The sequence below is a fragment of the Rutidosis leptorrhynchoides genome, chromosome 4 (genome assembly GCF_046630445.1).
Source record: "Rutidosis leptorrhynchoides isolate AG116_Rl617_1_P2 chromosome 4, CSIRO_AGI_Rlap_v1, whole genome shotgun sequence".
Lineage (NCBI taxonomy): Eukaryota > Viridiplantae > Streptophyta > Magnoliopsida > Asterales > Asteraceae > Rutidosis > Rutidosis leptorrhynchoides.
The window spans coordinates 501,916,591-501,988,679 of NC_092336.1; the positions used below are offsets into that span (position 1 = coordinate 501,916,591).

Here is a 72,089-nt window from a genome sequence, read left to right on the forward strand (position 1 = left end):
AATTGGTGTAGTGCATATATTAGGTCATGGTTGCTGTTTGGTGATTAGTTGGAAGTCGATTGATAACAAATTTAGACAGGAAGACAAAATTTTAATAAAGTGAATTGGGATATTTAACATAATTGTACACCTTTTCTTTTTATATAAATTATGTATCTATTTTTTTTATAACTAGTAGGTACATACGTAATAATAGTAATAAAACTAATAATAATAATAATAATAATAATAATAATAATAATAATAATAATAATAATAATAATAATAATAATAATAATAATAATAATAATAATAATAATAATAATAATAATATCTATAATTCTAATGATTAATAATTAACAACTACTGATTAAATAATTTCATAATAATACTAATTATATTAATAATAATAATTTTGAAAATAACAAATAAGTAATATTACTGATAATAATAATTATAAGATTTATAACAATAACATTATTAATATTAATACTAATACTAATTATAACAATATTAATATGATAATAATAATAATATTAATAATAATAATAATATAACAATTCGTATGTGTCAAATTTTATATTTATATCATCATTTTACTAATATTGTTATGTATTTTAATAAGTATAGTGAAAGTAATAATATTACTACAACCATTAGGTATATATTATTACTTATGTAATTTTTTTTTTATCCTGTGATATATTATATAACAGCTTTTATTGAATATTTATTATTTATACATTATATATATATTACAATACATTAGTAATTATTAATAGGAATCATATATGGATTCATAATAGTATCATGTATATATTTATACATATTTTTATTTTAATTGTAACTTAATTATTATCATTTTTACATTTTCAATTCTAATTGATTAAGTTGTATCTATTTATTTTATCTTATTATATATACTTTTATATTTATGTATATATATATATATATATATATATATATATATATATATATATATATATATATATATATATATATATACTCATTTTTATTTACAAACAATAGTTCGTGAATCGTCGAGCACAGTCAAAGGGTAATTGCATAAATGAAAACACTTCAAGAATTTTGTGGCTCGGTTTAATTGACTTTGCTTATCTTGTCAAAACCATATTAAGATTAAGTTTAAATTTGGTCGGAAATTTCCAGATCGTCACACTAACCGTGAACGCGAATCTTAGATATGGATCCATAGGGTTTGACAACCCCACTCGGGCTAGTCGCGCTAGCAAACAACGGGTGTTTAATACTTCGAGGACAAACGCACTCGCCAAGTGCACTTTTAGGGGGTGATATACATACGTTAAGTCTAGTTACCGGGTGCCCACGGTTAAGCATATACTTTTCATACTGATTTAAACTGCTGATTGAAGCACTGAAATCTCGTGGTCTACATTACTTTATTGATTACAAAATATAGCTCACCAACATTCGTGTTGACTTTTAAGCGTGTAATTCTCAGGTGCTTAGACGATGTTGCTTCCGCTGTTAGAATTGTTGTCTTGGTGTTATAGACTTGCTGTTATGGACCTGCCGTGTTATATTTCCGTTGCATTACTTAGAGATGTCTCAATCATGGAACTTTTCTTTTGCATTCGTAACTTACGTGATTTTCAAACAATGGCTTTGTAACGACCTTTGGGTCACGTACTTATGTTTATGCTTCTATTCATAGGAAGCACGTTATCTTTTGTAAAATGCTATCTTTTTATGAATGCAAAACTGGTTTTCAAACACCATATAGTGTTTGTGTAGTGACCCGAACTTTTCCATGTTTATATATATTAATTGAGATTGATATTTACATGATTAAATGTTTCCAACATGTTAAGCAATCAAACTTGTTAAGACTTGATTAATTGAAATATGTTTCATATAGACAATTGAACACCCAAGTTGACCGGTGATTCACGAACGTTAAAACTTGTAAAAACTATATGATGACATATATATGGATATATATATATAGCTAACATGATACTATGATAAGTAAACATATCATTAAGTATATTAACAATGAACTACATATGTAAAAACAAGACTACTAACTTAATGATTTTTAAACGAGACATATATGTAACGATTATCGTTGTAAAGACATTTAATGTATATATATCATATTAAGAGATATTCATACATGATAATATCATGATAATATAATAATTTAAAATCTCATTTGATATTATAAATATTGGGTTAATAACATTTAACAAGATCGTTAACCTAAAGGTTTCAAAACAACACTTACATGTAACGACTAACGATGACTTAACGACTCAATTAAAATGTATATACATGTAGTGTTTTAATATGTATTTATACACTTTTGAAAGACTTCAATACACTTATCAAAATACTTCTACTTAACAAAAATGCTTACAATTACATCCTCGTTCAGTTTCATCAACAATTCTACTCGTATGCACTCGTATTCGTACTCGTACAATACACAACTTTTAGATGTATGTACTATTGGTATATACACTCCAATGATCAGCTCTTAGCAGCCCATGTGAGTCACCTAACACATGTGGGAACCATCATTTGGCAACTAGCATGAAATATCTCATAAAATTACAAAAATATGAGTAATCATTCATGACTTATTTACATGAAAACAAAATTACTTATCCTTTATATCTAATCCATACACCAACGACAAAAAACACCTACAAACACTTTCATTCTTCAATTTTATTCATCTAATTGATCTCTCTCAAGTTCTATCTTCAAGTTCTAAGTGTTCTTCATATATTCTACAAGTTCTAGTTACATAAAATCAAGAATACTTTCAAGTTTGCTAGCTCACTTTCAATCTTGTAAGGTGATCATCCAACCTCAAGAAATCTTTTTTTCTTACAGTAGGTTATCATTCTAATACAAGGTAATAATCATATTCAAAATTTGGTTCAATTTCTATAACTATAACAATCTTATTTCAAGTGATGATCTTACTTGAACTTGTTTTCGTGTCATGATTCTGCTTCAAGAAACTTCGACCCATCCAAGGATCCATTGAAGCTAGATCCACTTTTCTCTTTTCCAGTAGGTTTATCCAAGGGACTTAAGGTAGTAATGATGTTCATAACATCATTCGATTCATACATATAAAGCTATCTTATTCGAAGGTTTAAACTTGTAATCACTAGAACATAGTTTAGTTAATTCTAAACTTGTTCGCAAACAAAAGTTAATCCTTCTAACTTGACTTTTAAAATCAACTAAACACATGTTATATATCTATATGATATGCTAACTTAATGATTTAAAACCTGGAAACACGAAAAACACCGTAAAACCGGATTTACGCCGTCGTAGTAACACCGCGGGCTGTTTTGGGTTAGTTAATTAAAAACTATGATAAACTTTGATTTAAAAGTTGTTATTCTGAGAAAATGATTTTTATTATGAACATGAAACTATATCCAAAAATTATGGTTAAACTCAAAGTGGAAGTATGTTTTCTAAAATGGTCATCTAGACGTCGTTCTTTCGACTGAAATGACTACCTTTACAAAAACGACTTGTAACTTATTTTTCCGACTATAAACCTATATACTTTTTCTGTTTAGATTCATAAAATAGAGTTCAATATGAAACCATAGCAATTTGATTCACTCAAAACGGATTTAAAATGAAGAAGTTATGGGTAAAACAAGATTGGATAATTTTTCTCATTTTAGCTACGTGAAAATTGGTAACAAATCTATTCCAACCATAACTTAATCAACTTGTATTGTATATTATGTAATCTTGAGATACCATAGACACGTATACAATGTTTCGACCTATCATGTCGACACATCTATATATATTTCGGAACAACCATAGACACTCTATATGTGAATGTTGGAGTTAGCTATACAGGGTTGAGGTTGATTCCAAAATATATATAGTTTGAGTTGTGATCAATACTGAGATACGTATACACTGGGTCGTGGATTGATTCAAGATAATATTTATCGATTTATTTCTGTACATCTAACTGTGGACAACTAGTTGTAGGTTACTAACGAGGACAGCTAACTTAATAAACTTAAAACATCAAAATATATTAAAAGTGTTGTAAATATATTTTGAACATACTTTGATATATATGTATATATTGTTATAGGTTCGTGAATCAACCAGTGGCCAAGTCTTACTTCCCGATGAAGTAAAAATCTGTGAAAGTGAGTTATAGTCCCACTTTTAAAATCTAATATTTTTGGGATGAGAATACATGCAGGTTTTATAAATGATTTACAAAATAGACACAAGTACGTGAAACTACATTCTATGGTTGAATTATCGAAATCGAATATGCCCCTTTTTATTAAGTCTGGTAATCTAAGAATTAGGGAACAGACACCCTAATTGACGCGAATCCTAAAGATAGATCTATTGGACCTAACAAACTCCATCCAAAGTACCGGATGCTTTAGTACTTCGAAATTTATATCATATCCGAAGGGTGTCCCGGAATGATGGAGATATTCTTATATATGCATCTTGTTAATGTCGGTTACCAGGTGTTCACCATATGAATGATTTTTATCTCTATGTATGGGATGTGTATTGAAATATAAAATCTTGTGGTCTATTATTATGATTTGATATATATAGGTTAAACCTATAACTCACCAACATTTTTGTTGACGTTTTAAGCATGTTTATTCTCAGGTGATTATTAAGAGCTTCCGCTGTTGCATACTTAAATAAGGACGAGATTTGGAGTCCATGCTTGTATGATATTGTGTAAAAACTGCATTCAAGAAACTTATTTTGTTGTAACATATTTGTATTGTAAACCATTATGTAATGGTCGTGTGTAAACAGGATATTTTAGATTATCATTATTTGATAATCTACGTAAAGCTTTTTAAACCTTTATTTATGAAATAAAGGTTATGGTTTGTTTTAAAAATGAATGCAGTCTTTGAAAAACGTCTCATATAGAGGTCAAAACCTCGCAACGAAATCAATTAATATAGAACGTTTTTAATCAATAAGAACGGGACATTTCAGTTGGTATCCGAGCGTTGGTCTTAGAGAACCAGAATTTTGCATTAGTGTGTCTTATCGAGTTTGTTAGGATGCATTAGTGAGTCTGGACTTCGACCGTGTTTACTTGAAAAATGATTGCTTAACAAATTTTGTTGGAAACTATATATTTTTAACATGTGAATATTATGTGATATATTAATCTCTTAACGCGTTTGATATTATGTGATAGATGTCTACCTCTAGAACAAGTCCCATTGACTCACCTAATAATAATGAAGAGTCAAATGTAAATTGGAATGATTCGTGGACTGATTCACAAGTTCCCGAAGAGGAACCGGAAGAAGAGTCGGAACCGGAAGAAGAATCAGAACCGGAAGAAGAATCGGAACCGGATGAAGAAATAGAACCGGTGGGGAAAATAATAAAACGGTTAAGTAAAAGAAAATCCTCAACCAACCGACCAAGGTTAATTATGGTCAATGGTGTTTCCGCCAAGGAAGCAAAATATTGGGAGGATTACCAATTCTCCGATGAATCGGATTCCGACGAGAATTCCGATGATGTTATAGAAATTACCCCAACTGAATTTAAAAAGGCAAAAGAAAATAATAAGGGAAAGGGCATAAAAATAGAGAAATCTAATTCCAACCCCGATGAACTTTATATGTATCGTCAACCCCCGAAGTCCTTAAGTTGTAACAATGACCCGGGAACCTCTAAACCACCAGGTTTTTCTAAACCAATGTGGATCACGATGGCTCGTATTAGGGGAACATCATATATCCCTAGAAACTTGGCAAAACGAACCAAAACCGAAGAAGAAGAAACAAGCGAGTCGGAATAAGATAGTTGTATTCGTGTGGTGTAATATATGTAATATAGTGTGCTTATGCTTTATGATATATGTAAAAATTGCTTGTATTAATAAGTATTTTTTTTTTATGAATCTAACTCTTGTCTATTTTACAGTATAAAAACACAAAATGGATAGACAACCCAATATTTTAAGAGACCTACCTGGAGACATGATTGATGAAATCTTGTCTAGAGTCGATCAGAATTCTTCGGCATAACTATTTAAGGCGAGATCAGTTTGTAAGACATTCGAAGAACGTTCCAAGAATGCCTTGGTTTATAAAAGGCTTTCGTTCGAAAGATGGGGGATATCACATTGGGAAATCTATAAGTTACGATGTGTTTACTTTGACGCATATATTGCGGGGAACCCAAATGCTATTTTACGCAATGGGTTAAGAAATTATTTTGACTCAATATATCCGAATATTGGACTTCGTGATTTAGAAAAAGCGGCTAACATGCAACATAAAGAAGCATGTTATGCTTACGGATTAGTAATGTTCGCTTCTCACCAAAGTGAGAACAAGAACATCGGGCTACAACTATTAAACAAAACGTTCCCACAAGTGACGGAGTCGGTAATTGGGGTAAGAAATGAGGTTTTTAGATTGTTACGGGACTGTTGGACATTACGTAACCCTCGTCCCTTTGACGACGTTACAACACGCTGTCTTATCAACGGCCATAACGGTTATGTTCCACAAGACCAAGGATGGGAAGTAGTCCTAGTAAAACCAGAATGCATGACTTGTTTCTGGACGTATGAATTACGTGTCTTTATTGCCTTTGCTGAACGACTTGTGTACTAGCTAGAATTATCTTCACAACCATCTTGTATCAAATTTATTGTGTGCTATATTTCATGCTATATGTAAAAAAAGCGGTATTGTAAGTTTGTAAAATATTGTGTAAAAGTTTGAACGCGAAATATTATTATAATCAGTTTTTCATATAGAATTGTAGTAGTTGAATTGTATATTAGCTACTAAGTATGAACTTAACGGGTAGGTACTACCCGAATTTAAACTTATAAAACGCTAATATGAAGAAAAAGCTTTTATAAATGAGTTCATATTATGCTACGAAATACTATTAACTACTCTTAATATTCTGTATGATTAACTTGTTCCATTTAACTATTTTGAAGGAAATGGCACCGACTACTCGACACACCGTGAATATGAATGAAGAGGAATTCCGTACTTTTCTAGCTTCAAACATAGCTGCAGTACAGGCTGCGCTACATACCAGCAATAACCTTGGATCTAGCAGTACAGGAAATCGTGTAGGATGCACCTACAAAGAATTCACTGCCTGCAAACCTTTGGAATTTGATGGAACCGAAGGACCGATCGGATTGAAACGGTGGACCGAGAAGGTCGAATCGGTGTTTTCCATAAGTAAGTGTACTGAAGAGGACAAAGTAAAGTACGCTACGCATACCTTCACAGGTTCTGCGCTAACATGGTGGAATACCTATCTAGAGCAAGTGGGACAAGACGATGCGTACGCACTACCGTGGTCAGCATTCAAGCACTTGATGAACGAGAAGTACCGTCCCAGAACCGAGGTCAATAAGCTCAAGACAGAACTTAGAGGGTTACGAACCCAAGGATTTGATATTACCACGTACGAAAGACGATTCACAGAATTGTGCCTATTGTGTCCGGGAGCATTCGAAGATGAGGAAGAGAAGATCGACGCGTTTGTGAAAGGATTACCGGAAAGAATCCAAGAAGATATAAGTTCACACGAGCCCGCCTCCATACAACAGGCATGTAGAATGGCTCACAAACTCGTGAACCAGATTGAAGAAAGAATTAAAGAACAGACTGCTGAAGAGGCCAATGTGAAGCAAGTTAAAAGAAAGTGGGAGGAAAACGGTGATAAGAATCACCAATACAACAACAACAGCAATTACAACAATAATCGCAACAATTATCCCAACAATCGCAACATCAATCGCAACTACAACAAACGGCCCAACAACAACAACAACAACAACAACAACAGCAACTACAACAATCATCCCAACAACAATAATAACCGCAACAACAACAACAATCAGAAGCAGCTATGCCAAAGGTGTGAAAAGAATCACTCGGGGTTCTGCACCAAATTTTGCAACAAGTGTAAAAGAAATGGTCATAGCGCGGCGAAGTGTGAGGTCTACGGACCAGGGGTTAATAGAACGAAAGGAACAAATGGTGTCGGAATGAGTAATGGTGGAGCAAGTAGTGTCGGAGCAAGTTATGCCAATGTAGTTTGTTATAAATGTGGAAAACCGGGCCACATTATTAGAAATTACCCGAACCAGGAGAACACGAATGGACAAGGCCGTGGAAGAGTTTTCAATATTAATGCGGCAGAGGCACAGGAAGACCCGGAGCTTGTTACGGGTACGTTTCTTATTGACAATAAATCTGCTTACGTTTTATTTGATTCGGGTGCAGATAGAAGCTATATGAGTAGAGATTTTTGTGCTAAATTAAATTGTCCATTGACGCCTTTGGATAGTAAATTTTTACTCGATTTAGCAAATGGTAAATTAATTTCAGCAGATAATATATGTCGGAATCGAGAAATTAAACTGGTTAGCGAAACATTTAAGATTGATTTGATACCAGTAGAGTTAGGGAGTTTTGATGTGATAATCGGTATGGACTGGTTGAAAGAAGTGAAAGCGGAGATCGTTTGTTATAAAAATGCAATTCGCATTATACGAGAAAAAGGAAAACCCTTAATGGTGTACGGAGAAAAGGGTAACACGAAGCTACATCTTATTAGCAATTTGAAGGCACAAAAACTAATAAGAAAAGGTTGCTATGCTGTTCTAGCACATGTCGAGAAAGTACAAACTGAAGAAAAGAGCATCAATGATGTTCCCGTCGCAAAAGAATTTCCTGATGTATTTCCGAAAGAATTACCGGGATTACCCCCACATCGATACGTTGAATTTCAAATAGATCTTGTACCAGGAGCTGCACCAATAGCTCGTGCTCCTTACAGACTCGCACCCAGCGAGATGAAAGAGCTACAAAGCCAATTACAAGAACTTTTAGAGCGTGGTTTCATTCGACCAAGCACATCACCGTGGGGAGCTCCTGTTTTGTTTGTCAAGAAGAAAGATGGTACATTCAGGTTGTGTATCGACTACCGAGAGTTGAACAAACTTACCATCAAGAACCACTACCCACTACCGAGAATCGATGACTTATTTGATCAACTACAAGGCTCGTCTGTTTATTCAAAGATTGACTTACGTTCCGGGTATCATCAAATGCGGGTGAAAGAAGATGATATTCCAAAGACTGCTTTCAGAACACGTTACGGTCATTACAAGTTTATGGTCATGCCGTTTGGTTTAACTAATGCACCAGCTGTGTTCATGGACCTTATGAACCGAGTGTGTGGACCATACCTTGACAAGTTTGTCATTGTTTTCATTGATGACATACTTATTTACTCAAAGAATGACCAAGAACACGGTGAACATTTGAGAAAGGTGTTAGAAGTATTGAGGAAGGAAGAATTGTACGCTAAGTTTTCAAAGTGTGCATTTTGGTTGGAAGAAGTTCAATTCCTCGGTCACATAGTGAACAAAAAAGGTATTAAGGTGGATCCGGCAAAGATAGAAACTGTTGAAAAGTGGGAAACCCCGAAAACTCCGAAACACATACGCCAGTTTTTAGGACTAGCTGGTTACTACAAAAGGTTCATCCAAGACATTTCCAGAATAGCAAAACCCTTAACTGCATTAACGCATAAAGGGAAGAAATTTGAATGGAATGATGAACAAGAGAAAGCATTTCCGTTATTGAAGAAAAAGCTAACTACGGCACCTATATTGTCATTGCCTGAAGGGAATGATGATTTTGTGATTTATTGTGATGCATCAAAGCAAGGTCTCGGTTGTGTATTAATGCAACGAACGAAGGTGATTGCTTATGCGTCTAGACAATTGAAGATTCACGAACAAAATTATACGACGCATGATTTGGAATTAGGCGCGGTTGTTTTTGCATTAAAGACTTGGAGGCACTACTTATATGGGGTCAAAAGTATTATATATACCGACCACAAAAGTCTTCAACACATATTTAATCAGAAACAACTGAATATGAGGCAGCGTAGGTGGATTGAATTATTGAATGATTACGACTTTGAGATTCGTTACCACCCGGGGAAGGTAAATGTGGTAGCCAATGCCTTGAGCAGGAAGGACAGAGAACCCATTCGAGTAAAATCTATGAATATAATGATTCATAATAACATTACTACTCAAATAAAGGAGGCGCAACAAGGAGTTTTAAAAGAGGGAAATTTAAAGGATGAAATACCCAAAGGATCGGAGAAGCATCTTAATATTCGGGAAGACGGAACCCGGTATAGGGCTGAAAGGATTTGGGTACCAAAATTTGGAGATATGAGAGAAATGGTACTTAGAGAAGCTCATAAAACCAGATACTCAATACATCCTGGAACGGGGAAGATGTACAAGGATCTCAAGAAACATTTTTGGTGGCCGGGTATGAAAGCTGATGTTGCTAAATACGTAGGAGAATGTTTGACGTGTTCTAAGGTCAAAGCTGAGCATCAGAAACCATCAGGTCTACTTCAACAACCCGAAATCCTGGAATGGAAATGGGAAAACATTACCATGGATTTCATCACTAAATTGCTAAGGACTGCATGTGGTTTTGATACTATTTGGGTAATAGTTGATCGTCTCACCAAATCAGCACACTTCCTGCCAATAAGAGAAGATGACAAGATGGAGAAGTTATTTAACGCCTTGATTCGAGTAAAAAATTTTTTTTTTTTTTTTTTGAAAAGTTAAGTCACTGGCCGGACAAGGCTTATGCCGCGGCGCGGCAAGCCTTGTCGCGGCGCGACACAACACAGGAAATTTTAGACTCCTTAACCTTGCTTCTGTTCCCAACTTCAGTTATATGCCGCGGCGCGGACCCCTTTGCCGCGGCGCGACATAACCCTAATCCGGGTGCCTGACCTGCAACATTGTATTTAAGCCAACTTTTGCACGTTCCATCATTCTCAAACACATTTAGAACAACCAAATTCATACACAAACTTAAGATTCAGTTTCTAACATCGTATACCATCTAATAACAACATTTAGACATCAAACGTGTTTTCATGAAACAAAACCATCATTTGGTCCCAAATTCAATAATGACAAACATGACACTTCAAATACATGGCGTTTGATAAGCGGTAACCATAGAGCGTGATTACAAAAAGGGACTTGCAATACCACTTACTCTAATGCCAATGCTCCTCGAGTGCTTCACACGGGTTCCTTACCTTCACGATGGACTTTAGTACCTAAAACATAAAACATCATGGGGGTAAGCTTTTACACTTAGTGAGTTATAGGAAAGCAATAAACATAGAACATAAACATAAATCATTTGGGCATAATCGAAACACTTATCCTTCAACCCTTAGGTTGCTTGCATGCTTTCGGATCCGATCATTCATACCATAGACATGACTTACTAGGCCGAACCTAGTAATCATGTCTAAGCTAACCATAGACATACTAAATATGCCTAAGCTATCATCATCTCATACGTAGACACCCAAAGTGTCTAAGCTAACACGAACCATAGGCAAGATTACTAGCAATGTGATAACCTTGCCTAAGCTAAACATCAACCATAGATACAACTATTGAGCTAACCCAATAGTTCTATCTAAGCTACATAACTAGTGCACTTAGTCGTTACTCTCTTGCACGGATGCAATCCGAGAACACTAAGCCACTCTTGACCCGCCCATATTACCCCCTATAAACTCACCTTGTTTAAATGGATTTCCTTGATCACTTGTGACCTCTTTTCCTTGATTAGCACCTATATATGAGCTAATCTCATTAATCACATAACTAAATCAAAATCGTAACTTTCTTGGATCATTACATCATTTATACTTACTCATACACTCAACCCCCTAATCACAACATACATACATACACACATACTTTCTAACCTTGCACTCATCTTTTCTAAAACAAGCATGTTACCAATCAAACATCACCTTTTAATCATGTACATTACTAACTCATCACTTTTAGCTTTATCATGCAACTTTTCCTTTAATCCTTTCATTAAACATCAAATGTGCATAGTAATTCCATTTCATTACTAACACCATTAACTTGTCAAATTATCAATTTCTATAATCTACAACAATTACCATAGTTCATACATGAACATCCTTCATCACAATTTCTAGCTAGAACACATAATCATCTCTTTGAGACATTTTAACAAACACTTGGTGTGCATGACTAGAAATCTAACTAGAACATCATCATTCTCACCATAATCATGCCATACATCTATAATGCAAGTTCATACATGTAATTACTTCCAAAATCATCAACAAATCCATTCTAACTCAAACAATTGTGCACAACTCAACAAATAGCAACTTTCTTAAGCATAATCTCATCATTAACATACAATGCAAGCAATAATTAGACACAAAATTCATACCTTGTCTTTTAGAGTTTAAGAATTCTAATTGTGCACAAAGAGAGTGAAATTGGAAGATTAAAGCTTGCTAGAGTGATTAAGGTGTGTTAGATTTCACAAATCTTCAATTGCATGCTCTTAATTTCACAAAATGGTGAATCTCTCCTTCTCCTCTACCCAAGTCGACACACACACAGTAGCAGGAGGATTCTCTGTATTTTTTTTTGCACTCATAGTCTAATTTCCAGCTTTTTGATTCTTTTTATTAAAATAACTTTGGCCTATTGACACTTTCTACCCTCCCCACCACAACTCTAGTTAGGGAAGTCCTTAATCTTAACTTTTCACCCTTAGTCCTTCCTAACTTAACCAATAAACTTAACTTTCATCCATTAACATAAAATGACTTTTACCATTTAATTTCTTAGCAATAATAATTTACATAAAATAATACCTTAAATATTTGGGATGTTACAACTCTCCCCCTCTTGGATCGTTCGCGTCCTCGCGAACCATTCTTGATGCAACGATGGATAATACTTCATGAGCCATTCTTCGGGTTCCCATGTACATTCGGAACCTTTTCTAAATTGCCATAATACCTTCAACAATATAACCGATTTATTTCTCAAGTGCTTAACCTTTTGATCCAAAATCTTTATCGGCTTCTCCGCATATCTTAACTTATTATCGACCTCAATTTCATTCAAAGGAACATAGGTTGAATCATCCGCCAAACACTTTCTCAATTGCGACACGTGAAACGTGTCATGTATATTACTCAATTCATCGGGTAAAGCCAAACGGTAGGCTACCTTCCCAACTTTCGCCACTATCTCAAATGGTCCCACGAACCTTGGACCCAATTTTCCCCTCTTTCTAAAACGGATGATGCCTTTCCATGGAGAAACTTTTAGCATCACTTTATCACCTACTTGAAATTCTATCGGCTTTCTCCTCTTATCAACATATGACTTTTGTCTATCTTGTGCCGCCTTCATTCTTTCACGAATTTGATCAATCATCTCGGTGGTTTGTTGCACTATTTCCGTGCTTCCCAATTCTCGTTGACCTACCTCGCCCCAACAAATCGGGGTTCTACACCTCCTTCCATACAACATCTCATATGGTGCCATTCCAATTGTAGAGTGATAACTATTGTTGTATGAAAATTCAACTAAAGGTAAGTGAGTATCCCAACTACCACCAAAATCGATAACACATGCTCTTAACATATCCTCGAGAGTTTGTATAGTCCGCTCACTTTGACCATCCGTTTGCGGGTGAAACGCGGTACTTACATGTAACTTAGTACCCATTTCCTCTTGAAATTTCCTCCAATATCGAGATGTAAATCGAGTGTCTCTATCCGAAACTATGGAAACCGGCACTCCATGCCTTGCAACAACTTCTTTCATATACAACTTAGACATTGCTTCCGATGACGAAGCTTCTCTTATTGCCAAAAATAATGCACTCTTAGTCAATCTATCAACAATAACCCAAATTGCATCGTGTTGTCTAGGGGTCTTAGGCAACTTAGTCACTAAATCCATAGTAATATGCTCCCATTTCCACACCGGTACCTCTAAAGGTTGCATTTCACCGTAGGGCATTTGATGATCGGCTTTCACTTGAAGACAAGTAAGACACTTGTGCACATACTTAACTATATCCCTCTTCATTCCCGGCCACCAATAGTCTTTCCTTAAATCTCTATACATTTTCGTAGCACCGGGGTGAATCGAATACTTAGACTTGTGAGCTAAGTCAAGGAGCTCACTTCTAACATCACTTTGCAAAGGTACCCAAATTCTCCCATATCTAAGCCTTAAACCACGAGAATCTACCACAAAATCGTCAACTTGCCCCTTGATTCTTTCTTTTCTCACGTTTTCGGGCGATAATGCTTCACCTTGTGCAACACGAATATCATCAAATATTTGAGGTGATATTACCATAGCCAAGCTTGTTATCTTAATCGGTTGATGACTTGACTTCCTACTAAGAGCATCCGCTACTATATTCGCTTTTCCGGGGTGATATAAGATCTCACAATCATAATCTTTCACCAAATCGAGACCTCTCCTTTGCCTATCGTTCAAATCCCTTTGATCAAACAAATACTTTAAGTTCTTATGATCGGTATAAATGGAAAACTTAACACCATAAAGATAATGACGCCAAATCTTTAGAGCAAAAACCACGGCCGTCAATTCTAAATCATGCGTAGGATAGCGTTTCTCGTGTTCCTTCAATTGTCGGGAAGCATAAGCTATGACCTTCCCATTTTGCATCAATACACACCCTAAGCCTTTCTTAGAAGCATCACAATAAACCGTCATGTTCTCATTCCCTTCCGGTAAAACCAATATGGGAGCTTGAACGAGCTTTTCCTTAAGGAGTTGAAACGCTTGTTCTTGCTTTTCTTCCCATCTCCATGGCACACTTTTACGAGTCAACTTGGTGAGTGGGGTGGCTATTCTAGAAAAATCTTGTATAAATCGCCGATAATACCCCGCTAAACCTAGAAAACTCCTAACCTCGGTAGGATTCGTAGGTGGTTCCCATCTCATAATTGCCTCTATCTTCACCGGATCAACACAAATACCCTTCTTGTTAATGACATGGCCCAAAAATTGAACTTCACGAAGCCAAAACTCGCACTTAGAGAACTTAGCAAACAATCTTTCTCTTCTTAAAGTCTCTAATACTTGTCTTAAATGTACCGTATGTTCCTCTTTACTCTTAGAATATACCAAAATGTCATCAATGAACACAATTACATACCTATCAAGCATCGGTCGACAAACTCTATTCATCAAATCCATAAACGCGGCCGGAGCATTTGTTAATCCAAACGGCATAACCACAAACTCATAATGACCATACCTTGTTCGAAAAGCCGTTTTAGGGACATCTTCTTCCCTCACCTTCAATTGATGGTAACCCGACCTTAAATCTATCTTTGAAAAGAAACTTGCACCTTGTAATTGATCAAACAAGTCGTCTATCCTTGGCAACGGATACTTATTCTTAATCGTGACTTTATTCAATTCTCGATAATCAATACACATTCTCATAGTTCCATCCTTCTTTTTCACAAATAAAACCGGAGCTCCCCAAGGTGAGCTACTAGGACGTATAAAACCTTTATCTATCAAATCTTGCAATTGAGTCATCATCTCTCTCATTTCCGATGGGGCTAATCGATATGGAGCTTTGGCAATTGGCGTGGCCCCGGGTATCAAATCTATTCTAAACTCTACCTCACGCTCGGGAGGTACACCGGGCAATTCACTTGGAAACACATCCGGAAACTCGTTAACTATCGGTACATCATCTAAATCAACAATCTTTTTCGAATTATCCACAACATGTGCCAAAAACGCACAACACCCGTGAGACAAAAACCTTTTAGCCTTAGCATACGTGCATATAGGAATAGCACGCTTAGCTCTTTCCCCATAAATCCATATAACCTTCCCACTAGGTGATTGAACTAACACAATTTTCTTACGACACAAAATTATTCCTTCATTGTCGTCTAGCCAATCCATGCCCACTATTACTTGAAATTCCCCCATATGCATGGGTATTAAATCAATGACAAACTTTTCATCATCCAAAATAATTTCACACCCCTTAATGATACTATACACCATCACAGTCTTATTATCCGCTATTTCAACCTCTAATGGGTGTTCTAACATACTTGGGGTCATATTAAAATGCTTACAAAAAGAATATGATACAAACGACCGCGTAGCACCGGAATCAAACAAAACATGCGCAGGTAAAGAGTTTACAATAAAGGTACCTGACACCACATTTTGGGACTCCTTCGCTTCGAGTGCGGTAATCTGATGAGCTCGGGCCCTTGGTCGGCTATCACTAGTCTTCGGTTCCGTCTTAACCTCTTTCTTAACACTACCAGTAGCTAAATCCTTCTTGTATTCCGGACATTCGGCTTGAAAGTGACCTTTCTCAAAACAATAGTAACATTGCTTACCTTTCTTAGGGCATTCGGCGGCCCTATGACCCGGCCTCCCGCAAGAGTAACAATCGGTGGTACCCGCTTTACATTCACCCGTATGATTCTTACCACACCTGGTACACGACTTGGCTTCTTTCCCACCGCTCTTACCCGACACAAAACCCCCTTTTGACTTGTGCGGGGATTCGAAACCAAACTTACCCTTTTTCGGACTAACATTTTGCATTACCTTGGAGTCTTGATCTAACTTTCGCTTGAACGCCGCCTTCTTCCTAAGTTCATGTTCTCTAACAAGTGCTCGATTCATCATCTCGGCTAAAGTCTTATAAGTACTCTTATCGATAAACTCACTTATTTCGGGATTCAACTTTTCATGATAATGATCCATCATCAACTTGGGACTTGACACGAAGTCCGGACAAAAACGAGACTTATCATTAAACTCGGCATTAAACTCGGTCACCGACTTACCTCCATGCTCTATATTCATAAACTCGGATTTCAACCTACTAACCTCGGCGGGTGGAGCAAATTGGGTCATAAACATTTCACGGAACTTGTCCCATGAGAAACTCGTAGCCACGTCCCGCCCATGAGACTTAACTATAAAATTCCACCACTCGTATCCACTACCCTTCATTTGATGAGCCGCATAAATTACCTTCAAATGTTCGGGGCATTCACACAACATGAAGGTTTCTTCAATCTCATCAATCCATCTTTGACTAACAATAGGGTCAACCTTACCATGAAACTCGGGAGGATGGCAATTTGCGAAGTTCTTATATTCAAAACGGTCATCCTTTCTCTTAGGGGCTTCTACCTCTTCTTGCCTTACTCCACTTCCCCCTTCACCTCTTAAGGTAGGGTTATTAGCAACAAAAGTCTTTAACTTCTCATCTAATTGATCATTGATCAACGTCTTAATCTTCTCTAACAAAGTCGGAGTATAACGTATCAAGGCTTGCCCTATTTGCCCCGAAATGTCATTTGGCATGTTAACTTCTCCCGATTCGTTTTGAGAGTCTTCTATAGACTCCGCGGATGGGGTGCGGACGTACTCATCATCCTCATCTTGACCTCGGTTTGGTGATACAATAGCCATTTCTAAAAAAAAAAAAAAAAAAATTACATTCAACCCATTAGTTCAAATACCGATAACACCATTATTCAACAAAACCAAACCATTCGAAATAATTCCTAACTCGATTCACCATGACTATAGTAGACGTTCATGTGTACTAAAATGAAGTAATAACAATGGCCTGTTGTTATTACACCATTTCATTACACATTAGGTCCACTATGACATCATGGCTAACGGGTATCAAACTCCTTTCATAGATCAATCATTATACTACGGGTCTAGTCGATGACTCTACCCTATGGAGCATGGCACAACTATACGACTATAACACTTATGCAAGTCCTAAACCGCTTATCCTTTCACAACAATGGTTTAAGCCTAGATAATCCCTATCGTGGATTACCCAAGTCCCTTAAACCACAGCTCTGATACCAACTTTTAACGCCTTGATTCGAGTAAAAAATTTTTTTTTTTTTTTTTTGAAAAGTTAAGTCACTGGCCGGACAAGGCTTATGCCGCGGCGCGGCAAGCCTTGTCGCGGCGCGACACAACACAGGAAATTTTAGACTCCTTAACCTTGCTTCTGTTCCCAACTTCAGTTATATGCCGCGGCGCGGACCCCTTTGCCGCGGCGCGACATAACCCTAATCCGGGTGCCTGACCTGCAACATTGTATTTAAGCCAACTTTTGCACGTTCCATCATTCTCAAACACATTTAGAACAACCAAATTCATACACAAACTTAAGATTCAGTTTCTAACATCGTATACCATCTAATAACAACATTTAGACATCAAACGTGTTTTCATGAAACAAAACCATCATTTGGTCCCAAATTCAATAATGACAAACATGACACTTCAAATACATGGCGTTTGATAAGCGGTAACCATAGAGCGTGATTACAAAAAGGGACTTGCAATACCACTTACTCTAATGCCAATGCTCCTCGAGTGCTTCACACGGGTTCCTTACCTTCACGATGGACTTTAGTACCTAAAACATAAAACATCATGGGGGTAAGCTTTTACACTTAGTGAGTTATAGGAAAGCAATAAACATAGAACATAAACATAAATCATTTGGGCATAATCGAAACACTTATCCTTCAACCCTTAGGTTGCTTGCATGCTTTCGGATCCGATCATTCATACCATAGACATGACTTACTAGGCCGAACCTAGTAATCATGTCTAAGCTAACCATAGACATACTAAATATGCCTAAGCTATCATCATCTCATACGTAGACACCCAAAGTGTCTAAGCTAACACGAACCATAGGCAAGATTACTAGCAATGTGATAACCTTGCCTAAGCTAAACATCAACCATAGATACAACTATTGAGCTAACCCAATAGTTCTATCTAAGCTACATAACTAGTGCACTTAGTCGTTACTCTCTTGCACGGATGCAATCCGAGAACACTAAGCCACTCTTGACCCGCCCATATTACCCCCTATAAACTCACCTTGTTTAAATGGATTTCCTTGATCACTTGTGACCTCTTTTCCTTGATTAGCACCTATATATGAGCTAATCTCATTAATCACATAACTAAATCAAAATCGTAACTTTCTTGGATCATTACATCATTTATACTTACTCATACACTCAACCCCCTAATCACAACATACATACATACACACATACTTTCTAACCTTGCACTCATCTTTTCTAAAACAAGCATGTTACCAATCAAACATCACCTTTTAATCATGTACATTACTAACTCATCACTTTTAGCTTTATCATGCAACTTTTCCTTTAATCCTTTCATTAAACATCAAATGTGCATAGTAATTCCATTTCATTACTAACACCATTAACTTGTCAAATTATCAATTTCTATAATCTACAACAATTACCATAGTTCATACATGAACATCCTTCATCACAATTTCTAGCTAGAACACATAATCATCTCTTTGAGACATTTTAACAAACACTTGGTGTGCATGACTAGAAATCTAACTAGAACATCATCATTCTCACCATAATCATGCCATACATCTATAATGCAAGTTCATACATGTAATTACTTCCAAAATCATCAACAAATCCATTCTAACTCAAACAATTGTGCACAACTCAACAAATAGCAACTTTCTTAAGCATAATCTCATCATTAACATACAATGCAAGCAATAATTAGACACAAAATTCATACCTTGTCTTTTAGAGTTTAAGAATTCTAATTGTGCACAAAGAGAGTGAAATTGGAAGATTAAAGCTTGCTAGAGTGATTAAGGTGTGTTAGATTTCACAAATCTTCAATTGCATGCTCTTAATTTCACAAAATGGTGAATCTCTCCTTCTCCTCTACCCAAGTCGACACACACACAGTAGCAGGAGGATTCTCTGTATTTTTTTGCACTCATAGTCTAATTTCCAGCTTTTTGATTCTTTTTATTAAAATAACTTTGGCCTATTGACACTTTCTACCCTCCCCACCACAACTCTAGTTAGGGAAGTCCTTAATCTTAACTTTTCACCCTTAGTCCTTCCTAACTTAACCAATAAACTTAACTTTCATCCATTAACATAAAATGACTTTTACCATTTAATTTCTTAGCAATAATAATTTACATAAAATAATACCTTAAATATTTGGGATGTTACAAGTTAGCACGACTGTATTTGAAGGAAGTCGTCTCCAGACATGGAATACCAATCTCTATTATCTCTGATAGGGATGGCAGATTTATTTCAAGATTCTGGCAGACATTACAGCAAGCATTAGGAACTCGTCTAGACATGAGAACTGCCTATCATCCACAAACTGATGGGCAGAGCGAAAGGACGATACAAATGCTTGAAGACATGCTACGAGCATGTGTTATTGATTTCGGAAACAGTTGGGATCGACATCTACCGTTAGCAGAATTTTCCTACAACAACAGCTACCATTCAAGCATTGAGATGGCGCCGTTTGAAGCACTTTATGGTAGAAAGTGCAGGTCTCCGATTTGTTGGAGTGAAGTGGGGGATAGACAGATTACGGGTCCGGAGATTATACAAGAAACTACCGAGAAGATCATCCAAATTCAACAACGGTTGAAAACCGCCCAAAGTCGACAAAAGAGCTACACTGACATTAAAAGAAAAGATATAGAATTTGAAATTGGAGAGATGGTCATGCTTAAAGTTGCACCTTGGAAAGGCGTTGTTCGATTTGGTAAACGAGGGAAATTAAATCCAAGGTATATTGGACCATTCAAGATTATTGATCGTGTCGGACCAGTAGCTTACCGACTAGAGTTACCTCAACAACTCGCGGCTGTACATAACACTTTTCACGTCTCGAATTTGAAGAAATGTTTTGCTAAAGAAGATCTCACTATTCCGTTAGATGAAATCCAAATCAACGAAAAACTTCAATTCATCGAAGAACCCGTCGAAATAATGGATCGTGAGGTTAAAAGACTTAAGCAAAACAAGATACCAATTGTTAAGGTTCGATGGAATGCTCGTAGAGGACCCGAGTTCACCTGGGAGCATGAAGATCAGATGAAGAAGAAATACCCGCATCTATTTCCAGAAGTTTCGTCAACACCTTCAACAGCTTAAAATTTCGGGACGAAATTTATTTAACGGGTAGGTACTGTAGTGACCCGAACTTTTCCATGTTTATATATATTAATTGAGATTGATATTTACATGATTAAATGTTTCCAACATGTTAAGCAATCAAACTTGTTAAGACTTGATTAATTGAAATATGTTTCATATAGACAATTGAACACCCAAGTTGACCGGTGATTCACGAACGTTAAAACTTGTAAAAACTATATGATGACATATATATGGATATATATATATAGCTAACATGATACTATGATAAGTAAACATATCATTAAGTATATTAACAATGAACTACATATGTAAAAACAAGACTACTAACTTAATGATTTTTAAACGAGACATATATGTAACGATTATCGTTGTAAAGACATTTAATGTATATATATCATATTAAGAGATATTCATACATGATAATATCATGATAATATAATAATTTAAAATCTCATTTGATATTATAAATATTGGGTTAATAACATTTAACAAGATCGTTAACCTAAAGGTTTCAAAACAACACTTACATGTAACGACTAACGATGACTTAACGACTCAATTAAAATGTATATACATGTAGTGTTTTAATATGTATTTATACACTTTTGAAAGACTTCAATACACTTATCAAAATACTTCTACTTAACAAAAATGCTTACAATTACATCCTCGTTCAGTTTCATCAACAATTCTACTCGTATGCACTCGTATTCGTACTCGTACAATACACAGCTTTTAGATGTATGTACTATTGGTATATACACTCCAATGATCAGCTCTTAGCAGCCCATGTGAGTCACCTAACACATGTGGGAACCATCATTTGGCAACTAGCATGAAATATCTCATAAAATTACAAAAATATGAGTAATCATTCATGACTTATTTACATGAAAACAAAATTACTTATCCTTTATATCTAATCCATACACCAACGACCAAAAACACCTACAAACACTTTCATTCTTCAATTTTCTTCATCTAATTGATCTCTCTCAAGTTCTATCTTCAAGTTCTAAGTGTTCTTCATATATTCTACAAGTTCTAGTTACATAAAATCAAGAATACTTTCAAGTTTGCTAGCTCACTTTCAATCTTGTAAGGTGATCATCCAACCTCAAGAAATCTTTTTTTCTTACAGTAGGTTATCATTCTAATACAAGGTAATAATCATATTCAAACTTTGGTTCAATTTCTATAACTATAACAATCTTATTTCAAGTGATGATCTTACTTGAACTTGTTTTCGTGTCATGATTCTGCTTCAAGAAACTTCGAGCCATCCAAGGATCCATTGAAGCTAGATCCATTTTTCTCTTTTCCAGTAGGTTTATCCAAGGAACTTAAGGTAGTAATGATGTTCATAACATCATTCGATTCATACATATAAAGCTATCTTATTCGAAGGTTTAAACTTGTAATCACTAGAACATAGTTTAGTTAATTCTAAACTTGTTCGCAAACAAAAGTTAATCCTTTTAACTTGACTTTTAAAATCAACTAAACACATGTTCTATATCTATATGATATGCTAACTTAATGATTTAAAACCTGGAAACACGAAAAACACCGTAAAACCGGATTTACGCCGTCGTAGTAACACCGCGGGCTGTTTTGGGTTAGTTAATTAAAAACTATGATAAACTTTGATTTAAAAGTTGTTATTCTGAGAAAATGATTTTTATTATGAACATGAAACTATATCCAAAAATTATGGTTAAACTCAAAGTGGAAGTATGTTTTCTAAAATGGTCATCTAGACGTCGTTCTTTCGACTGAAATGACTACCTTTACAAAAACGACTTGTAACTTATTTTTCCGACTATAAACCTATATACTTTTTCTGTTTAGATTCATAAAATAGAGTTCAATATGAAACCATAGCAATTTGATTCACTCAAAACGGATTTAAAATGAAGAAGTTATGGGTAAAACAAGATTGGATAATTTTTCTCATTTTAGCTACGTGAAAATTGGTAACAAATTTATTCCAACCATAACTTAATCAACTTGTATTGTATATTATGTAATCTTGAGATACCATAGACACGTATACAATGTTTCGACCTATCATGTCGACACATCTATATATATTTCGGAACAACCATAGACACTCTATATGTGAATGTTGGAGTTAGCTATACAGGGTTGAGGTTGATTCCAAAATATATATAGTTTGAGTTGTGATCAATACTGAGATACGTATACACTGGGTCGTGGATTGATTCAAGATAATATTTATCGATTTATTTCTGTACATCTAACTGTGGACAACTAGTTGTAGGTTACTAACGAGGACAGCTAACTTAATAAACTTAAAACATCAAAATATATTAAAAGTGTTGTAAATATATTTTGAACATACTTTGATATATATGTATATATTGTTATAGGTTCGTGAATCAACCAGTGGCCAAGTCTTACTTCCCGACGAAGTAAAAATCTGTGAAAGTGAGTTATAGTCCCACTTTTAAAATCTAATATTTTTGGGATGAGAATACATGCAGGTTTTATAAATGATTTACAAAATAGACACAAGTACGTGAAACTACATTCTATGGTTGAATTATCGAAATCGAATATGCCCCTTTTTATTAAGTCTGGTAATCTAAGAATTAGGGAACAGACACCCTAATTGACGCGAATCCTAAAGATAGATCTATTGGGCCTAACAAACCCCATCCAAAGTACCGGATGCTTTAGTACTTCGAAATTTATATCATATCCGAAGGGTGTCCCGGAATGATGGGGATATTCTTATATATGCATCTTGTTAATGTCGGTTACCAGGTGTTCACCATATGAATGATTTTTATCTCTATGTATGGGATGTGTATTGAAATATAAAATCTTGTGGTCTATTATTATGATTTGATATATATAGGTTAAACCTATAACTCACCAACATTTTTGTTGACGTTTTAAGCATGTTTATTCTCAGGTGATTATTAAGAGCTTCCGCTGTTGCATACTTAAATAAGGACGAGATTTGGAGTCCATGCTTGTATGATATTGTGTAAAAACTGCATTCAAGAAACTTATTTTGTTGTAACATATTTGTATTGTAAACCATTATGTAATGGTCGTGTGTAAACAGGATATTTTAGATTATCATTATTTGATGATCTACGTAAAGCTTTTTAAACCTTTATTTATGAAATAAAGGTTATGGTTTGTTTTAAAAATGAATGCAGTCTTTGAAAAACGTCTCATATAGAGGTCAAAACCTCGCAACGAAATCAATTAATATAGAACGTTTTTAATCAATAAGAACGGGACATTTCAGTTTGACCTTGTAATGATCCTGTTCTTGATGAACCGTACACGATGGTTTTGTACGGGGCGTCACATCATTACCACTACAAACTCCATCACGCCATCACGTTTGCCAAATCAGCTAGGGGTGTTCATCGGTTCGATTTTTGATTTGTTCGATTAATTCGGTTCGGTGTATTCGGTTTTGAAATTTTTTTGGGCAAAAACGAAAACCGAATTCATAGTTAAAACCGAACCAAACCAAAAACCGAATTCGAATTCGGATTCGGTTCGGTTTTCGGTTAAAACCGAATATTATGAAAAAACTGAGAACGATGGTAGTTTAATTGTGGCGTTAGTGATGTCTTAGTTATTTATATCCTAACACAATGACGTACTATTAAATTATCAAGAATTCGATGATTTATTAATATTTACAGCTTAATTATGACGTTTAGTGCTTTTGTTATTAAGAAGAAGAACATAATCATTTGAGTAACATAATTATAATGTGAGCTACCAAATCGTCATATGGTGAGAACATATTTTATTGATTGGATCATAATGACGTTAAAACACAAATATACAAATTAAATATATAAAAATTTTGAATTTGGTTTTCGGTTAAACCGAATTCAGAATTTTCAAAACCGAAAACCGAACCTAAAACCAAATTTAAATTCGGTTTTAGTTTGACTTGATCCGAAAACCGTTTTCAAATTAGGTTTGGTTTATTTCCGGTTTGGTTTCGGTTTGGTTTTCGGGTTCCACGGTTTCAAACCAAATACTGACCACCCTTAAAATCAGCACTATACTTCATAAAAACACCTCATCGCGCCTTATCACCCCGTCACCATTAATAATGGTCTCTAAGTAGGTAAAATTATCGTTGGACAGTAAATTAGTTGGCTCACATTTATTATGTTGACTAAGGTCAATATATGTTTTTGGCATGGTCTATTTTGATACATGATACACTATTGGATAATAGTCTTTGCTAACTATTTGAAGAAAATGTTTGGTTCTATACGTAGGAAATGAAGAAAATGTTTGGTTCTATACGTAGGAAAGTTAAATACAGGAGTTTCATTCGCATTAATTTGCTTTACTCATGTGTGGCTAAGAGTTGATCAGACGTGCATATAGAAGGTGGTGTATAAATAGGTGCTTATGTAGGAGAGAAAGCATCGCAAAGGAAAAGCATAGTTGATCAGCAACATCAACAAACTCCGTATGTTTTTGGGAGTTAATAGTTATCTTTATAAGGATTATAATTTGTAAAACATTGACGAGAAACTTAGATTTTATCCTAAAAAATAAGAGGTTTGGGTTTAGGTTTAACTCATGGTAATATTTCTTATACCGGAATCTTTTATTTTATAAAAATAAAGGAAACTCTTGGAATGGACATAGTTAGAGTTTCGTCAAACCACGTAAATGGCTTTGTCTATCCCTTACTTATATTGTTTTCTATTATTTCTCACAACTTTCATATGCATTGTACAACTCACCATTCAACTCTAAATAGTACCACAAAGACTTGAAAAGATAGTGATGGTAAAGTTAGTATTAAAATCTTAATCACTTTCATCAAAAAGATTCAGTTTACATATATAAACCCTCTAATACATTATTAAAGAAAACCTCTATGCATCTTAACCTTCTCTCCCCAAAACAAAAAGTTGATATATTTCACAAAGAAATGAAGTAATCACACTAATACTACACTGTTAGGAAGATGTTCAACACTAAACTATCAAGAAATCGCCTTTGCTATCTAAGAACCCTAGATCCGGCCACTGTAGAATTTGTATGATTCAATGATTCGTTTTCTGGTGGCGGTCTAACGTACTTTCCGATCACTTTCTGGTGCGTTCGATTCTTGATTCTGTTAATCTTTTCTCGTGTTTTTTGCTTCTTTGTTTCTTTATCTTTTCTCATTTGAATTCTTTCTGATTCATATATTCCTTGCCAGAACACCTCACCGGTTAAAGGCCATAACCACCGCCTTTTTGGGTGGTCAGAGTCGGCCTCCTCAGCCAGATCTTCATCCATGGCCTTGAGTGTGTTGTAATCGAACCATTTGATCCACATTTTGCCTTTTCGTTTTTTAAAATCGTGCTGTTCTTGCATTGTTCCAGTTTCGGGATTTATGTACACCATTCTTCTGGCGCTATGATATGCCCATACGTTTACAAGAACCTCTAGAACCCTCGAGTAGCAATGCTTGTCCTGCCAGCAAACCAGGTTGTAATAATTAGAGGTGGTTAAATGGGCGGGTTGGGTAACAACTAACAAATACTTTTGTGGGTTGGTTCAGGGGACGAATCACAGATACTTTTTGGTCTTCGGTGAATCTTGAGTACTAATTTTGACCAATTAAACCCACTCACACTGTTTCCAATTTGGCAATTTACCTTACTATTAGGCAAAGTATAACCCAAAATGACCCCTTTTGGGCCAAAAAATTGAACATAACTTGTGTACAATTGAAGATGAACTTACCTTGGCCAAACTTAGACAGCAGAAACTACTTTGATGATGTTCTTCGTAAACTTGGGCATCTAATGCGTCCACAAACATCCTACAAATATCATGTAAACATTAAAAACCGAATTACTATTTCTTTGTATAAATTCGCTAATCCATAAAAATAAAAAATAAATCTATACCTTGAAAACATCACGAACTCGAGAAAAGATTTGGTTGGCATGGCCCAGCTATTCATAACGGACCATGTGTCTCCATCTATAGGCATTGAAGGGACAACAGTCGAGTTATCCTTAATCCCATAAATTTTCTTGAAAGCTTCTGAAAATGCAAACCTTGTAGAAATCATACATAAGAATGTAAGATTAAATCAAACCTTATCTTTCGAAGAAAAATACGTTGTTTCAAATGAAAGTAACAGAACCTTACTTGCAATTGCCGGCATTTATTGAATCGCAAAAGGACCAGAAATCAAGTTTTTTAGGGTTTCTTGGATCTTTATCCATACCAACCCAAAAGTAGACAGCGTCACCGTATTTTTGATCTTCAATGGCTTCAAGTAAACTACTCTCAGCAACTTTTGACAAAGATACCTGCTATTTTGTCAAAAGTTAAATACTGCAATTATTAAACAAATTTCTCGGTGGTATAAGAAATTAGGTATAGTGGTTTAAAAAAGGTATTAATTAAAGATATAAACTTGCCTTCCTAGCTGTAGCTCTCCATGATGAAAACCCAATCCAAGCGTTCTTGTGTATTCGGTCAATACGGTTAGCAATCGCAAAAAATGCTCCAAAATCACCAAGAACGTCACGATAATAAGGTGTGTTTAGAACAGGAAGGCGAGAAGGTGCATCAATGTCATCTCGTCTTGGTCTTCTTCCTTTTGTGGACTACAGTATCATTATAAAAACAAATGTAAGCTTTAATCTACTACTTGATCATGGTTTATTATTTTAGACCATTAAGAATATATATATATATATATATATATATATATATATATATATATATATATATATATATATATATATATATATATATATATATATATATATATATATATATATATATGATAAAAGCTATTAAAAAAACATAACTACGCCTAATATAATTATAACTAAACCTATATACAAAGTGTAGAAGTCTTGACTCTTGATATATTTGCAATGAGAGTGATTCGACTTACAAGTCCAATACCACGATATAGTGAGTTAAGGTGTAGAAAAGGCCAAGATCCTTGACCAAAGAACGGTTCATAGATGCATAACGGTTGACCTGTCCTTTCGAGTTCTCCGTCTTCCCTCTCATGCAAATCGTTCCTACTCCGATCAACTTTCTTCGCGTTTTTGTATACTTCCTCCCATGTTCCCCTCGATTGTTCACTTCTATCCCTCACCTGCAATAAATCGCAAACAAATATCAGACCTCAAAAGTCCTTATTACGTCAGACAGCAGGTGTAATTTGTATGTGTATGTAAGATTAATGAGTGTAAAAAACCTAATAAACATTAGAGTAAATTACACCGATAGTCCTTGTGGTTTACATGAAATTACATCAAACATCCTTATCTTTGAATATTACAGCGACAGCCCCTCTGGTTTTCATTAAATTACACCAATCGACCTTATCTTTTGAAAATTACACTAATCGTCCCAGACTTACCTAAAAGTGTACATTGATGGTCCTATTAATGCACATCTTGAATAAGTCAGGAACCATGTACACTTTTATATAAGTCAGGGACGATCAGTGTAATTTCATTAAAACCATAGGGACGATTGTTATAATTTCAAAAGATAAGGACTGTTGGTGTAACTTCATGTAAACCACAATGACTATTTTATATAACTATTACCACTAGAAATTACTATAATATACTGTACCTCATAATCTTCTCTCATTTTTTTAGCTTTCATCATCTGGTCTCTTTTTTCTTCTTCCCATAAACTGTAAACAAACGTGTCATTGGCTGGGATAGCGTTCGAACTCTTTTCTTTCAACGTACGATTCCATCTATCTTCAACCGCTTTTAAAAAACGGTGAGTCCTAAAAGTTCTATTTACATAACTACGATCTGCAATAGCATCAAACAGATGCCATTGCCACTCTGTTTTAATTTCAGTAGAAACTTCCGATATTGCCCTTGGAGATGTAACTTCTGAAGGAAGATTCATAACGTTTTCTATCAACAAAGCGTACACTTTAACCGATTCAAACGCCATCATGTTTTTAGCTGTATATTTGCCTGTGGACGCAACGGTACGAGCTAATGATGATAGTTTTCCTTCAGACACCAGTTTCAGAATTATCCGTGTTAAATCTTTTATATTTTCCTTTGCAAAAAGGTATCCGTTTGCCCCGTCATCAATCTGATACATATTATTAAACTGTTATTAGTATTTATACCTTGACTTTTTAAGTCAAAGGATGAGAGATTGTAACTTACATGTTTCTTGATTATTGATAGGTCCGGAACGATTATCGGTTTCTCGAGGCACATCGCTCTAATTAGAATATCGGGAAAAGATTGTTCTTCGAGGAATGAACCGTATAATACAACGTCCATTATGCTTAGAACATCATCATCATCTTCATCAACGACAACATGCTTCACAGTATCCTTTTCATAATTAAGATTTGAAGCAATTTCCTACAACAAATGACATCTAACATAAAGTTGGTTGAATATAGAATCTATAACAACCAATTATCTAGTCCATACGTAATTATTAGTTTGAATGTTGGAAGTGATTATGAATAGACATAACAACTTTACCTCCATGGCTACTCTGTAATTACCAGTCCAATCGTGACTCAAGATTACGATCTTGAGACGAGGACTTGAATCGTCATCAATAGGAAATCGTGCCAAAAGTGGCTGCAAAGCCTTTAAAACGAGAGCATGTTCGACCCACATTCCTTTGTATAGTAGCTCACTACCCACAATTCCAACTACAAAATCATTTTCCCCGATATTCATATTAGACCGCACATTTTGATTGTGAACAATCGCTGTGTTATCGACATCGCACACTTCAGAAGGAGATCCAGGTACAACAAAGTAGTTTCCAGTATCAAATGCTGCATACAACATCTGTAAACAAGTAGAATCAAAGAAAAAAACAGAGATTTATGAGCTAACAAATATATAATTTGAAGGTAAAAGTTAAAATGTCCAATGACTAATACATACCGGTAGGGCGTAATTTGGGAAAACGACAACGGTAGACCGATTAAAAGTTGCTTTCCAATCGTCAATCAGGTCAACTTGGCCACTCGTGACGTATCTCATGGCATGTGTAGCAAGAAACTTTTCATGAACAGTCCATATAAGAGATACGGATTTGAACGGTTCCTGCATAAGGCTGTAGCAACTAAATTCAGATTTTTGTATCGAGTGAGCAAAAAGCGACCATAATTATGTTCACGTACCTCGAAATGAAATCTTTCGCAGCAAGAGAATTAACGAGTACACCATCATAGCTGCAGGGGCAAACACAAAGTTTAAGGGCATGATATTTAATGTATCTTTGTACTTAATTCAGTACGTATAAGCTATGAACCTAAGTTTACCCGTTTTGTTATACTTAGTTCAAAACATCCTTAACTTATTTATTAAAGTAAAAAATGAACCCAAGCTGTGGTGTTTTAGTTGTGCTTTTGACAAAAAAAAATGTACCTACTTACGAAGAGAGTATACCAATACAATATTTCGTGATTAAAATCTAACGCATAACAAAAACATACTTTAACCAGTCGATCGCAATGGCAGTTTTATCACTGGCATACACAATATTGACTGGAACTCCAATAGTTTTCCAAATAGAATGGACAGGCCCGTCTTCAAGTGAGTAAACCTGCATTAGTAGTGAAACATGCCAATGGTTCAATAAAATTTCTAATACAAATGTGGTTGGGTGTGGATCCGGGTCAGATTCGGTCGGATCCGGGTAGCAGTTTAAATGGGTGGGTTCAGTGTTAGCCGGGTTCATGTTACCTCACAAGAACACTAGTTCTTAATCGAAAACGCACCCAATAATATCATAATGTTAACCATGTGTACCCTGTATTCCAGTTCAAGGCAATTTTTAGCCTTCGGATGTACAACTCAGCTCAATTTTTGACTTGCACACAAGGTTAATACCAGATGTATAATGTGAAGCAATCCCTTAATCGAACCACTTGTTTAGCATACGGTGTGCCAATATGATTACATTACAATTACCTTCTAATTTATTTAATTGCTTATGATAAGCCACACACACAGATGAACCGAGTAACAACTGTAGCAGATCATACTAATTGTACCACATATATATACAGGATTATAGAAATCTACTGATAAGGCTTCAATCTAATGAAACAACTAAGGTTAAAAGAAGCACCTCAAATTCATAGCCAAATTCCTTCAGAGCAACTGCAACAGTGACCATCAATATCTGCTGTGAGTCAGGCAACAGATCTGCAAAAACCTACATATGGAAACTAATAAACATAAATACTGCACCTAAAATGAACACCACTAAAAAGATGGCCTACAGCTTTGATGTTTTCAGACTTATACCAAACACAAAACTCAAAATTAATAACAATATAACAATATTAACATTAATTGATAATTAATATAGGAGTATTATAATTAATAATTAAAATACTCACCAAAGCAAGCTGAGGCTTTCTATTTCCAAACCTCATTACTGTTCTTGAACCACCAAAAGACACATTTTTATTTTTTTCACTTTGGAATTTCATCAAAAGGTTGGTGGGCATAAACTTGACATCTTCACCAAAATCCAAACCACTAATTTCATTTAATAAGTTCTTAAAATCCACATCAATGATATTATCATCTCTCCCTTTCAAGAATTCACCACCAGCTTTATCCTCCATTGAAAGAGGCAAAAACAATTGAAACAAAAACATAAAAAAGATGAATACAGCCAAAGCAGAAATCCATTGCAAGTAATTGATCTTCTTCAGTATCATAAATCTTGAAAGTCTTGATCTGGGTCTTTGAACATACGAGTTATTATTATTATTACTGTTGATTTTGTCATTCTTTGGTGAATATTTAAGTAATGAATCTCTTTGTAACGGAATCACTGGACTGAGAGAACCCATTTACATTCCCATCAAATATGATAAAACCCAAATCGCAAATCTAACAATAGCCCAAAAAAGATATCAAAAGATGAAATCTTTATACTTTATTGATGAGTAATCAACGTTTTCTTGAAAATAGAGATAAAGGGGTTGTTCTTGAGCTAAGAATGGGATCAGGTATTAGTATGAGGAAATCTAAGTGGGGAAGAATGAGTGAGGTATGGCAGGGAGTAATTGTTTTGTTCTATATTTTATTTAATTTAATTGCTATTTATTTATTTATTATTTTTGTATAAAGAAATCAACAGATCCTGTGAACTCTTTCTTTCTTTCAAGAGAGAAAATAGGAGAAATTTTATTTTATTTTATTTTTTTTTAGCAAGAGAAGAGAAATAAGGAGATTGAAATTTTGGTGTATTTGTTAGCGGTGGGATACTGGAAATTGCTTTAAATTTGAGAGTCAAAGGTCAACTCTGGTTCTGGCTTGTACTTGATTTAATCTTCCGAGAGCGATTACGAGTAAATCTAGGTATTCAATTTTGATTTTTCATTTTCCTTTTCAAGTAAATGACGTGATTATCCCAAATCCCAAATAAAAATCGTACCCCATATATACGTATTTATTTAAGTGTTATCTTTTATGCATAATAATTTTAAGAGTTAATTATATCATCATTGGTCCTTGTGATTTATTTCAAATTATACTGGTGATCTTTTTTTTTAAAATTACATCGGTAGTCCCTGAGGTTTGATAAACGCAACGCATTGGTCCTGAACCTAACGCCATGTTATTAGTTAACGAGACAAATTAACCGACGTTAAATTTAGGATCAGTGTTACGCATTTATCAAACCCCATGGACTAGTAGTTTAATTTTCTCATCTTCATCCTCATCATCTCAAAGTTATAAACCCTAATTATATAAACCTCCATCTTCATCAACCTAATTAAATAACCTTAATTTTATAAACATTCATCTTCATCACTTTAATTACAATAACTCTAATTTTATAAATATTCATCGTCATAATAATCCTAATTATAATAACCCTAATTTCATAAACATTCATCTTTATCATTTACTACATTTATTTCCTTTGACATTGTAATCACAATATAATCTGTCTCGTTGCCAACGTAGATCATCTTTCGTACTTCAACTATTTTGTCTTACAAATAAAAAACGATAGATGAAATTGGTGTTTGATAATTAGTACGATTATGAATATGAATAATAGATGATTCAGATGATTGTTGGATTATATATTGCTGAATAATTGTGATGGTCGTTGGGTGGCGAGATTGGAACATATGTAACAGGTAACCATTGTAAGTGCAAATATTAAATTCAAACCATTTTTTTAAATACGATTTTAATATTTTATATGTAATTTTTAAAGAAGATATGAATTTCTTTTAACTGTTGTTTTGATATTAGAAATAAAATGGGTATACTGAACTGGATTTAAAATTCTTGTCTAGATTAAAATGAATGATTCAGTGATTGTATTTGAGATGATGATGAAAATTTATAGAATTGAGTTATTGTAGCTAGGATGATGAAGATGATGTTTTATAAAATTAGGGTTTGTAATTTTTAGATGATGGAGATGAAGGTGAGAAAAGGGGAGAAACGTATACTGGTAGTCTTTGTTGTTTGATAAATGTAAGACGCTAGTTCAAAACTTAACGTTAGTTAATTTGTTCCGTTAACTAAATACATGACATTAAGTTTAGGCCCATCGACGTGCATTTATCAAACCACAGGGGCTAACCGTATAACTTTATGAAGTTAAGGACTACTGGTATAACTTTAGCTAAACTACAAGGACCAATTGTATAATAAACTCTAATTTTTATTTAATTTTGTATGTGTGTTATGAAAATATGGAATATGATTACGATGAATAAGCTTAAGCTTATATTATATATTATGTGATTAAGATTATATATAATCTAACTTTAAGCCAATGTAGAGAAGTCTATAAATTTTAATATCCTATTTCTAAAAGAGTACGTTATTTTATCCCTTCACGAGCAATGATTCTGATTATATGTATAATATATGATGCCAAGAATATTATAAATATTTTCATATTTTTATATGACACATGTATTTATGTTATATATGGATATGAATATATGATCATCATAAAAAACTTTTCTTATCTTAGTATTCATTAAATTGGAATATGTACATGTATACATCGAAGCTACTTTCTATACTATAGTAGGATAGGATGGCAATATGGCAATTAACATTCGACATGATGATTCATCGGATCCGTTTAAATTGGATAGGGATAATTCAAGTGATTGTATATTAAATATAGATACTAGTTAAAGACCCGCGATTTCGCGAGATTTTTGAAAGTTGAAATCATTTATTAATATCATATTATATTGTATTTGGAAGGTGTTGAGTTTATACATGCTTCCGTTAACATCAAAACTTGAACAAGTTCTTGGATCGGAAGCGGGTTCAAAATTGGTTAATGAATTCGTTTCATTCAAAACTCCTGTCATGTATCAATTCACCAACTCATTGCTTCTTTCAATACAAGTAACTAAATTCAATTATGTGCATCAAATAATTTGTGATGTTTGAAATGATATAGGTGTAGAGACAGAGCTATTTGTTATGAATTACTGTATAATTTTTTACACAACAATAAGCGTCGACAAAACCCAATAGCTCATATTGAATACAATTAACGTGAATCATATATTAGTCACATTCACGCGTCATCGTGACTACTAAGTTAATTGTTCGTGGGAATGTTCAGATGATAAAGTTATTGTGCAAAAGCTAGTAGAAGGTAGAACCGAACACAAACTATAGATTACATGTATTGGTTACATTACTTTTAAAAACCCATTAAATATTCAACATGATTTAAGATTAGTTAAATCATACCTTAAAATGATAGTGAAAATGCATCACATATTACAGATTTAATTAGCAAAACCAATGTACAGATTACAGACCTCATATGATAATATTAGGTAACCCTAACCTAAACCTTAAACTCTATAATTTAAACCATAAAATCTAAACCTTACACCCTAAAATCTAAACCCTACACCTTAAACCCTAAACTCTTTTAAATCCTTTGAATTAAAAACTAAATCTAAACCCTAACCATAAACCCAAAGCCCCAAAATCTAAACCCTAAAATCTAATCTTAAACCCTAAATCTAAACCCAAAAACCTAAAATTTAAACCCTAAACCCTAAATATAAACCCTAAACCCTAAATCTAAACCCAAAACTCTAAACCTAAACTTTAAACCCTACACCCTAATTATAAACCCTAAACACTAAGATAAACCCTAAAAACACTAAACCCTAAGCCCTAAAATATAAACCCTAAGCCGTAGAATCCAAACTTTAAACCTAAACCATAAACCCTAAATCTAAACCCAAAACCCTACACCCTAGAATCTAAACCCTAAACTCTAACCTAAACCCTAAACCCTAAATCTAAACCTAAAACCCTAAACCTGAACTCTAAACCCTAAATCAAAACCCTAACCTAAACTCTAAATCTAAGCTTAAAACCCTAAACCTAAACTCTAAACCCTGAATCTAAACCCTAAACCCTCAAAACTCTAAATCCTAACCCTAAACCCTAAGCCCTAAAATATAAACCTTAAACCCTAGATACTAATCCGTAAACCTAAACCCTACACCCTACAATAACCCTAAATCTAAACCCAAAATCCCACACCCTAGAATCTAAACCCTAAACCTAAACTCTAAATCCTAAAATCTAAACCCTAAATCTAAACCCTAAACCCTAACCTAAACCATAAATCTAAACCCAAAACTCTAAATCTTACACCCTAAATCTAAACCCTAACCTAAACCCTAAAAACTCTATACCCTAACCCTAAACCCTAAGCCCTAAAATATAAACCTTAGAATCTAAAAAGTCTATTTAGACGTGTTTTTCAACACGTCTAGATCTTACATGTCTAATTGAGAAATCTTATATAGACCGGTTCCCTAACCGGTCTTGATAACCATATAAAGACTGTTTGCGTTGGTAGATGGCGCTAGTTCAAAATACATATAGAGCGGTTATATAACACTACAACCGGTCTAATAGTATAATTCACCATTCCAGGAGCAATACAACTAAATTTGGCTTTTGCATTATTAAATCACACCACAAACGTAATAACGATCAAAACTTAACTATACTGAACTTTAACAATGAACTTTAATATACATACTAACAATTTCTATAGGTGCATATTATATAATCATTCTTCCAATTAATCAAATACACATAAGCCAATGAATATAAAGTAACATTGATTCTGCTACAACAAAACTGATATTCGATTATAATGATGTACTACTACTCGATCATGAACCTTTTAGAAGAACTATATTGCACTAGAAGTGATAAAGGATTATCAATATCCAATATTGTTCACCATCAAAGTAAGTCATTCGAATATCACAACAGCTGGAAATTACCTGCCGAGATTGTTAGAATACAAAAAGAATTAGGTAGGCAATACTGGTTAAAAAAACATAAAAGGTAATCTGAAGTTTATACCTTTGAAGGCCTTAATAATGCATACTGATACTTGAGATGATGGCTCGGTATCATCTGTAGTGACCCGAACTTTTCCATGTTTATATATATTAAATGAAATTGATATTTACATGATTAAGTGTTTTTAACATGTTAAGCAATCAAACTTGTTAAGACTTGATTAATTGAAATAGGTTTCATATAGACAATTGACCACCCAAGTTGATCGGTGATTCACGAACGTTAAAACTTGTAAAAACTATATGATGACATATATATGGTTATATATATAGTTAACATGATATTATGATAAGTAAGTATCTCATTAGGTATTTTAACAATGAGTTATATACATAAAAATGAGACTATTGAATTTAAGAAACTCGAAAACGATATATATAATGATTATCGTTATAACAACGTCTTACTAAGCTGATAGGTCAGATCATGTTGAGATTGAGAGAAAAGATAAGATAGAGTGAGATTCGGTATATAGGAAGAAGACTCGGTATGAAAGAGAATCGGTAAAATTACATTCCACAGCTTCTAGAACTCGGTTACAATACAATGGCTATCTAATTAGGACTAGTTAGGTTCCTTATATAGCCCTCTTCTAAGAAACCTTCATTTAAAGCTTAATTCACATTAACACTATACAACTTCGGGGTCCTAACAATCTCCCCCTTAGTGTTAAATGTGAACTTTACAATATAATCCTATTGTGAAATCTTGAGAGGTCCAAACGTTAGTTTCCATCGTGAGCCATCTGGTTTTGAAACTTCTACTTGATTTTCTGAAATTTGCTTAGAAGTTTTCCAGACTCCCCACGCTTTCCTTGGATCTCCCTCATGTAATGGATATTCATCCATTTCCTTGAAATACCTTCTCTTTCTCTGGCCACGAAGAATCTCAAATTGTCTTGTACGGATTTTGAGCTTTAAACAATCTCTGATATGCTTTATAAACTCTCCAAGACCCATTTTTGTATCAAAGTCATCAACCTTGATTTGACGAATTTTAAGATACTTCAGTGCAGCCTTAAGTGTTCCATCTGAATATTTGTTCAGCTCTTCAGTACGAATGAACACCTTTTCCTTTTGAGAATTTACAAATACAAACCCTTCGAGTTCGAATTGCATTTGAAACATCCTCATATCCTTCAGTCCCTCTGTAAATTGATTTGGACACGTTATTCGAATCTTTTTCCTATTTGCTTCGAGACCTATTTGAAAATCTTCACGTCTCATCAATTCAATTGTCTCCATCATGTATCTTTTCACAGCTTTCAAAGCTTGAGCCTTAGCAAAAGGTCGAATGGTGATGATACTGAGGTAGTTGTAGATGTGAATGATGTCAAGCATGTCAAGATTATGAAAATCTGCTTCTGTGAACTTGTACTCTTTCTTATCTTCTCTAATAACGTAGAACTGACTGATGACGTCTTTCTTTTCACTTATCTCTACTCTGACTCGAACAATATTCAACACTTCTGAAATACGATATTTTCTTTGAAGCCGCAAATCATCTTCATCTTTGTTGATATGTTTCCTCCACATAAAGTCATACCAATTTCTTTCACTTACTGGAAGCAATCGTGAACCTATATAAGTAAACCTTTTACTCCTTGGTGTATCTTTGATGCGGAAGGTCTTGTAAGCATTTTCTTTGATGAAAGTGTTTCGTAATGTTATAAAATCATGTTCAACTCCCAATAACAATCTTTGTTCCTGATTCTTAAAGAATATTCCATGGTTGTATTTGAATCTGGAATTTACTATTTCACTTGATGTAGATGTACCAGAAGTTGAGCTTTCATTAGCATTTGTTAGATGTGAACTCGATGAGGGTGAAGAATTCGATGAATGATCAGTAGGATTTGTTGCATCATCATTTGGAACATCATCATCTTCAATATGATCAAAGATGTCATCTTCATTTGGATCAACATAAAGATTGTCTTCATTGTCATCAGAAGAATCCATTTCATCATCACTTTCTATTACTGGATCAGGATTCTCTTCATCTACAATCTCTACATCTTCCGGAATTGAAGATACTGAAGATAACTTGCTTAAGATGACAAACCCATCATCATCCGTCTCTTCAAGATAAAAATCACTTAATTTCAAATCCTCATCTACTGGTCCACTATCAGCCTCTTTATGAACAATTGGAATTATAACTTGCTCAGGCTCCTTATCATCAATTTCATCATGTGCAGAAACTATTTCTGATTCCGTCTGAACTTGTTGAGCTTGTGAAGCTGATGAAGACCTCACATCACCACCCTTGGTTGAAATGTTCACCAATAGATATTCTCCATCTACTCCTATCTCCCCCTCATGGCTATTCTGAGGATCAGAATCGTCATGATCATCATCACGGTGAGGACTTAAAGGAGAAGAGCAGGAAGTAAGTGGATATCGAACACGAGCACGAAACAATGCTTGAAGCGAAGTGCATTGAAGAACATAAAGATTGACTCTAGAAAACATACGACTGAAATATTCTTGCTCCAAAGCATCATAGAAATGTGGTAAACGAGAGGGTGATGATGGAAAAGTAACAATGGGAACAGCAGCAGCAGCATTGGATGAAGGTGATGTCGATGGAAGTGTTTGAGTTGCCGTGAGGGCAGGTAAGGATGATTGTGCGGTATTATTCTTATATGTAGGGCTGTACATACTACTAGTCAGATTCGTGATATCCCCTTCTGATGGAGGTTGGGTAACAACCGGGGTTGTCACCGGCGAAGTTTCTTTCGAAGCATCTGCCTCCATGACTTTAGTCTCATGGGACTCTGACAGAGTAGCAGAACTACCTGTCGGTTTAGCTCTCACAGAGATATTGCTATCTCCGACTCCTGAAATCATTGATATACCATGAGGTGGCAAATCTCTTTCAGTTAAAGACTCTTCCTCCAGACCCTGAGATTCAGAATCCGGAAGAGAAGTGGTTTGATCCAATGAATCACTTTCATGAATCAAGGGATCAGTCTGCTGGAAGTCTGATAAATATCCTGAAGGATTTTCATGTTGACTCATTTCCATGGGACGCGGCAGATCTTCCTCATCAAGATAAGCCGGACCTCGAGACCCTGTTGTACGTTGAGGCACAGGAGGATTTCTAGCCGATACGCAGGGTGCCTTTTCAAGATTTTTCGACTCCCCTTCGGCCGTTCTGGACTTCAATGATTGAGTTTCCTCAATCGATTGAGTCAATGCAGACTTTACTGCAAAGGAAGACTTTACTTCCTTAGATGCTGAAGCACCTTGCTTTGTAGGATTTATTATTAAGTCCTGTTTAGATTGAATGGGCTTAGTGGCCTTTGTACCATCCGTGCGTTTAGATCTCTTGCCTACCGAAACTTGCGCTTCATTTAGCGTAGGGCTTACTGTTATTATTGGATGTGATACGGAGATGGGTGAGGGTGACCTAATTGGCTCTAGGTCATGGTCCGTATCACCAACGGTAGTAGTAACTGTTTGGCGGACGATAGGTGTCGAAGTCCTAGATCTAGTTACTCGTTGGGTTGGCGGAGTCTGAATCATCTCATCAGGGATATATCGAGTTCTCTTAGGAGAATGTTCGGGAGACGATTCAGATGCTGTTGCTGAAGTGTCGGTGTCCCTGTTCACTTCAGGTGTTGTGGAAAGGGTTGGTTCAATCCTAGTTGGACTAGGTTCCCTGATCCTCACGGGTTGAGCTTGGTGTGCTGCCCTAGATCATTTAAGGTTCACCCTAAGTGGAGGATTAGCTGGTCCAGGTGGTTGTACTATAGGTTCCTCTACAACCTCTGGGGCTGGAACCGCGACGGGTTCAAATTGTTCTTGTTGTACCGGGTTCGGAAGAGGTATTCCTACAGCCTCAAAATAAGAACGCATACGAGCGTCTTGGGGTTCAGCTAGCCTCACTAGCCAATTTGGAATCGACGCAGTGAATTGATTATCATATACCATCAGAGTATTCATCTTCAGCTCCCCAAATCGTTTCATCTGTAATCCATGTGTACCTGGTACAAATATATTTACATTTCTGCAAGTAGTTATAGCATCATGGATAAAGATATAGAAAAACCTTTCGCAAGGGATGTATGAACCCCTTGGTTTATCAACTTGTGCTTGAACCAAATCCTATATTAGTTCTGCATAGTCAGGTGCTTCTGCTCTTATGAAAGAGTAGAACAACTTCAGCATTGGCACAGTCAGGTTGTCGGATCCACTCCTTGTCATCAGCAAGCATTGATTGATGATTGAGAAGATCACGTACCACCTTGAGTGCAGATATTTCTTCTGAAACTTAGCCGAAGGAACATTGCGGGCTCCAACATAACCAAGATCAAAGACAGATGACATCATCTACTGAGTAGCAGGAAAAGCATGAGCATTCTGCACAACAGGAAGTCTGAATATCCTCCTGAAATCAGCCTTAGTGATACTCCTCCTCCCTTGAACTCCTCTCAGTTGAAATTCAAAACGAGCTTGTGTTCCTTCTGGATTTTTAGCAGTAGGTTGTGTAGCTTCCACAAACCTAATTGTTCTGTTAAGTAGCTCCTGTTACAGGTACACTGACTGTAGAGTTTAGAGCAGGCCACAGAGTGTGCCTCTCTAGAATTGCAGTCCAGTAGTTGTAGGGAATGTTGGTTTCAAAGTTGACGAAGTGATTGTTCGTCATTTAGCTGTATAAATAAGAAATAGAAGACCACAAGATATTTAACATAAATCATATATCTCTATTCTTATTTGCCTTTGAAATCCTTTGTATATGTTTTATCTTTTATATTTTTATGATTTTTATGGTTTTTCAAAAATATAAAAATCCTTTATTCTCAAATATGAACAAGTAATTGACAATCATGACATTCATATGATATTCATCACAATACAAATTCATCATGCAAAGTCAATTATATAACACAAAGAATCAGAACAACACTTAGTCAATTTTTAAACACATTTCAAGCATATTCGGTAGTCATGAAAACTTGAGATTCTGTAACCAAATAAGCTTGAGTTTTCAGATCAGAAAGATATAGAATAAACATGTTAAGTGTTTGAAGATAAAAATCAGAAAGTTTCAAGGTACCAAAAGTCAGATTCGGTATCAAGAGAAGAACAGATTCGGTATCTCCAAAATTAACATAAAGTCACTCAAACATGCATATTCTATCATGTAAAATCACAACCATAATCAATTAACCACTCAATTAGAAGTAGATCAATATGTTAATCGTATGAACAGACTCGGTACTGTAGATAGAACATATTCGGTAGATACAGAATCCATCAAACAATCAATTAAACATGTAATCAAGCTTGGTCAAATGATAGATCAATTAATATAACTCAGAGTAGACAAGAATTCATGTTAATTAACCAAATCAATTGAGTTTAATCAAAGATTAAAAGAATACGACTCAGACTCGGTATAATCAACAAAATTTCAAAATTGAGAGTCATAATCCAGTTATTTTGATCTTTTCTGGTTGAAAAACATTTAATTATCTCAGATCTACATGAATGTAACTAAAGCAATGATTAAAATGAAATTATACCAATGATGTCAAAGCTAAGGGGTATAAAATACTATTAAATTTTAGCAGAAAATACTATTAAATACGATACAATTTTACACAAGATATTTATTTATTTATAGAATGGATATACTTAAACCTTGCTACAACACTTATAGGCAGTGTACCTAATCGTACAGTAGTGTAGTTTTTAGTAAGTCCGGTTCGTTCCACAGGGAATCTTTTTAAACAAAGCTTAACGCTATATTAGTTTACTTTTATAAAAATACAAATATATATATAAGTAATATTATTATTATAAAGGGGGTTTTTACCGTTTAATGACCGGTTTGTCGATTTTAAAACTTTAGTCGCAGTTAAAACCAAATGTAAAATATTAAAAATAAATACAAGACTTAAATTTAACGATAATGAAATTGCGATTAATAAACGTGCGATAAAATAAACTTGCGATAATTAAAAGTGCAATTAAATACAATAACAATAAATAAAAATGCGATAATTAGAAGTGCAATTAAATATAAAATAAAGGAAATTAAATATAAAATAAAAGAATTATGCTTATTTAAACTTCCGTAATCATGATGTTTGACGTGTTGATTTTAGTTTTATGCCCATGGGTTAATTGTCCTTTGTCCTGGATTATTTAATATGTCCATACGGATTTGTCCATAATAGTCCATCAATCATAAATATAAAGAGCGAAAGCCTTCGTCAAATTATTCTTATTCCCGAAGTCAAATATTCCAACTAATTGGGGATTCGAATTTTAACAAGGTTTTAATACTTTGTTTAATGAATACACCAGGTTATCGACTGCGTGTAAACCAAGGTTTTACTACTTTGTTAACAATTACACCAATTACCCTTGAATGTAATTCACCCATGTTTCAACAAGTTTATTAACTATTAATCCAGTTCCGTATCCGGTAAAATGAATAATTATTGGTATTTATAGATATCCCGCCCACCGTACCCAGTCAAGCGTATGTGGTTATATATAAATACGTCAAATTATAAGTTTGTATATTAAATTAACAAGGTATTGTTTAGTTAATATAAAACCCATTAATAGCCCATAGTCTAATTTCCACAAGTGTCGTTCTTTTGTCCAAACCCCAATTATGGTACAAAGCCCAATTACTCAATTTTAGTAATTAGCCCAACATCATGATTACTTCGGATTAAATAAGCATAATAATAACTTAGCTACGAGACATTAATATAAAAAGGTTGAACATAACTTACAATGATTAAAAATAGCGTAGCGTTACACGGACAGAATTTCGACTTACACCCTTACAACATTTGCTAACATACCCTTATTATTAGGATTAAAATTAAAATTAAAATTAAAATTAAAATATAAATATAAATATATACGATATAGATAGAGAGATGGATGGATTTTTGGTTAATTTTTACGATCAGAATGCGCGAACTTTATAGGGAGTTTCAGAAATTGGGGCTCCGCGACTCGCGGCCAATTTTGCCTTCAAACTCCGCGAGTCGCGGAGTTTATTTTTACAGCTCACACATGTTTGGAGTCTTTCTTGCCGACGATTTATTTTATATATATAATATATATATAATTAATATAATTAATTATATATTATATTATATTTATATACATAGTTAACTTGTAATTTTTAGTCCGTTGCGTCGAGCGTTAAGAGTTGACTCTGGTCCTGGTTCCGGATTTTCCAACGTCCTTGCGTACAATTTAATATCTTGTACTTTGCGTTTTGAATCTTGTACTCTTGTAATTTCGAGACGTTTCTTATCAATAATTGGAACCTCTTTGATTGTCTTTTGTACTTTTGAGCTTTTTGGTCGTTTGCGTCTTCAATTCGTCGAATCTGTCTTTTGTCTTCACCTTTTAATATTTAAACGAATATCACTTGTAAATAGAACAATTGCAACTAAAAGCTTGTCTTTCTTGAGGAATAATGCTATGAAATATATGTTCGTTTTTAGCATTATCAAATATTCCCACACTTGAGCGTTGCTTGTCCTCAAGCAATATCGTCTTGAAATACTAGAATAACTTCTTTATTCTTCACACTTTGTACATCAGTGATTTTCTATACGGCGGTATAAACAATGGTAGTAACGATATGGTTTACAGTCCCACATGACTATAAAAATTTAGATCCATTAAGGAAATTGGATCTTTATGAAAACATTTGATCTTTTGAAAATTAAATCTAGTTTTTACCCTAGATAAGTTTTCCGGAATAACCCTTCACCGGTGTTGCAAAATATTTTTGTGGGTTTGGTGGGTTTCAGATTTTAAAATTTTAGCTCAAAACTTATGGTTTTGTGTCACCCACTTGTTAACCTTGTATTTGGAAAGCAACACGTCCAGTTCACTTGTCCCGTATATTACCTTTCGGTAAACTACCGTCCGGTTGTAAAGGAAAGCGTTGAACAAGCAACTGTTAAGGCAATGTCCCCTGACATGCTTTTAATTATGGTCTATAACGTGTCGGACGCAATTACTATCCTTGGTAGGAGCAATAGTAAAGCTCATCCTTATAATTTTTCGGTATGGCACAAGGTCCTGTCTTTGACCACTATGCAACCACCGTTCTTACGGTTGACACCCGATTTGGTTCAGGTGACCTAATGAATTCCAGGTGAATTCCTAGGATTTTACGTTCAATCGTAATGAACGCATTGAAAATAGGGTTTTCAGAAAACAAATCGGTTTGTAATTTTTGATCAAAATATTTTCTCGTTCAAGCTCGAGTTTAGATATCATTGAATTCCATGAGTTTGTAATTCTCAATCTTTAAGGTCAATCTCAAGGATTGAGTAATATCAGGCTTAAAAGCTGATTTTTGATCTTTTAAGGAGATTATCCTTTCTGGGGATCTGATTCATTAGTCTTATCAAGCTAATTTGCATGGTGCCCCCCCATTGTACGAGATAAATCCTTCTCATAGATAGGATAAATCTGACCACTTGGCGACCCTGTTTAATGCTGAGGTCCGTGGATTTCCTGCTGATTTTAGTGATGACTTTTCTAGATTTTTCGTCAACCTACAGCTGGTCTGGACGACAACTTCATGACCTAAATCAAGAAGCGCGTGTCTTTTTCGGAAGACTTTACTTCCTTTTAATGATGGAATTGATTCATCGTGTAGACCCATCTTTTCTTTTCTTTCATCGGGTAAAACAGTTTATTTTAGTCCAAAGCAAAAGTATTTTCAGTTATTTGTTACAGAAATATGTGATATATGTTTTGAATAACTTGGAGAATTTTCCCACCCTTGGCTTTTATTTTTCTTTTTATCGTCCTCTATTCCATTTTAAATGAATTTTAACATTTTTGTTTGTTTCTCAATTTATGTCCTTTCCGAGGTTACAATAATTTCGGTGTTAAAACCTAGTTTTATCGTTCATAAATATGTATAAACATGATTTTGAGTTCATTTAATTGAAAATTTTGAAAATTTTTACTAGAATTGGGTAGTCAGTATATAAGACTAGGGCTGTTCTTTATTATCAGAGAGCACTAGATTCTAATACAACTACTGCTTTACTAGTATTTTTAATGGTAACCAAGTGTTTAAGATAAAAATTTTAAAATCCGAAAGAATTTAACCCCTTCCCACACTTAAGATCTTGCAATGCCCTCATTTGCAAGAAATCAGTAACAATTTAAATTATTGAGGGTGATTTGTGTGAAAATGATTAAATTTTTACCAAAGTTTCCAAATATATTGGCGTTTGTTTGCTGAATGATAAATGGTGCACATCATTTGTTCATTCCGTCTTGTTGTTATTTCACATATATTTTGCATCTTGTCGTCAAAATTAGTTGCTTTTGCTGAACTTAATGCTAGTCTTTGAAAATGCGTTATTTTACCCTGTTGTGTACATAAGATAAACTGCAAACATATATACATATTTTTGAAGTTTGGTATATTACCCCACATTCAAAAATTATTAAAATCTAAGAATAAAAGTTAGAAAGTTATAAAAACTATTACAATATTAACATAAGTATTAAACGTATCAACATTACAAATTACAAAATAAAAAAAACTAAGTATACTAGGGATGATACTGGTACCAATAGGGGTTCCAAGCATAACCATAGGTGCTATAAAATGCTTCGGCAGGGTTATACGTAGGATATGGTGGCTGCATCTCTATAGACCAGAGAGGGAAGATGGGTTTCGGTGTAGGAATATAGTTTCTACCTATATGTTGGCAATGAGCTATGATTTGGTTCTGATGAACTTGCCAATCTTCAAATGCTCTCTGTCTAGCATTTTTGTACTCCTGAGAAGCTATAAACCTTTGCATTTCTTGCATCTCATTTCCCCCTCCTACATTACCTTGCTGTTGGTTTCTCTCAACCTGTGGATGTCTACCATGGTATGGTACTGCGGCGTTATTTCGCCTCTTCAAAACTTTCGCACCATGGTATACATTTAAACCTATAGTATCGCGGGGTTCTGGTTCTTCTACTAATAATCCCCCCCGACTTATATCCACACCGAGATATTCAGCAATCAAAGTAATAAAAATACCACCTCCTATTATGCTATGCGGTCTCATCCCCCGAACCATAGTTGATAAATAATAACCCACACAATACGGTATACTTACAGCGCTTTGTGGGTCTCGAATACACATATGGTAAAACAAATCCTGTTCATTTACCTTTTCCTTATTCTTACCCCTTTGTGTAATCGAATTAGCTAAAAACCTATGAATCACTCTTAATTCGGCTCTATCTATATCCAAATAAGAGTAATTTCCCCCTTTGAAACGGTGATGGCTTGTCATTTGACTCCACACACCGTGTGTATCAAAATTTTCATCTATCTTTCTACCGATTAGTATCAACCCTCTACAATCGGCAGATGCTAACTCCTCAGGCGTATATATACGTAAAGCCTGAGCCATGTCCAGTAAAGACATGTGGCGCATCGAACCGCCTAACAAAAATCTAATAAAAGATCGATCGGTTAAACTAGTTACCCGATCATTCAACTCTATACTACACAATAATTCTTCACACCATACTTTATATACAGGTTTACGCATGGTGAATAAACGTACCCAGTCATTAAAAGTAGAATTACCATACCTCTGTACAAGTAATTCCCTAATTGGCCCGGCCAATTCTACAGCTTCTAAGGGTCCCCATTCTATGACCCTCTGTACCTCAACAACCTTAGAATGAAGAGTATGCAAACCCCTTTGATATTTTGGATAATCTATCCAAAGTCTGTCAAATCTCAGGTTCGGGTGCAACTCTTCCAAGTGCATATCAGAAAATGTCATGACTGGATGAGGTATATCCTGCTTATAGTAGTTATCCACCTCCTGTTGTTCCGCATTCTCAGTAGGAGCATTGCGGGCTTGGGATGAAGATTCACCCCTTTCAGTCTGCAAAACACATCAAACACAATTTTTGTGCATCCAAATATGCATTAGTGTCAGCAAAATCATCAATCAAAATAATTACAATGACATGATTAATTTATATCAAACTTAAGCTTATTTTCATATTTTCATCAAATCTACACTTTTTCAAATAAGCATATACGAAAATGTTCGCCAAGTTCATAAGCATTCAACTCAAATAACATGTCAAAATAATCATTACTAGCAATTAAACAAGTTTCAAATGGCATTATCTTTCAAAAATCAAGTTCATGAATTTTAGACTTGAAAAAGTCCACTTTAATTCTCAAAATCATGTTTAGGCTCAAAGTTTGGATCATTTAACTACGTAGACATGTTACACTACTCAATTTAGCAACAATTCATGACAAAAATTGGCCATAACCTGTTTATATCAAAAGCCCCAAATTTGCTCAAGAACACAAACCCTAGATTACTCAAAATTTGAAGTTTAAGGCTTCTAATCATGTTAAACAGCATCAATCTAGGTTATACAAGCATAATACATAAACAATTTAAGCCTAATTACACTAAAAAGCATCAAAATCAAATTGGGAAAAAAATTGTTCAAGAACACCAAATTTCGGATTAAATGGTGTTTAGGTGTAGAAATTTACCGTTTTTCTTGAGTAATTCCTAGATAGCATCCTTCTCAACATGATTTTAGTAAAAGATTTGGTGATTAACGGTTAAAAATTGTGATTTTGGGGGTTTTTTTTCGTGTATTTTCGGGTTTTTTCGCTGTTCTTCGCAGTATTTTTGGGTGGGGGAGTGAACTGATCTGTTTTTTACGTTTTATTTTTTTCTGGGTTTTGGTCCCTCCGCGACTCGCGGTGTTTGGACACTTCAAACTCCGCGAGTCGCGGAGTTTGCTAATTTCTTTTTTTTTATAATCTTTAACTTATAAAACAATTAAGTAATTAATTTTAAAATTTTGTTTCCCTTGTTATTTAGGACGAGGTCGTTTCGGATCGATGTCCTAGTCCGTCCTTCGACAAAATTTTAAAATTTATCTTTTTGTAGCGATTGTTTTAAAAGCTAAGATTTTTGGGGTTTTTAATGTTTTTGTCATACTTTAATTCAATAAGATTAAAAATAATGAGAATAAAAGTTCTCGTCCCTCCCTCGGGTAAAGCAATTTCAGTTCAAAGACCTAGTCTTCAACTTACGACGAATTTTAAAAATCATATTTTTAACTTAATGAGATAAAGTAAATTTTTGTTTTTAAATTCACACAATTTAAATATAAAATTCAAAATTAATATTAAAAATTCACACCAAACTTAAAATTTGAAATGCATAAAATTAAAATTTCATATTTTAAAAATTAAAAATTCACACCAAACTTAATTTAAAAATTTATAAATTCATACCAAACTTATATTAATTTTTCAAATATTTACAATTTTAAATATATTGTTTTTACAAAGTTTACAATATTAATTTAAGATTTAAATATTAATTTTAAAAACATGGTAAAAATAAAATTAAAAATCTTTTTGGCTTTTTATCCCACTTTAATCAATCAAATATTATCAAAAATATGCGCCCCTCTTTTCGGTAAAGTAATTTCGGTTCCAAGACCTAATTTAACTCATGACGAATTTTTGAAATATTTTGGGTTGATTGTTTAAAGATATTTATACCTTAAGAATAAACGTTAAATTTCGCAGTGATGTAATAAATTTTTGTATGATATCAATAATTTCGGTCGCCAAACCTAATTTTATTTAATACCAATTTAATACTTTTTAGTGAACAAATTAGCGTTTATTATCAAAAGGTTAAAAATAAAAATAAAAATAAAAACTGTACAGACATATCTGTGAAATAGATTTCTTAGTTATATGATCTATCCCATTCATAAGATAGTCGGTTTAATTGGTTTTCCATGGCTACATAGGCGTAACCTCGAGCATTTAGTGTCTTTTCTTCTAAACATATGAATGGTCCGTCTCTGCATAAAGTAACAAATTCGGTATTTGAATAGGTTTGATTATTTGAACATTTACCTCCATGTGGCCATTTTCCGCATTTGTGACATCTTTCTAGGTGTCGTGCTCTTCTTTTTGCTGCGGATTTTAATTTTCCTTTACCAAATTGTAACTTATTATCTTCGCATCTGGATTCTTTTCTAACTCCGTCCATTCTTTCTCTGATTACTGATACTATTTCACTCGGTAGTATGTCATTATTACGTTTAGTGATCAAAGCGTGTAGCATTAGACCATGGTTTAGTTCACAGGCAGTCTTCATTTTGTAAAAACCTAAAAAAAATAAAAATTCAGAATGGGGGGAGAAGACTAGTTCTTTAGGGTCTGCTAGGGAAAGACCATTCGGGTTCCATTTTCGAGAACTACACGAAAACAGACAATCTAACTCTAACAGAAATACATATTATCCTTTAAAGACTTGATTCTCCCCACACTTAGTTAGCTGTGGTGTCGAAATTGTGATTAACTTCGTTGTCAACTTCCATCGGATCATGTATGTAATGTTTAACTCTGTGACCATTAACTTTAAATTCAATCCCATTTGAATTTATCAATTCTATCATTCCGTATGGGAAAACTCTTTTGACTATGAATGGTCCAGACCATCTTGATTTCAATTTTCCAGGAAATAGCTTGAATCGTGAATTGAAAAGAAGAACTCTGTCTCCTTCTTTAAATTCTTTTGAACTTCTGATTCTTTTATCATGCCATTTCTTCGTTCTTTCTTTATAGATTAACGAATTATCGTATGCTTCATGTCTTAATTCTTCTAATTCGTTTAGTTGACTTAATCGTAGACGTCCAGCTTCATGTAAATCAAGATTACATGTTTTCAAAGCCCAAAATGCTTTGTGTTCAATTTCTACTGGAAGATGACATGCTTTTCCATAAACAAGTCTAAAAGGTGTAGTTCCAATTGGAGTTTTGTAGGCTGTTCTAAAAGCCCAGAGTGCATCCTCCAATTTAATGGACCATTCCTTCGGATTTGATCCTACGGTTTTCTCTAGAATACGTTTTAAAGCTCGGTTGGTATTTTCAACTTGTCCACTTGTTTGTGGATGATATGCGGTGGAGATTTTATGAGTTACTCCATATCTTTTAAGAATTTTCTCAAGTTGATTATTACAGAAATGAGTACCCCGATCACTTATTAAAGCTTTCGGTGTTCCAAACCTTGCAAAAAGACGTTTTAAAAAGTTGACTACAACTCGTGCATCGTTAGTTGGGAGAGCTTGTGCTTCCGCCCATTTAGATACATAATCAGTGGCTACGAGTATATATAGATTATTATGAGATTTTGGAAATGGACCCATAAAGTCAATACCCCAAATGTCAAATACTTCACATACTTGGATGACATTTTGTGGCATTTCATCACGTTGACTTATTTTTCCGGCCCTTTGACATGCATCACAGGATTTGCAAAGAAGGTGTGCGTCTTTGTAAATTGTAGGCCAATAGAATCCAGCTTCATAAACTTTTTTTGCTGTTAGTTGAGGCCCATAATGCCCTCCTGTTGGTCCTGTGTGACAATGGTTTAATATTTTACTAGCTTCATCTCCAAATACACATCGGCGTATTATTCCATCAGGACAACTTTTAAACAGATGTGGATCTTCCCAAAAATAGTGTTTTATATCACTGAAGAATTTCTTTCGTTTTTGGTACGATAATCCTTTCTCAAGGAATCCACAAACTAAGTAGTTCGCATAGTCTGCAAACCATGGGATTTCATTATAATCTATCTTCAATAGATATTCATCAGGAAAGTTTTCTTGTATGGCCGATTCATTTAGAACTTCTAACTCAGGATTTTCAAGACGAGAAAGATGATCAGCGGCGAGATTTTCTGCTCCTCTTTTATCTCGGATTTCAATATCAAACTCTTGTAAGAGTAAGATCCAACGGATTAATCTTGGTTTAGCATCTTGTTTCGAAAATAAGTATCTAAGAGCAGAATGGTCGGTATAGACCACCGTTTTTGCTAGAACGAGATATGATCGAAATTTGTCAAAAGCAAAGACAATAGCAAGGAGTTCTTTTTCAGTAGTTGTATAGTTTGTTTGTGCTCCTTGTAACGTCTTACTAGCATAATATATAGGTTGAAATCGTTTTTCAATCCTTTGTCCTAAAACGGCTCCCATTGCAAAATCACTTGCATCGCACATTAGTTCAAATGGTAGATTCCAATTTGGTGTTATCATGATCGGCGCATTAGTAAGTTTCTCTTTAAGAATATTAAAAGATTTGATACACTCATTTGAAAAGATGAATGGAGCATCCTTTTCTAGGAGTTTATTCATAGGAGTGGCAATTTTAGAAAAATCTTTTATGAAATATCGGTAAAAACCGGCATGCCCTAGAAAACTCCTAACTCCTCTAACATTGGTGGGATGTGGAAGTTTAGCAATTACATCTACTTTAGCTCTATCCACTTTAATTTCTTCTTTTGAAATTTTATGTCCAAGAACGATGCCTTCTTTAACCATGAAATGGCATTTCTCCCAATTAAGTACTAGATTTGATTGTTCGCATCTAATAAGCATTCGTTCCAGATTAACTAGACATGATTCAAATGTATCACCGAAGACTGAAAAGTCATCCATGAAAACTTCCATGCATTCTTCTATCATGTCGTGAAAAATCGCCATCATACACCTTTGAAAGGTTGCAGGGGCGTTGCAAAGTCCAAATGGCATGCGTTTGTAAGCAAAAGTACCATAAGGGCACGTGAACGTGGTTTTCTCTTGATCTTCGGGTGCTATTGGAATTTGAAAATATCCGGAAAATCCATCTAGAAAACAATAGTAACTATTTCCGGCTAATCTTTCCAACATTTGATCTATGAAAGGTAAGGGAAAGTGATCTTTTCTGGTGGCGTCATTTAATTTTCTATAATCAATACATACACGCCATCCTGTTACAGTCCTAGTTGGAATAAGCTCATTTTTCTCATTTGTAATGACAGTCATGCCACCCTTCTTAGGTACGCATTGAACTGGGCTTACCCATGGACTATCAGAGATTGGATAAATTAGACCTGCGTCTAGCAGTTTAATAATCTCTTTCTTAACTACATCTTGCATATTAGGATTTAGTCTTCGTTGGCGTTGCACATACGTTTTATGACCTTCTTCCATAAGGATTTTATGTGTGCAATACGAAGGACTTATTCCTTTAATATCATGAATCTTCCAAGCAATGGCTAGTTTATGAGCTTTCAACACAGAAATGAGTTGTGATTTCTCATTTTCAGTAAGAGAAGACGATATTATTACAGGTAATTCAGATTCACCATGTAAATAAGCGTATTCCAAATGGTTTGGAAGTGGCTTTAACTCTAATTTCGGAGGTTCTTCTATCGATGATTTGTATCGATATCTGTCTTCTTCTTTTAGCATTTGAATTTCTTCTGTTGTTGGTTCATATCCATTAGCTATAAGTGTAGCTAACATTTCAGCTTCATCAATTGGTTCATTACCTTCTCCTAAAGAACATTCTCCTGTTCCTTGTAATTCTGGAAATTCTTCTAACAATTCTGCATGTGCATCTATAGTTTGAATATAATAACATGTATCATCTGCAGATTGCGGTTGTTGCATTGCTCTATCAACTGAAAATGTAACACTCTCATCCTCTATACTTAGGGTCAATTTCTTACCGAACACGTCTATCATTGCTTTAGCCGTGTTTAAGAATGGTCTTCCTAATATGAGAGGAACTTGAGAATCTTCTTCCATGTCCAAAACAACAAAATCTACTGGAAATACTAAAGTACCAACTTTAACTAGCATGTTCTCCATTATCCCTCTAGGATATTTTATTGATCTATCGGCTAGTTGTATGCTTATTCTGGTTGGTTTTAATTCTCCAAGGTCTAGTTTAGCGTATAGTGAATACGGCATTAGATTTATGGTATTGTGAAATTAGATCTTTCAAGAATTTAGCATATCTAAGTTTTTCTGGATCAGACTACCCAGAAAACATGGAATTGTGAAACTTCCTGGATCAGATAGTTTTTCTGGTATCTTATTCAACAGCACTGCTGAACAATTAGCATTCATAGTAACAGTCGAGAGTTCTTCCATTTTCTTTCTATTTGAAATTAGATCTTTCAAGAATTTAGCATATCTAGGCATTCCTGAAATCACATCAATGAAAGGAAGATTTACATTTATCTGTTTAAACATATCCAAGAATTTGGATTGCTCGGCTTCAAGTTTCTCTTTCTTCATTTTACTCGGGTAAGGAAGTGGTGGTTGGTATGGTTTAACATAAGGTTTAGCCTTAACTAAGTTATCTTCATTAACCTTTTCAACTACCGGTTCTTTTTCCTTATCTTGATCAGGTTGTGGTTCTTGTGGAGTAGGAATAGCTTCATCAGAAGTTACAGGTATTTCAGGTGGTTTAAGTGTTATACCACTTCTTGTGGTAATGGCTTTAGCTGTTTCATTCCAGGGGTTAGCATTTGTATCACTAGGTAAACTTCCCGGTTTTCTTTCACCTATTAACCTTGCTAGGTTACTTACTTCTTGTTCCAGATTTTGAATAGAAGCTTGTTGATTTCTAAATGCTTGAGCATTTTGTTCATTAGTTTGTTTCTGAGATGTGAAAAACTGCGTTTGAGTTTCAACTTGCTTCGTCATCATATCTTCTAAATTCGGCTTTTTATCATCGGTTTGTTGTGGTGGTTTGTTTTGAAAATTAGGTCTTTGCTGATTGTGAGTATTATTGGATACTTGTTGATTGCTAGGACCTTGTTGGTTGTTGTATGGAATATTTCGGTTATAATTCTGGTTTTGATTGTAAATTGGTCTTGGCGGTTAATAATTATTCTGATAATTATTTCCAGGCCTTTGGTTTATGTATGAAATATTCTCTCTTTGTTCCATTGTTAATTCAATACTGAGACAATCTTTTGTCAAATGTGGTCCTCCACACTGCTCACAACTAATTCGTATTGAGTGAATATCCTTAGTCATCTTTTCCATTCGTCTCTCCACAGCATCTATCTTTGCGGAAATGGAATCTAAGTCATGGCTAGAATCGGCTCTAGCTGCTTTAGATGATCTAACGATATCTTTTTCTTGGTGCCACTCATGTGAGTGGGAAGCAGTGTTATCAATAATTTTGTAAGCATCAGTTTCGGTTTTCTTCATAATAGAACCACCAGCTGCTATATCTATGTCTTTTCTTGTAGTGATGTCGCATCCTTGGTAGAATATTTGTACTATTTGACAGGTGTCTAAACCATGTTGCGGACATCCTCTTAATAACTTTCCATATCTAGTCCACGCCTCATATAGAGTTTCATTTGGTTTCTGTGTAAACGTAACAAATTCTGCTTGAAGTCTTACGGCTTTAGATGCAGGAAAGAATTGTTTAAGAAATTTGTCCACTAAAACATCCCATGTATCGATCGCCCCTTCAGGTAATGATTCCAACCAATCTTTGGCTTCTCCCTTTAAAGTCCAGGGAAATAACATGAGATATATCTGTTCATCCTCCACTTCTCGGATTTTAAATAGTGTGCAGATCCTATTAAAGGTACGTAGATGTTCATTTGGATCTTCCTTCGGCGCACCACTAAATTGACATTGATTAGTCACCATGTGTAGAATTTGTCCTTTGATTTCATAATCTGGCGCATTAATGTCTGGATGAGTAATTGCGTGACCTTGGCCAGTGTGTTTAGCTCTCATTCGGTCTTCCATACTTAAAGGTTCCAGATTCTCCATCATTGAATTTGTTGAATCGGAATCACTAGAGGATTCTGATTTAATGGTTCGTTCCTCAACAATCTCTGTTTGAATGATTGGTGGTTCCGGAGGAAAGTTTAGTGGTTCAGGATCTACGAATCGTTCCTGAATATTCTCCGGATTCTCAATTGTGAGGTCGGGTTCAAAAAATGGATTATCGGAAATTTGAACTGAAGTACTTGGTCGACTGGATGACGATTCTAAAGAAAAATCAACGGTAGTAATATTTGCTAAATGTCTTGATCTAGTTACAGGTGGTGAACGTACAAAAGGTGGTGATCGTCTTGCTCGGTGCATTCACTGAATATCCTATTAGTTTTTAAAAGGAAAGAAAAATTATAATAAGTTATCCAATTAATAGACTTTTCTGATTTTGCCCACGTTTTGAATAGCCAAAAGATGCAGCAGAGGGGCAGGATTCGTTTGGTCTCAATATAATTGAGGACTGTTTGGCTCCAATAACCCGGTCCACGTACAAATCCAACTATTACTACGAACCAGAAAATTTTGATGTCTATTAATTTAGCCACTTAAAATAAATTTTTGTAATTTTAAGAAAATTTAGATAAGAAGTAGAATAAAAATCTATGTCCTAAAACTAGAATAGCGAGAAATAAGAAAGAAAAAGAGTTCGTCGGAAAAGGTCGAAAAAGAAAAATGGTTGAAAAATAAAAGGTGACGGAAAAATAAAAGAAACTTATAAAACTTAAAAATACTTGACTAACCTAACCTTATTACTACAACTAACTTAAAATTATAATCGCAAATTGAGATTACTAATTGGAATGATAATTGGTACATAGTAAAAGGTGTCTAAAAATATTAAAGCTTACAGGAAAAACTATATCCCAAATGGAAATAACTTAAAAAGAAACTAAAACTTAAAAAGGCGTCGCAAAATTCTAAAGCACCTAAATCTTAGTCTAAAGAAAAAGCACTTAAGGAATTCTACGGCAAAGCCTAAAAATCTAGGAGTAAAAATAACTATGGCAAAATCTAAGTTTAAAACTAAATATGCTCTAAAAATACAAATATTACGCTAAAACGATTGAAAAGGAACAAAATATAAAAATATACAAAAAGTTGTAAAAAGTACAATTTTTATAAAAATATTATTTTTATATTATTTATTTATTAAAACTACTAATTTTATAATTTAATTAAACTAATTATTACTAAATAATACAAATTAATTAAAACTTAAATTAAAACTAATTATAATAATAATAATAATTAGGGTTAAATAATAATAATAATAATTAATTACCCGTAATTAATGCAGAATTAGGGTTCTGTCGCGTGTCAGGTACCCTTCGCGAGTTGCGGTATTCAAGGCATCAAACCCCGCGAGTCGCGGGGTTCCAGTTTTCAACTGACAGGTTATTTAAATTCGACGCGTTTTTCTTTATTTTTTTTTTATTTTTTGTTTTTAATTTTTTCTGTTTATATAAAAAAATATGTGTATAATAAAAACTTATATTTAAAACTTAAATAAAAATAGAATTACTTTATAATTTTATAAATAAAAATCTTAAAACTAGATTTATATATATATTTTTTATATGTTTTTAAATAAAAAACAAAATACTTAAATAAAACTTATATAAAAATAAAGAAACTTTATAAAACTTAAATATTTAACAAAATCTTAAAAATACATAATTTTTTTTTTTGTTTTTCTGTAGCGTTGCGCTTCCGGCTTTTAAGAGATTCCCTGGCAGCGGCGCCAAAAATACTTGATGTCAAAGCTAAGGGGTATAAAATACTATTAAATTTTAGCAGAAAATACTATTAAATACGATACAATTTTACACAAGATATTTATTTATTTATAGAATGGATATACTTAAACCTTGCTACAACACTTATAGGCAGTGTACCTAATCGTACAGTAGTGTAGTTTTTAGTAAGTCCGGTTCGTTCCACAGGGAATCTTTTTAAACAAAGCTTAACGCTATATTAGTTTACTTTTATAAAAATACAAATATATATATATATATATATAAGTAATATTATTATTATAAAGGGGGGTTTTTACCGTTTAATGACCGGTTTATCGATTTTAAAACTTTAGTCGCAGTTAAAACCAAATGTAAAATATTAAAAATAAATACAAGACTTAAATTAAAGCATAAAGTAAATAACGATAATGAAATTGCGATTAATAAAAGTGCGATAAAATAAACTTGCGATAATTAAAAGTGCAATTAAATACAATAACAATAAATAAAAATGCGATAATTAGAAGTGCAATTAAATATAAAATAAAGGAAATTAAATATAAAATAAAAGAATTATGCTTATTTAAACTTCCGTAATCATGATGTTTGACGTGTTGATTTTAGTTTTATGCCCATGGGTTAATTGTCCTTTGTCCTGGATTATTTAATATGTCCATACGGATTTGTCCATAATAGTCCATCAGTCATAAATATAAAGAGCGAAAGCCTTCGTCAAATTATTCTTATTCCCGAAGTCAAATATTCCAACTAATTGGGGATTCGAATTTTAACAAGGTTTTAATACTTTGTTTAATGAATACACCAGGTTATCGACTGCGTGTAAACCAAGGTTTTACTACTTTGTTAACAATTACACCAATTACCCTTGAATGTAATTCACCCATGTTTCAACAAGTTTATTAACTATTAATCCAGTTCCGTATCCGGTAAAATGAACAATTATTGGTATTTATAGATATCCCGCCCACCGTACCCAGTCAAGCGTATGTGGTTATATATAAATACGTCAAATTATAAGTTTGTATATTAAATTAACAAGGTATTGTTTAGTTAATATAAAACCCATTAATAGCCCATAGTCTAATTTCCACAAGTGTCGTTCTTTTGTCCAAACCCCAATTATGGTACAAAGCCCAATTACCCAATTTTAGTAATTAGCCCAACATCATGATTACTTCGGATTAAATAAGCATAATAATAACTTAGCTACGAGACATTAATATAAAAAGGTTGAACATAACTTACAATGATTAAAAATAGCGTAGCGTTACACGGACAGAATTTCGACTTACACCCTTACAACATTTGCTAACATACCCTTATTATTAGGATTAAAATTAAAATTAAAATTAAAATTAAAATATAAATATAAATATATACGATATAGATAGAGAGATGGATGGATTTTTGGTTAATTTTTACGATCAGAATGCGCGAACTTTATAGGGAGTTTCAGAAATTGGGGCTCCGCGACTCGCGGCCAATTTTGCCTTCAAACTCCGCGAGTCGCGGAGTTTATTTTTACAGCTCACACATGTTTGGAGTCTTTCTTGCCGACGATTTATTTTATATATATAATATATATATAATTAATATAATTAATTATATATTATATTATATTTATATACATAGTTAACTTGTAATTTTTAGTCCGTTGCGTCGAGCGTTAAGAGTTGACTCTGGTCCTGGTTCCGGATTTTCCAACGTCCTTGCGTACAATTTAATATCTTGTACTTTGCGTTTTGAATCTTGTACTCTTGTAATTTCGAGACGTTTCTTATCAATAATTGGAACCTCTTTGATTGTCTTTTGTACTTTTGAGCTTTTTGGTCGTTTGCTTCTTCAATTCGTCGAATCTGTCTTTTGTCTTCACCTTTTAATATTTAAACGAATATCACTTGTAAATAGAACAATTGCAACTAAAAGCTTGTCTTTCTTGAGGAATAATGCTATGAAATATATGTTCGTTTTTAGCATTATCAACCAAAGATTTGAAGAAATAGAAGAACGGATTCGGTAGATTAGGCAGATTTGGTATGATCAGTAAGACTCGGTAGGTAATTAAGCACAGTAAGAGAGTAGTTTGACTTTGACCCTCCTTTTATAGATACCGAAGATAAAATACCGAATGGGCTTTACCGAATGGGCCTATTTTACCGAATACAGTCCACTTTTCAAAACTTTATCAATTTAACTTCAAAATCTTGATAAATTGATTTTTCCTATTAAAATTCATTTCAATCTTTTCATGAAAAACAATTCTGAGACAATTTTTGAAAAACTTTGAACTTACCGAATCTGTACTGTTGGATGTCAGATTCGGTATAATGCTTAAAATAGCATTTATTCAGTAAAAATAAAATATTTTTGGATTTTATCTTTTTCAATATTTATGAATTTTTCAAAATAAGATTTGTACTTAAAAGAACTTTGAATTTGAGAACAAAGTACAAATCTTCAGTGATACCAATTGTTAAAACGGGTTGCATACTGAGATGTATACAAGCGTTAGTGAATTATTTCATATATAAAATAAAGAGTTTATGAATTCACTTTTGAAAAACAATATTTTTGATTAATTTTCTCATTTTCTCCCTTTTTCTCCCCCTCAAAATGTGATATACAAGAAAGTAAATCGGCATTTTGATAAAATTACCCAGAAAATGAATTAACTCCCCCTTGAAATATGATATATCAATGAGTTACCTCCCCCTTACGTAACCATTGAACAATTATATCCAAGAAGTTATCATAAATCTAAAGGCTCCCCCTTAAAAGATGTTATCCAAAGTATATGAAAGTAGTTGCTCCCCCTAGAAAGTATCTACTCCCCCTAAACACAAGATCTCAAGAATAAGTCCTAACAGATCTAAGGAATATCAAGCACTATACTCTACCATGCCAATCTCTTTGATCAAGAACTTTAGCCTAAGTTCATCTAAAGGCTTAGTGAACATGTCAGCTAAGTGCACTTTGGTAGGCACAAAGTATAACTCTACATCCCCTTTCTCTACATGGTCTTTAATGAAATGATAGCGAATATCTATGTGTTTAGTCTTAGAATGCTGGACCGGATTGCTTGTAATTGCAATAGCACTTTGTGAATCACAGTAAATTTGGGTCTTAGAAAACTTAAAGCCATAGTCTGAAAGTTGAATTTGCATCCACAAAACTTGTGAACAACAATGAGCTGCAGCAATGTACTCAGACTCAGCTGTTGATAAAGATACACAGTTCTGCTTTTTGGATGACCAACCAACTAGCCTATTTCCCAACATCTGAATTGATCCAGATGTGCTTTTTCTATCAACATGGCAACCGCCATGATTCGCATCAATGTAAGCAGTGAGATTGAAATCGGATCCATGAGGATACCAGATCCCAAGGTTAGGTGTACCTTTAAGGTACTGAAAAATCCTAACAACCGCTTTGGAATGAGATTTCTTAGGGTTTGACTGAAAGCGAGCATAGACAGTTATAGCAAGTGTAATGTCGGGTCGACTTGCAGTCAGATACATTAAAGAACCAACCATGCTTCGATAAAGTGTAATATCAAAGGGTTCCCCATTAGTATCAGCATCCAGTAAAGTCCTCATTGGGGTTGTCATTGGTTTTAAAGCAGTCATTTTAAAACGTTTTAGCTTATCATTGATATACTTTGTTTGACTGAGAAAAATCCCATTTTGGTAATTGTTTTACTTGTAACCCCAAAAAGAAATTTAACTGGTCAAGAATGCTCATTTCGAATTTGTTGGCCATAAGGTCACCAAATTCTTTGCATAAGGCCGGGGGCGTGGAACCAAAAATAATATCATCAACGTAAATTTGAACCAAGAGAATGTGACCGTGGTTTTTGCGGATGAATAGCGTTGTATCAATCGTTCCATGAGAGAAGCCGTTGTCCAGCAAATACTTTGTTAAGGTCTCGTACCATGCACGCGGTGCTTGCTTCAGACCATACAAAGCTTTCTCCAAGTAGTATACATGATTTGGATGAATGGGATCAACAAACCCTTCTGATTGATCGACATAGACTTCCTCTTGAAGATGACCGTTCAGAAAAGCAGTTTTGACATCCATTTGGAACACCGTGAACTTCATGTGAGAAGCAAATGCAAGGAAAAGACGAATAGCCTCAATCCTAGCAACCGGAGCAAACGTTTCATCATAATCAATACCCTCTTGTTATCGATATCCCTTGGCCACAAGACGTGCCTTATTCCGAACCACAATTCCATCAGAATCCTTCTTGTTCTTAAAAATCCACTTAACCCCTATTGGTCGTTGACCCGTTGGTCTTGGAACCAATCGCCATACTTTCAATCGTTCAAATTGATTGATCTCTTCTTGCATTGCAACCACCCAGTTCGGATCTAGTAAAGCTTGAGCAACCGTTGTTGGTTCAATCTTACTAAGAAAGGCAGTGTATAAACACATATTCAAAGTAGCCCTTCGAGTTGAGACTGGAGCAGATGCATCACCAATAATAAGATCTATTGGATGACTTTTAGTCCATCGGTTGTGTGGAAGAGGTTGTACATCAGTGGTATTCATTGAAACATCAACCGTTGTTGACGTTGAGCCTTGATCTGCTTGATCTGATGTAACGTTATCTAATGGATTCAATTGAGTATCTAGAGAAATAGCTGGAGTTGTATCAACTGATGAATCTTGAATTAGTTCAAGATTATCAGTAACAGGAGATGATAGGGAGGATGAAGAAGCAACAGGTGAATCAGTTGGTGTTGTATCTTCATTAAAAAGACTTTGTTGAGTCTCCACAATAGTTGATTGTGACGGTGTAACCGGTACGACTTGAACATTTGAAATCTGTTGAGGAGCATAAAGACTATCAAACAAGATATCCAGTTCCTCTGATGTAACCGTAGGCACATCCTTCGTCGAGAAAATTGAGTTTTGCACGGAAGAAGAAGTAGCAAGGTTAGGATCGGGTTTTGAACTGAGTTGTTCAAAAGCCATTCCCGAAAATTCATCGAACTTGACATTTATGCTCTCTTTAATCAATTTTGTCCGTTTTTGATAAACCCGATAAACAACTTTGTTCGAAGAATAACCGAGAAATATGGCTTGATCGCTATTTGGATCAAACTTTTCGAGGCTGTCAAAATCGTTAAGCACATAGCATATACAACCAAAGACACGGAAATATTTGACATTCGGGCGTCTACCATATAATAACTCACATGGAGTTTTATCAAAACGTTTATTAACAATACAACAATTTTGGGTATAGCATGCAGTTGAAATGGCCTCCCCCCATATTTTTGGAGGTAGTTTGGAGTAAGCAAGCATCGTTCGAGCTGCTTCGCATAACGTACGATTATGTCGTTCGAATACTCCATTCTGTTGGGGGGTCCGAGCAGCAGAGAACTGATGTTCAATGCCCTGGTCTTTCAAATAACTATCAAGCAGGTCATTCTTAAATTCCGTCCCATTATTAGTTCGAATGCTCTTAACATGTTTGTTAAAAGAGCGTTGAGTCTTTTTAATGAACTCAATGATAATGGCAGGGGTCTCTGACTTAGTTCGCAAAAGAAAAATCCATGTAAAACGGGTATAGTCATCAACAATGACAAGCACATGTTTCTTGCCACCGAGGCTAAAAATACGCATGGGTCCACATAAGTCCATATGCAATAGTTGCAAAGACGATGAAGTACTAGGGTTTTGCTTAAGTGGATGATTAGTCCATTTCAGCTTACCCATCGCACAAGATGGACACACATGATGCTTATCATAGTGAAAGGTTGGAATACCATCAACTAAGTATTTATAGACTAATCGATTGATACCCTTGTAATTCAGGTGTGACATCCGATGATGCCATAACCAAGAATTTTCTTTGGTAGAACGAGTGGCCAAACACATGGTTGTATGTGAAGGTGCATCATTGAGGTCAATAGTGTATAGTGAAGCACAACGTTTACCAACAAGAAGATCATTTCCTTCGGTGGATTGCACCGAGCATTGTTGACGTTCAAACAGAACTTTAAGATCTCCATCGCAGAATTGACTCACACTAAATAAACTGCACCCTAAACCTTCAACATATGAAACCCGTTTGATTGTTATGCCATTTTGCACAAAATCTCCGTAACCCGTTATCGCTGTAATCTCATCATTTCCAAAAGTAACTGTTCCTAGGAATTTGTCAATGAAGTTGACAAGCAAGGATTTATCGCCCGTCATGTGTCAAGAACAACCGGAATCGATATACCAAACACAGACGTCGAAACTCTGTAAATGTGAATTTCCTAGAGTTTAGGTACCCAAAGTTTCTTGGGTCCTCTATGGTTAGTACCAACAATAAACTTTGGATCAACGACAAGATAATCACGTAAAGCATCATGCAGTTTAGACAATAAAGCATCATTTAAAACCACATTACATGAAGCATCATACGCAATATCAAGTTTTACATCGTTATCAGAAGTCTTAACACACAACTTATTCCAAGTAGATGTTTTGTTCACAGATGAAAATTGAAAAACATGAGATGATTTCCTAGGCCGACTAGCAGATTGCATTGGTTTGGTTGCTACTTTCTTAGTCGTGGACTTAGGAACCCATACAGATTTGTAATTCAAGTTTGGATTATGACCTGTGACACGAAAAACACCTTTGTTAGTTAGACGTCCAAACTCTTCAGTTGACACATGAAATGATTGATTTTGCAAAATTTCCAATTTGATTTTACGTTCTTTTGCATCATACTCACTTAAATCAGGTTTAGGACTTGTGTGTTGTTTGGACTTAACTGATGTCGTTAAAAGACTCGCTTTTGAAGTTTTTGTCATTGGAATCATAGGAATCTTTTCAGTTGACACAAAACCATCGGGAGAATGAACCTTTTTGACAACAAATTGAGTTGTAGAAACAACTTTTAAACCACAATTACCAAATTGAGAACGTAGAGGATTTTTAAGAATAGTAATGGGTTTTACATCCTTAGATGTTGTTGTTCCCTTCCCCTTCTTAGTAATCCCACCAATACATTCAAGCACATTGGTTTCAACATTAGACGATTGCTTAAGTGTGTTAGCCTGTTTCAGTTGAATTATCTTTTGTTTTAAGCTTTTAACCTCAAGACATAATTCTTCAGCAGAAACTATCACTTCACCCTCCTTAAAAACATAGGAACATTCTTTCTTAGGCAGTGAAGGAAATTTATCACACAGAGCAAGCATTTGTTCTAATGATTGGCACTTAAGTTGCAAGTCAATATTCTCCTTTTCTAGTTGAGCTACTATACGATTCAAATTACGTACAGCAGGTAAATGCAAATAATAATCGTGCAAAGGATCAAGTTGACTTTCAAAATCTATCAAAGGTTCAATGATCGGTTCAGTATGAGGTTCTACTTTTTCATCTAAAGAATTTTGACCTAGAGATTCTGTCTCAAAGAAAACAGTTAGTTCATGTGCTAGGTCTTCACGGAAAACATTATCAGAACATGCAGGTAAAGCAGGTAGAACTGGTTTCACATCAAAAGTTAGTTCATCAAACACCTCATCTATGTTAACAATGCTAGAACTAGGTTTGTTAAACAAGTCATTCTCAAGCATTAAAATGTATTTCTCTAGCATGAGTGTAGGAATGTAAACCAATTTACGTGTCGGCACATAATTAGCACATCACACATTCTTTTCTGTTTCAACAAGTTCCTTCAAGACATCAGGATTTGATTTACCCATTTTTGCATTAATTTTCTCATACATTAAGCTAATTTGATGGTATTTTTTAGATTTGTGATTAACAATAATATCATCAAAATCAGCATCAGAAGAATGCACAAAATGCGGTGGTAAACCAGCTTGAAAGTAATCAGAATGATATAATCCTGGAATCTTTTTGGAAGCTCCATCTAAGATCTTAGGATCTTCAAAACCCAACCCCCACTTTTTACCATGAATTGTTTTTGGTCTATTCATGAAAATTATTTGTTTTGAAAGTTCCATATCCATGATAGCTTTGGATTGCTCTGTTCGATAGAGTTTTTCCTCATATCGAGCAAGTTGAGCTTTCATTAGAACAGACTCTTTTGACAACGTAGAGATTTCAGTGTCTTTTGCAATTATTGCATTTTTCAAATGAATAATTTTCTTGTTTAGCTTTGAAAGTGTGGGTTCATGTTGGTTTTTTAAATCACAAAGATCTTTTTCTAAGAATTGAACTTTTTCTGCAAGTCGTTCAGATTTTAAACGATAATCAGTTCGTTCAACTTTAATCGGATCAATTGTTTTTTTAAGATCTTCCAACTCAGATTCCGAGGAGCTGAGTTGGACGGTCAACTTTTGCAATTCCGATTGTAATTTGGATGAAGATGGTTTGGTCTCAGAAAGTTTGATTTTATCTTTTAAAACCTTGTTTTCAGATTTTAAGCCTTTGACTTCTTTTGACATTGAGACCAGATTCTTCATCAAGTCATTTTGCATTTTTATAAAATCAGGTGAGATTTCAGTTGATTGTACCTCATCATCGTCAGATATTGAGTCAGAATTCTCCAATGCTTCCTTAGCTTTGATAAGCTTAGTCACCTTGCAAACATTTGCATGTTTCACCTCTGAGTCTGAATCATCAGTCCAGTTAAACCAAGTATCATCAACCGGTTTCAGCTCTCCCCCAGTTTCCACAATCTTAGCCATCAACATTTTCTTCTTGTAGTAAGCTGCGTCCTTTTTCTTAGGCATCTTGCACTCACGAGAATAATGACCAGCTTTGCCACAATTGAAACAGATTGAATCTTCCTTCTTGGAATCATCAGCACGTTGTCGTTTGGGTTGATCAGCTTTCTTGTAGTACGAGGAAGATGATGAGTGTTTGCGTTGATTGCTTAATTTGCCTTTAAACTTGTGTTTGTTCAGGGCGTTTGTGAACATGGCTGCCATCTTGACTAATTCAAGGTGTGAATCATCAACATCAGAAAGATTCAACTCTTCAGAATCAGTTGATTCTTCAACAAGCACTTTCTTGGACAAGCTTTTGGAAAATGATTTGCTCTTCTTTTTGGCAATTAGAGCAAGAGGATCACTTGGAGATGACTCTTTCATTCCTTCTTGAAGTTTAGACACCTCAGGTTGGTAATGCATAAGAACTCCAACAAGCTCATGAATAGTCAACTTGTCAATCTCTTTGGTAGATCGAACAATGGTTCCATAAGGAAGCCAATCAACATTGAGCTTTTTGAGGAATTTCATGTTGACTTCAGCATGTACTTTTACTATCTTACACCTTTTCAACTCATTGAGAACACCATTGAAATGACGGTAGGTATCCTTGAGTTGTTCTTCTGGTTCCTGCTCGAAATCTTCATACAATCCCAGAGCCTTATTCAATTTAGTAATGTCTGACATGTCATAACCTTCTTGTTGTCATTTGATCTCATCCCATATATCTTTTGCAGTAGTGTTGCTATCAACATTTTCAAATAGTTCATATGGGATAGCTTGCATGACAATATTCTTAGCCTCTATGTCACCCTGAGCTCTCTCACGTTTATCACCAGAAAGTTCATAGACTGGAATTGGCATACCAGTATCCGGATGAAAATCAACAACTGGACCATCTCTCAGAGAAGCCCAAATATGTTTAGCTTTCTCACCCTTATAATCTATGTACTGAGTAATACGATGAAGCCACTGAGTGTATTTGCCATCAAACAACACTGGAGGTCGGGAATCTGATCCAATGATAAGAGTATCTTGTGTAAACATCTTAATTTGAGGTAGATTCAGTATTGATTCGGTATTAAACACAATCTATGATTAGGGTTCAGTATAAAATCTAACAAGAATGTCAGATTCGGTAAAAGATTCGGCACAGTAGCAGATTCGGTAAGTGGTTCGGTACTGTAGCAGATTCGGTAACAATTCGGTAAACCAGATTCTGTATTAGAAACTGATAAGAATCACAAGTAACACACCTAAATTCGGTATGGATTCGGTAACCACACAACTTGAAGCTTCAGTACACTTAAAACCAAAGAATTAAGTGAAATCGAGATTCTGATTCGGTAATTTATTCGGTAGTCAAATTCTGTAAAATAATATGTGTAAACTCAATCCAATTCCCTTGAATTAGATTCGGTAACCTTGCTGCACAAGAAAATAAGTTAGTAACAAACAGAATATCAATGATACCGAAGATTCAGGATACCGAATGTTAACTGTAGCAGTTGACAATACCGAGTCTAAGTCTAAAACTTAGAAATATAACAGAATCCTTTCTCAAACCACACCAATTAGCTGTGTATGATCAAACCGAATGTGATAGAATCACAAACACACCACAATCTGCAACACTTAAGATGAATTTCCAGTAATGAAGCAGATTCGGTATGACAGTTACGATACTGAGTGTTGATCAAACCTTCAAAACTTGAAGAATTGAAGAAATTGAACTGACAGAAATGTGATTTAACACTTCACGAACACAACTGAATCTTTAAATCTTCACAAAACACTAGAATCAAGCTTGAATTAAGCAATACCGAGAGTTTTAGCCACAAACTCTAAAAATCAACTTGATTCTCCATAATTGAAGTTAAAAAGCTGTAATGATGATCGAAACACTTTCTAATAGACCTAATACACCTTCGATGAACTTATCACAAGAATCTGAACGTCAGATTATCAAATTTGATAATACCGAATCTGATTCATTTTACCGAGAGTATTCACATTCTGTAATCTACAATCTCTGGATCGATATAGTGATGTAGAATCACTTCCTGGAAGCTCTGATACCAAATGATAGGTCAGATCATGTTGAGATTGAGAGAAAAGATAAGATAGAGTGAGATTCAGTATATAGGAAGAAGACTCGGTATGAGAGAGAATCGGTAAAATTACATTCCACATCTTCTAGAACTCGGTTAGAATACAGTGGCTATCTAATTAGGACTACTTAGGTTCCTTATATATCCCTCTTCTAAGGAACCTTCATTTAAAACTTACTTCACATTAACACTATACAACTTCGGGGTCCTAACATAAGCACATATGAATCATATTAAGATATTGATAAACTTGGTTAATTATGTTAAATGATAAGTAAATTTATCATTAAGTGTATTAACAATGAACTATGTATGTAAAAATAAGACTACTAACTTAATGATTTCGAAACGAGACATATATGTAACGATTATCGTTGTAACGACATTTAACTGTATATATAATACTAAAATATATTAATATATCATAATATCATGATAATGTAATAATTTAACATCTCTTTAGATATAATAAACAATGGGTTAACAACATTTAACAAGATCGTTAACCTAAAGGTTTCAAAACAACATTTACATGTAACGACTAACGATGACTTAACGACTCAGTTAAAATGTATATACATGTAGTGTTTTAATATGTATTCATACACTTTTGAAAGACTTCAAGACACTTATCAAAATACTTCTACTTAACAAAAATGCTTACAATTACATCCTCGTTCAGTTTCATCAATAATTCTACTTGTATGCACCCGTATTTGTACTCGTACAATACACAGCTTTTAGATGTATGTACAATTGGTATATACACTCCAATGATCAGCTCTTAGCACCCCATGTGAGTCACCTAACACATGTGGGAACCATCATTTGGCAACTAGCATGAAATATCTCATAAAATTACAAAAACATTAGTAATCATTCATGACTTATTTACATGTAAACAAAATTACACATCCTTTATATCTAATCCATATGCCAACGACCAAAAACACCTACAAACACTCTCATTCTTCAATTTTCTTCATCTAATTGATCTCTCTCAAGTTCTATCTTCAAGTTCTAAGTGTTCTTCATAAATTCTATAAGTTCTAGTTTCATAAAATCAATAATACTTCCAAGTTTGCTAGCTTACTTCCAATCTTGTAAAGTGATCATCCAACCTCAAGAAATTTTTCTTATTTACAGTAAGATATCTTTCTAATACAAGGTAATACTCATATTCAAACTTTGATTCAATTTCTATAACTATAACAATCTTATTTCGAGTGGAAATCTTACTTGAACTTGTTTTCGTGTCATGATTTTGCTTCAAGAACTTTCAAGCCATCCAAGGATCCTTTGAAGCTAGATCTATTTTTCTCATTTCTAGTAAGTTTATCCAAAAAACCTGAGGTAGTAATGATGTTCTTAACATCATTCGATTCATATATATAAAACTACCTTATTCGAAGGTTTAAACTTGTAATCACTAGAACATAGTTTAGTTAATTCTAAACTTGTTCGCAAACAAAAGTTAATCCTTCTAACTTGACTTTTAAAATCAACTATACACATGTTCTATATCTATATGAAATGCTAACTTAATGATTTAAAACCTGAAAACATGAAAAATACCGTAAAACTGGATATACGCCGTCGTAGTAACACCGCGGGCTGTTTTGGATTAGTTAATTAAAAACTATGATAAACTTTGATTTAAAAGTTGTTCTTCTGGGAAAATGATTTTTCTTATGAACATGAAACTATTTCCAAAAATCATGGTTAAACTCAAAGTGGAAGTATGTTTTCCAAAATGGTCATCTAGACGTCGTTCTTTCGACTGAAATGACTACCTTTACAAAAATGACTTGTAACCTGTATTTCCGACTATAAACTTATACTTTTTATGTATAGATTCATAAACTTAACTTCAATATGAAACCATAGCAACTTGAACCACTCAAAACGGATTTAAAACGAAGAAGTTATGGGTAAAACAAGATTGGATATTTTTACTTGTTGTAGCTACATGAAATTTGGTAACAAATCTATATTAATCATATTCTAGCTAACTTATATTGTATTATACATGTATTCTAATATATTATGTAATCTTGGGATACCATAGACACGTATGCAAATGTTTTGACATATCATATCGACCCATGTATATATGTTATTTGGAACAACCATAGACACTCTATATGCAGTAATGTTGGAGTTAGCTATACAGGGTTGAGGTTGATTCCAAAAATATATATACTTTGAGTTGTGATCTATCCTGAGACATACATTCACTGGGTCGTGGATTGATTCAAGATAATATATATCAATTTATTTCTGTACATCTAACTGTGGATAACTAGTTGTAGGTTACTAACGAGGACAGCTGACTTAATAAACTTAAAATAGTTAAACGTATTAAAAATGTTGTAAATATATTTTGAACATACTTTGATATATATGTACATATTTGTTATAGGTTCGTGAATCGACCAGTGGCCAAGTCTTACTTCCCGACGAAGTAAAAATCTGTGAAAGTGAGTTATAGTCCCACTTTTAAAATCTAATATTTTTGGGATGAGAATACATGCAGCTTTTTAAATGTTTTACAAAATAGACACAAGTACATGAAACTACTTTCTATGGTTGAACGATCGAAGCCGAATATGCCCCTTTTTACTTGGTAACCTAAGAATTAGTAAACCAGTCTACTAATTGACGCGAATCCTAAAGATAGATCATTGGGCTCAACAAACCCCATCCGTTGTAGCGGATGCTTTAGTACTTCGAGTTTTTATATCATGTCCGATGGATGTCCCGGAATGATGGGGATATTCTTATATGCATCTTGTTAATGTCGGTTACCAAGTGTTCAAACCATATGAATGATTTTTATCTCTATAAATGGGATGTATATTGAAATATGAAATCTTGTGGTCTTTTATTATGATTTGATAATATATAGGTTAAACCTATAACTCACCAACATTTTTGTTGACGTTTTAAGTATGTTTATTCTCAGGTGATTATTAAGAGCTTCCGCTGTTGCATACTAAAATAAGGACAAGATTTGGAGTCCATGCTTGTATGATATTGTGTAAAAACTGCATTCAAGAAACTTATTTTTGATGTAATATATTCTTATTGTAAACCATTATGTAATGGTCGTGTGTAAACAGTATATTTTAGATTATCATTATTTGATAATCTACGTAATGCTTTTTAAACCTTTATCGATAAAATAAAGGTTATGATTATTTTAAAAATGAATGCAGTCTTTGAAAAACGTCTCATATAGATGTCAAAACCTCGCGACGAAATCAATTAATATGGAACGTTTATAATCAATATGAACGGGACATTTCAGTTGGTATCAGAGCGTTGGTCTTAGAGAACCAGAAATTTGCATTAGTGTGTCTTATTGAGTTTGTTAGGATACATTAGTGAGTCTGGACTTCGACCATGTTTTCTTTAAAAACGATTGCTTAACACTTTTGTTGGAAACTATATATTATTAACATGTAAATATTATGTGATATATTAACCTCTTAATGTGTTTGATATTGTGTGATAGATGTCTACCACTAGTACAAATCTCATCGATTCACTTAATAATAATGAAGAGTCGAATATATTTTGGGAAGATTCACAAATTCCCGAAGAAGAACCGGAAGAGGAGGAACCGGAAGAGGAGGAACCGGAAGAAGAGGAACCGGAAGAGGAGAAACCGGAAGAGGAGGAACCGGAAGAAGAAGAGGTTCCGGAGGAAGAAATATTGATACCTACAGTAATTCGATTAAATAAAAGAAAATCCTCAACCAACAGACCAAAGTTAATAATGGTCAATGGTGTTTCCGCCGAGGAAGCAAAATATTGGGAAGATTACCAATTTTTCGATGAATTGGATCCCGATGAGGATTCCGATGATATTATAGAAATTACCTCGACCCAATTTAATAAAGCGAAAGAAAATAATAAGGGAAAAGGTATAAAAATAGAGAAGCCCGATTCCAACCCCGATGAACTTTATATGTATCGGCAACGTCCGTATTTCCTAAATTGTAACAATAACCCGGGAACCTCTAAACCACCAGGTTTTCCTAAACCATTGTGGAAAACGACGGTTCGTATTAGAGGAACACCATATATCCCTAGAAAATTAGGAAAACGAACCAAGTCCGAAGAAGAAGAAACCAGTGATTCAGATTATAGGGTTGTAATTGTTGGGATTTAACAAGTTTCATAAGTCTTAAAACCTTTTAAGAATCATTATAATCGGAAGCGTGTAATGATCAAGTTTTACTTGTTAAACTTTTAACCAATTTAAAGCTAAATCCCTTGGATCAAGTTGTGAACATTATGCTTACATATTAACAAGAGAAGGAAGAGTGTTATATACCTCCTTAAACTAAGTTTAAGGGCTGTTTTGATGCAAGAAGATGATGAAGAAATAATGCTTCAACACACCCTTGAGTAGGTTGAACCT

General features: G+C 34.4%; 1 protein-coding gene across 1 annotated transcript; it reads right to left on the reverse strand.

Moving 5' to 3' along the window:
* Positions 1 to 25,830: 25,830 nt before the first annotated feature.
* On the reverse strand, positions 25,831 to 32,240 carry LOC139844769 (uncharacterized). The gene is made up of 14 exons (XM_071834994.1): positions 31,415 to 32,240; positions 31,141 to 31,227; positions 30,503 to 30,612; positions 30,188 to 30,238; positions 29,949 to 30,120; positions 29,532 to 29,849; positions 29,202 to 29,405; positions 28,639 to 29,124; positions 27,941 to 28,150; positions 27,456 to 27,644; positions 27,181 to 27,344; positions 26,934 to 27,086; positions 26,767 to 26,845; positions 25,831 to 26,493 (listed from the first exon to the last, which is right to left on the reverse strand). The coding sequence occupies exons 1-14, from the start codon at positions 31,874 to 31,876 to the stop codon at positions 26,035 to 26,037; spliced, it is 3,144 nt and encodes a 1,047-aa protein (XP_071691095.1). The 5' UTR covers positions 31,877 to 32,240; the 3' UTR covers positions 25,831 to 26,034.
* Positions 32,241 to 72,089: the final 39,849 nt, after the last annotated feature.

Bases quoted from the DNA above. Each gene is read 5' to 3' on its own strand.
- LOC139844769 (XM_071834994.1), bottom strand. From the start codon at position 31,876: ATGGGTTCTCTCAGTCCAGTGATTCCGTTACAAAGAGATTCATTACTT. The intron at 30,613-31,140 runs GTGCTTCTTTTA...CTACTAATGCAG, and splicing joins AATTTGGCTATGAATTTGAG to GTTTACTCACTTGAAGACGG. The intron at 27,345-27,455 runs GCAAGTTTATAT...ACAAAATAGCAG, and splicing joins GGAGAGCTACAGCTAGGAAG to GTATCTTTGTCAAAAGTTGC.